Here is a 67,279-nt window from a genome sequence, read left to right as displayed (position 1 = left end):
GCCCCGAGGAGGACCAGCTCAAAAGGCCTATACTCCGAATGAGTGGCGGTAAATCTGGATTTAAGGCCAGAGGGGACCGGATTGAAATAAAAGGTGGAATTCTCAAATACTTCTTCACATCCCTCCAGGCCAATAATGTATTATAAACCAGTGTGTTATCTCTGAGAGAGCATATCTGGTCGAACTTAGCAATGTAAGGAAGGGAGGTTAGTCTTCTAGGGAGACAGGCCAGAGTTTCCAACTCAACCCACAGGGATGACTCTCTGTTCGAGAACCAGTCCGATATAATTTTGAGTTGCGAGCACCAATAATAAAATTGTATATTAGGTAGGGAGAGGCCTCCTAGTTGCTTCGATTTAGTAAGCGTAGAAAATTTTATTCGTTGATGTTTATTGTTCCAAATAAAGCGTGAAATCTCTGAGTTGAGGGATTTAAAGAACGAGGGGGGTAAATAACAGGGGAGGTTCTGAAATAAATAATTAAGACGTGGGAGGACGTTCATTTTTATTGTGTTGACCCTACCCAACAATGATGTGGGAAGAGTGGACCATCTGGTTAAGTCAGATTTAATTCTCTGGATGAGAGGAGCGTAATTGGTTGAGAAAAGATCGTCCAGGACGGGTGTAATAAAGATTCCTAAATACCTGAATCCTTTCTTAGAGATTTGGAAAGTGGAATGGGGGACCTCGGCCTGAGGAATATTGAAAGGGCAAGCAATCGATTTATCCATATTGATTTTGTAGCCAGAGAGGGTGCCAAATTTAGCAATGGACCTACAGACCGCCGGAATCGAGATAGATGGATTAGTCAAATATAGGAGGACATCATCTGCAAACAATGAAATCACGTGGTTGGTGTCAGATACCCTAACGCCTAGTATATCTGGGTTGGTTCTGATTGTGACAGCAAGAGGTTCGATAAAGAGAGTAAACAATAGAGGGGACAGTGGGCAACCCTGTCTGCAGCCCCTTCTTATAGGAAAACTTTCTGACAATAATCCGTTTGTGTTAACAGTAGCTGTGGGATTATAATAAAAAGATTTAATTAAATTGATAAAGTTAGGCCCCAGGCCGACTCTTTCTAACACCGAGAATAGAAATGGCCATTCTACCCGGTCGAAAGCTTTTTCGGCATCAAGGGAGATAATCACGGCAGGGTCTTTATGTTGGTTGAGATACTGAACAATGTTAAGGGCTCGGCGTACGTTGTCGGTCCCATACCTTGATTTGACGAAGCCTGCTTGGTCCGGGTGAATTAATTTTGGAAGAATCTTTTCCAATCTACGTGCTAGAACCTTCGCCGCAATTTTATAGTCCACATTAAGAAGGCTAATGGGTCTATAAGATGTACAGTTGAGGGGATTTTTGTCCTTTTTTAGCAGCAGACTAATAGAAGCGGATCTCCATGATGGGGGGATCCCATCACATTTGATATGATTTAGAGCCGGCAGGAAAATAGGTTGAATCTCCGGCCAGAACTTTCTAAAAAATTCCACCGGAAACCCATCTGGGCCAGGGGATTTTCCGTTTGGCATTGACTGGATTGCTGCCCATACCTCATTCGGGCTGAAGGCTGCATCAAGAGAGGATAGGTCCTCTTCCGTAATAGAGGGCAAAGAGATATTATTTAAATAAGCAGCTCCATCTGGATCACATTGTCCTGCCGAATAAAGGGATTTATAGAAATCTCTAAAAGTCTTATTGATAGTTGACGGATCATAAGTGACTTTCCCTTTGTCCATTTTTATTGCAGTAATAGAACGCTCACTAATCTGTTTTTTTAATTGGTGTGCGAGGAGGCGGCTCGATCTGTTGCCAAATTCATAATAGTTCTGCTTAGTATAGAGAAGCAGTTTTCGAGCGTGATTAGTGTATTCTATATTAAGCTTTGTTCTGGCGGCAATTAATGCCTTGAAATTTTCAGGGGTGGAAGATTGCTTGTGGGTCTGTTCCAGCCTAACCACTTCTGATTCAAGAAACCTTCTGTTTTTCTCCAGTGTCTTCTTTCTGAAAGAGCAATAGGAGATGAGCTGACCGCGCATGGTAGCCTTCGCTGCATCCCATATTATAGCGGGCGAAACTGGTGAAAGGCTATTGTCAGCCCAATATTGAGAAAGACTTTTTCTTACAAAGGCGCAAGAGGAGTCGTTGTTCAGTAGTGATGTATTATATTTCCAGCTGGGTGTCCTAGGGATGTCAGAAATTAAATCGCACTGTAGATAAACAGGGGCATGATCTGAGATGGTGATCGGGCCGATTAAGCAAGATTGAACAGAATAGAGGAAGTGTTTAGGGGTAAAAAAATAATCGAGCCTAGAGTATGAATTATGAGGATGTGAAAAGAAAGAGTAATCCTTCGTATTAGGGTTTAGTGTGCGCCAGACATCGATTAGCCCAGAATCCATACATAAACCTTTGAGAGTTGACGAAGCCCTTGGGTTGGATACTGGCGCCGATGAGGATTTATCCAACCTAGCATTATGTATGCAGTTGAAATCACCACCCATAAAGCCAAAGCCATCACAGTGTTGATTAAAAAGTAGCACTATTTGAGATATAAAGTTCGGTGAGTCTGTGTTGGGGGCATAAACATTGAGTATGGTAAAGGGGCGTCCAAAAATCAGACCCTTAATCAAAATAAATCTCCCCTCAGGGTCCCTTACATCATGCAGGAGGGTGAAGGGAATATTCCTCTTTATAAGAATAGCCGTGCCCCTTTTATTCTGCGAATGGGATGAAAAATAAACTTGACCTACCCAGTCTCGTTTGAGCTTTGAATGCTCCAAGTCAGATAACCTGGTTTCCTGGAGAAGCGCTATGTCAATCTTTTGTCTCTTCAGAAAAGTTAAAACTTTTTTTCTTTTAATCACATGACCTAAACCCTGGACATTCCAGGTAACAAAATTAAGTAGGTGGGTCATAAGAAGACAGAGTAAACACCACTATGAAACAGGAAAGGGCCAATAAAGTCGTGAATGCAAAGAGAAACAATAAACCACGACAAAAAAAAAAAAAAAAAAAAAAAAAAAAGCCCCCCCCACCCCCCCCACCCCACCCCACCCCACCCTGCTCCCAAACAGCAGGATAACACACTTTTCCAGTCACCGAGCGTGGTGAGTAGCATTTCCGAACTATATCTAAACATGTGATCTTAGCGACGAGAGGAACACCCGGCGTCTCAACTGCAGACCAAAGCAGGGATTGTAGAGCACCCCCCCACCCCCTCCCGCAAAACAAGCATAATATAAGCACTTAGCAACGGGGGGTCTGGGGAGTAACAGAACCGACCCAATAAAAGTCAATACTCATAATCTATGTCTAATTCCTCGTTACCTCATTTAAGCGAGTCCAAGAAGGCAGCAGCCGACCCGGGAGAGTCAAAGAAAATGATCTGGCCCTCGTGAAGGCACCGGAGCCGAGCCGGATGGGCAAAACCACGGTATTTTCCAAGTCGAGCCAATGCCTTCCCCACAGCATCAAACTCTCGCCGCCTGCGAAGAGTTTCTGCAGACAGATCCGGGTAGATGCGCAGCGTTGAATCGCCCTGCCGGAGGTCGCGCTTCCTCAAAGCAGCCCTGAGAACAGCCTCCCTCTGAGGGAATCTCAGGAAGCGCACCAGGACGCTCCTTGGTGGTTTGCCCCTCTCCGGTATGGGAGCCGGGGCTCGGTGAGCGCGCTCGATCTCCAGCGCAGGGAAGTCGGGAGGAAGACCCACCAGGGCCGGCAAGGCGGAGCGGAGAAAGCTCGCCAACGAGGTGTCGCCCTCCACTCCCTCGGGCAGCCCCACGATCTTCAGGTTGTTGCGGCGGCTGCGATTCTCCAGGTCATCCAGTTTAAGCTGAAGGCGGTCAACACATTTTTCCAGTGCAAGCAGGCGAGGCCTGTGGGACTCCAGGTCATCTTCGGCGGTGGAGATCCTCCCCTCCGCCTCCCCCAGGCGAGTCTCCGTGAGGGACACCCGGCAGGACAAAGACGACACAGACTCCTCCACCGAGGTAATGGAAGCCCTTATCTCAGTTAAGGTGCCATCCATAACTGTTAAGCGAGTGCCGATAGATTCGTCCATGCCGTTCACTTTGGAGGCCACAGACCTTAGTTCAGCGAGGATCTGGTCCATGGTGTCCTGGCTAGCATGCGTTAGCTCCGGCGAGCCAGCGGGCTCGGTTTCAGCAGACGCACTGGCGGCTTGTTGAGCAGGTTTCTTCTTGGTTGCAGGTGAAAAAATAGGGAATTCCTTGTCACGCTGTGTTCTCGGCATCTCTGGCGAGCGAGTTTGAGGAAAATTTCGAACAATAAATGCAGCGGGTCGGTAAAAAAAGTAGTGGTCTGGAGTGGAGCTAAACACTAAGCGTCCATCTTGGTCCGGGTCACGTGACCTTCCCCCTCATTGTCTCTTTTAATCAGATTTAACATTCTTCAGTGTGATTGTTGGGGCCAAAAAGTCACATCCGGCGTTGTCTGGAGATCACTGAGCAATACAGAAGCCTTTACACAAATATCCTTCTCAGATTTATTCATGCATTTGTTTCATGATGATTTCTGGCTGATGGAGGTGTGCTTACAGCTGATGCTGCCCAGCAACTCTAGGCAAAGAGGGGTAGCTATTTTAATACACAAAAACATCAATTTCACAGTACTGGACACAGTTTCTGATCCAGAAGGTAGATTTATAATGTTAAAAATAACTATACAGAACCAACGCTTATGTATTGTGAGCATATACTGTCCAAATATTGATGACCCTCCATTCTTTCATAATTTTTTCTCTGTACTCTCCGAACACTTGGACTGTCCACTTATACTTGGAGGTGATTTTAATTTTTGGATGCATTCCTTAGACAGGCTCAGTACAGCTGGGACTCGGCGCAATTGGCAATCCACTTATATAGTTAAACAGTACATGAGTGATTATGGGCTTTGTGATGCATGGCGATCTCTTCATCCTAACCGTAGAGAGTATACTTTTTTCTCACACGTCCATCACTCTCACTCACGTTTGGATTATTTTCTAGTCAGCAGCTCATTGCTGGCTGACATTTCAGACACTGAGATACACCCTATTGTTGTCAGCGACCATGCTCCGGTTTCTTTAACTCTAGTAAACAAGAAAGCAATCCCACCAAGCAAAAACTGGAGGTTTAATACATCACTGCTTAAAGATGAAGGTTTTATAGAATTTTTTAAAAAGGAGTGGGCTTTATATTTAGAACATAATGACCTGCCTGGAACATCAGCATCTATTCTCTGGGAGGCAGGAAAGGCAGTGATGAGAGGTAAAATAATCTCTTTCTCATCACATAAGAAAAAAACAGAAAATAAACGTATCCAGGAGTTAGAAGAAATCATTAAGTCTTTAGAGACATCCACAGAAGAAGAGTTACTGAGCAAATTACGTAAAGCTAAATTAGAACTTCATGGAATTATTGACAAAAAAACACAATTTTTAGCACAAAGACTACGAATAGAAAACTTTGAACATAGTAATAAATCCGGTAAATTTCTGGCCAGCCAATTAAAAATTAATAAAGAGAAAACTACCATATCTGCTGTTAAAGACTCAACTGGGAATATAGTTTATGACCCTGAAAGAATAAACAACACTTTCAGAGACTTTTACCAAACTTTGTACTCACCACAGATAAACCCATCAGATGACGAGATCGATGAGTTCCTTGATAGGATAACACTTCCTAAATTAACAGACAGCCAAGTTGCAGTCCTGGACTCGCCACTAACATCAGCAGAGCTCCAGGAAGCCCTTAAATCCATGACTAATGGGAAAGCTCCAGGTCCAGACGGGTTCCCAGCAGAGTTCTACAAAGAATTCTGGACCATTTTGGCTCCAACATTTTTCAGAATGGTGAGGGAAATCGAAGAGAGCGGCAGATTACAGCCAAACATGAACTCAGCCAATATTAGTCTCTTGTTAAAACCAGGCAAAGACCCAGCATTTCCAACCAGCTATCGCCCAATTTCTCTTATTAATGTTGATCTCAAAATAATTTGTAAAGCCCTGGCAAAAAGATTAGAGAAGGTAACCCCCTTCTTAATACACCCTGACCAAACTGGTTTCATAAAGGGTAGACAGTCGTCCACTAATTCGCGTAGATTACTTAATTTGATAGATTTCTCTTACAGTAGAAACATAGAAACTAGTATATTATCTCTAGATGCAGAAAAGGCTTTTGATAGAGTTAACTGGAAGTTCTTATTTGCAACTTTACATAAATTTGGTTTTGGGAACTTCTTCATAAACTGGCTACAAACATTATACAGTTCGCCAATTGCACGTGTTAGGACGAACGACCAAATATCAGCTAGCTTCTGTCTTCAGAGGGGGACCAGGCAGGGATGCCCACTCTCCCCCTCACTGTTTGCTATCTTTATCGAACCACTAGCAGCAGCAATTAGGCAAACAACAGGTATTAAAGGGATAAAGTGTAATAAAATAGAACATAAGATCAGTCTTTATGCAGATGATGTTTTACTCTTCCTCCAGAATTCTCAATCGTCTCTGTCTCATTCAATAGAACTGATAAACTCTTTTTCAAAAGTTTCAGATTACTCTATAAACTGGTTAAAATCAACAGTTCTACCAATTAATTTCTCTTTTGTCAATTTACTTAATACTCAACTGGAGTCAGGTAATATCACATACCTGGGAATTAATGTCTCTCCCAAGTTAGCAGATCTAACCAAATTAAACTACATCCCACTTTTAAAGAAAGTGGAGGATGATCTTGCTAGATGGAAATCCTTACCAATATCACTGATGGGAAGAGTTGCTACAATTAAAATGATGGTCTTACCCAGAATAAATTACTTATTTTCAATGATCCCAAACAAACCACCAGCTGACTGGTTTAGATCTCTGGACTCCTCAATTACCAAATTCCTCTGGCAGGATAAACCTCCACGAATTAGCTTAAAAACGCTTCAGAAGAGCAAAGACAGAGGAGGACTGGATCTACCCAACTTTTATTATTATTTTTTAGCCAACAGGCTGCAATATATACCAAGATGGTTGCAAGATAACCCACTAGATGAGTCCTGGTTAGACATAGAACAGACAATTTGCAATACGATAGAGCTTTCAGACTTACCATTTATTAGCTCAAGCGTAAGAAAACATGAAGGCTTCAAAAGTATTAGTATCAGCACTTCTCTGACAGCATGGTGGGAGTATCTTAAAATGACAGAGTCTTCACTAGTACCATGCAGACGCACACCTATCTGGAATAATCCTGATATTTTGCAAAATAATAAAATGATGAACCTTCTGGACTGGAAAAATAAAGGAATCCTATACCTGGAAAACATATATGAAGGATTGGACTTCATCCCATTTAATAGAATAGTCTCCCAATTTGGAATAGAAAAGAATAGCTTTTTAGAATACCACCAAATCAAATCTGTAGTCAAACAAAAATTTAAGCTCAATAAAATAGAATTACAAACCCCGCCAAGGGTTTTAGACTTCTGCAATCTCAAACCCCCTAAACTACTGTCTAAAGTATATAAGACACTGTCCAAAATAGACGATAGAATAGCAATCCCTATTGAAAAATGGGAGGTGGATCTATCAGTCAGCTTTGACCAGAACTTCTGGTCCCAAACTTGTTTAAAAACTTTTAAAATGATCAGACACCCCAATTTACAATTAATTCAGTACAAAGTTCTACACAGAGTACACTATACAGGTCATCGGATGTTCAAGATGGGGTTTGTGTCGTCTGACATCTGTACACACTGCACAAACAACATTCCTGACAATTACGTTCATGCACTGTGGTCCTGTCCACCTGTCCAGGAATTTTGGGGTAGAGTATGTGAAGACCTGTCAAAGTCTCTGAAATGTCATATCCCAATCACCCCCTCTCTTTGTTTACTGGGAAACCTGGATGATGTCCCGATTGAAAAATCTTTGGTTCACGTGGTTCTGACTGCCATATGCATCGCTAAGAAAACTATCCTCTTGAATTGGAAAAATAGAGAAAATCTCTGCATTAACCAGTATAGAAATCTTTTGTTAGATCATATTGCACTTGATTTAGCCTCTGCTTCCACTTCAAATAAATCTCTCTGGGCTCCTTTGATCGGTTCCATCACATAGCGGTGATGGGGGGCCGTTGATGATGTCCTGCGGGATGATGTGGGTGGGGGGGTGGAGGGTCTGAGTTTGGAGTATCTGGATGTTCCCTGGGGATGGGTTCACTGGGGATGTCTGGCACTGGGGGGCTGTTCCCCCCCTCTGGAGGTGCTTGGGTTGCCTCGGGGGGTGTACTGCTGGCGGTTGTGAGTGGGGCCCCTTGGAGGTCTTGGCGGCGGCCATGGGTTACTGCCTGGCGGCTGCATTGCCCCTGGGTGGGTCTGGGTGGGGGCCTGGGGGCTCGGGGTGTTGGGGTGGCCGGCCCCGTGTGGGGATCTGGGCTGGGCCTTGGGGGTCGGGTCCCTACATGTACGCTGCCGGGAAGAAGGCAGGAATACGCAGAAGTACCTGGCCCGGGTTCGGGGGCGTAGGGCGGGCCCTGGCTCCTCTGTTGTCCCATCACAGGGGAGGGGGAGGTCCAGGAGGGGGAGGACCCAACCTTACCTGGATGTCTTATGTCTTATATATTCTGGAAGTTGTGCAAATGCAGGGATGGGCATAGATATTCTGCTGGGGTGGGGCTGGGTCGGCTCCCTCGGGCTCTGTGGGGCTCTGTGATGCTGCTGCTTTGGGCCCTGGCAGGATGGGCTGGGGTCTCCATGCCCTGGGCGGCGGTATGACAACGGAGGTGCCTATTGGGGTCAGTGGGGGAGCTGGCTCCCTGGAGGGCTAAGCCCTACCAGCCATTCCTCCCCATCCCCGTTTATTTCTCTCCTCCTGCTCCCTCACATCATCACACAAACATGCACATAGGACCTTGGGGGGTGGACAAGTCGAGGAGTGCGGGTATGGACCCCATTTCCGCATTCCTGTGGCTTCCTGCCCCCCAATTTTATTTGCACCTTATGCACTTCCACCGACGACATTCCACGCAAACATACACTTAGGGCCTTGGGAGTGAGCACATTCAACGGCACTTGGCAGGGGGAGTTCTCAGCCTCCTCCCGAGTGCCGGTGCCCACTTCGAATTTTAAACTGCATTTAGACACCAAGGGCTGTGGGTGCAAGTAGGGTGGTGCAGTGGCATCAGCTGGCATAGGCCAGAAAATGCCCGCACTGCCCGCTCACCACAGCAATAGAATACACCTCATTAACACACAACACTATGTTGGAGCAGGTGGAGGGAGACCAGGGGGTCTTAGCACACCTCTGTTGTTGCTTGGCTGCCTGGGGCTGGAGACTAGGAGGGAGATCTGGCCGTCTGGTTGGGGTCTGGGGTGGTGGGTTGCTGTGCTCGGCGGTGGGCGGGGGAGCCTGCTCATCAGCACCCCAGCAGAAAGGGTCAAACTCTGGTAACCGGTGGTGGTTGTACCCCATGTGCAGCATTACCGGGACCAGAGTGAATAGGGTGTGTATGGGGAGCATGAATGGGTGTCCGGCGTGTATTTTTGTAAGTCTTTGGTTGTATGTGCATGTGTGAGCATGAGGGAGGGAGTGTGTGACTGTGTTTGTGTATGACTGTATATGTCAGGTGGGGCCTTTGACTCCTCCCTTCTCCTGGGACCTCCTTTGATGATATAGATCTTCGTCTCCCCTCCCCCCTGTCACACCTGGTGGGGGTGTGATGCCTTGGTCTGCCTGAGTGTTCGTGGCTCCCGGGTCAGGGAGTTTAAGATTTTTGGCATCTGCCTGATCAATCCCGGTGGCGGCCTGGGGGGGTCTGGGTCCCTGGGCTCTGCTGGGTCCCCGGCGGGGGTGGTCGCCCCTGGGTCCCGGGTCGCTGGGTCCCGGACTCGGCCGGCTAGGGGGTGGGAGGCTGCGGGCAGGCCTGAGGACTTGCCGCTGATATCTCCCGGGGCTCTGCCGGCTGCTGGTTGTGGCCCCCCGGGGCGATCCTCTGTGCCTCTCGAGGGGGGCGGGGGCCTTTCTGGTTGCGGGCTCCTTGGGGTTCCTGTGTTCTGGGGCAGCGCCTGGATCTCTGGGACTTGGAGCTCCCCCCCGTCTCCTACGCGTCTTTGGGGGGCAGATCTGTGGTCCCTCACACTCTCTATTGGACGCTCCTATAGATAAACCTTACATAAACAAGCGCGTGTACACACACAGGTGCTCACATGGTGCTCTCATAAGTATGGGCTTGGGCACGTTCAACACATGTCTTAAGACTATGGTGGGCACTCAATGCACTGTGGTATATTATCGTGTGACTGTTTAGTTAAACAATGATTGATTATATATTTCTTCATCAAGTTGACGCAGTGATAGCTTGATTTTGTTATATTGGTGTTGTGTCCCATTTTTTTGTTATGTTTTGCTTTTTTCTCGTCTCATTTTGCAGGTCTAGAAGCAGACTCTTGTTCATTATTGTTTATTTTTGTTGAATCCCCCCCCCACCTAACCCCCTCTCTCCCCACCTTTTCTCTTTTCCTTTCTCTTTCACCTCTGTCTCCGTGTCTGGTCGAAATTACAAAGCATTCAAAAACAATAACAATAAAGTTTTAAATATCAGGTGCGACATTAAAAGCAGACTCTTTGATGCTCCGCCTGAGACATTAAAAGCAGATGCTCTGATGCTCCACCTGAGAGTAAAACTGTAAGGCTTGTTACCAGCATTCAGACATCAATTCTGCTTGCTTCACAGCCAGACAGGACACGTTAAAAAAAAAAAAAAAAAAAAAAAAAAAAAACACAGAGAGTAAGAGACAATAGCACAAACGTCACCGTTACACAAAAGGGCAAATAAATAATGTGAAACTTTATATGGAAGCCCATTCCTTCCACAAAAACAGTTGTTATTTCTAACCACGTCTTATCTCAGTTACAAACTCCTCATTCTGACTTTAAATGTCATAATTATCACATGTGACCTTTTTGTGTCAGGAGTGCAGCTGCATGCTTTCACAACCCAAAGTCACTAAAAGAACCAGCTGTGGTGTGTGTGTGTGTGTGTGTGTGTGTGTGTGTGTGTGTGTGTGTGTGTGTGTGTGTGTGTGTGTGTGTGTGTGTGTGTGTGTGTGTGTGTGTGTGTGTGTGTGTGTGTGTGTGTGTGTGTGTGTGTGTGTGTTATCAGGGTGCTCCAGGAGATGGCCGTCAGCCTGTTGTGGACCCCTAAATAAGAAACACCAAATTCTAAATTAAAAACACTGAATTCTAAATTTAAAACAATGAATTCTAAATAAAAAACACTGAATACTAAATAAAAACACTGAATTCTATATAAAAACACTGAATTCTAAATAGAAAACACTGAATTCTAAATAAAAAACACTGAATTCTGAATAAAAAACACCAAAATCTATATAAAAACACTGAATTCTAAATAAAAAACACTGAATACTAAATAAAAACACTGAATTCTATATAAAAACACTGAATTCTATATAGAAAACACTGAATTCTAAATAAAAAACACCAAAATCTATATAAAAACACTGAATTCTAAATAAAAAACACTGAATTCTAACTGAAAAACACTGATGTCATCATGACATGACATGACATCATGACAACATGTCATGACATGACATCTTGACATTATGACATGACATCATGACATGATATGACCCACCAGACAGAGCTCTGTGATTGGCCCACCAAACCGATAGAGCAATGTGATTGGCCCACCAGATAGAGCCCTGTGATTGGCCCACCAAACCAATAGAGCGTTGTGATTGGCCCACCAGATAGAGCCCTGTGATTGGCCCACCAAACCAATAGAGTGCTGTGATTGGTCCACCAGATAGAGCTCTGTGATTGGCCCACCAGACAGAGCTCTGTGATTGGCCCACCAAACCGAGAGAGCGCTGTGATTGGCCCACCAGATAGAGCCCTGTGATTGGCCCACCAAACCAATAGAGCGCTGTGATTGGCCCACCAGATAGAGCCCTGTGATTGGCCCACCAAACCAATAGAGTGCTGTGATTGGTCCACCAGATAGAGCTCTGTGATTGGCCCACCAGACAGAGCTCTGTGATTGGCCCACCAAACTGAGAGAGCGCTGTGATTGGCCCACCAAATAGAGCTCTGTGATTGGCCCACCAGACAGAGCTCTGTGATTGGACAACCAAACCGATAGAGCAATGTGATTGGCCCACCAGATAGAGCCCTGTGATTGGCCCACCAAACCAGATAGAGCGCTGTGATTGGCCCACCAGATAGAGCTCTGTGATTGGCCCACCAGACAGAGCTCTGTGAATGGCCCACCAAACCAATAGAGCGCTGTGATTGGCCCATATCATATCATGATATGACATCATGATATGATATGACATAATGACATCATGACTTGATGTATTTGGTGCTTTTTTTAGAATTGTGTTTTTTTTATTTAGAATTCAGTGTTTTTTATTTAGAATTCAGTGTTTTTTTTTAGAATTCAGTGATTTTTTTTAGAATTCGGTGTTTTTTATTTAGAATTTGGTGCTTTTTTTAGAATTGTGTGTTTTTTATTGAGAATTCAGTGCTTTTTATTAAGAATTTGGTGCTTTTTATTCAGAATTCAGTGTTTTTATTTAGAATTCAGTGTTTTTATTCAGAAATCAGTGTTTTTATTTAGAATTTTGTGTTTTTTATTTACAATTCAGTGTTTTTATTTAGAATTCAGTGTTTTTATTTAGAATTCAGTGTTTTTTATTTAGAATTCTGTGTTTTCTTATTTAGAATTCAGTGGTTTTTTTAGAATTCAGTGTTTTTTATTTAGAATTCATTGTTTTTTATGGAGAATTCAGGGTTTTTTTAATTTAGAATTTGGTGTATTTTTATTTAGAATTCAGTGCTTTTTATTTAGAATTCAGTGCTTTTTATTTAGAAATCAGTGTTTTTTTATTTAGAATTCTGTCTACACCAATGACTGGTTTTTAAATTGTTTTAAGAATTTTATTAAAAAAAATAAAGTGACAAAAATCACATTAGCTAGTAAGAATCAAGGGGTTCCTGATGTTGAGATCAGTTTTGGGTCATGAAACATCAACAATGTGCTTTTCAGATTAACTCACTAAAGTTAAAAGAAATACTGGCAAAAGCTACTTTGCTCATTAATATCATAAAACATTCAAATAGTTGTGGGGAAATGAAGAACAACTATATTTTAGCTGCTTTGTTTTTTTCATCATTGTCTCTTTTAATCAGATTTAACATTCTTCAGTGTGATTGTTGGGGCCAAAAAGTCACATCTGGCGTTGTCTGGAGATCACTGAACAATACAGAAGCCTTTACACAAATATCCTTCTCAGATTTATTCATGCATTTGTTTCATGATGATTTCTGGCTGATGGAGGTGCGCTTACAGCTGATGCTGCCTAGCATTTGTAGCTGTGGCGCCCTCTAACGGCCCAGTTGATGGTCAGAGCGTTTATCACGGCTGTCAGCAGATACAAGGCCGCGGCGCTGCTGTTGAAACACAGAGACTAAGAGACAATAGCACAAACGTCACCGTTACACAAAAGGGCAAATAAATAATGTGAAACTTTATATGGAAGCCCATTCCTTCCACAAAAACAGTTGTTATTTCTAACCACGTCTTATCTCAGTTACAAACTCCTCATTCTGACTTTAAATGTCGTAATTATCACATGTGACCTTTTTGTGTCAGGAGTGCAGCTGCATGCTTTCACAACCCAAAGTCACTAGAAGAACCAGCTGTGGTGTGTGTGTGTGTGTGTGTGTGTGTGTGTGTGTGTGTGTGTGAGTGTGTGTGTGTGTGTGTGTGTGTGTGTGTGTGTGTGTGTGTGTGTGTGTGTGTGTGTGTGTGTGTGTGTGTGTGTGTGTGTGTGTGTGTGTGTGTGTGTGTGTGTGTGTGTGTGTGTGTGTGTGTGTGTGTCTGTTACCAGGGTGCTCCAGGAGATGGCCGTCATCCTGTTGTGGACCCCTAAATAAGAAACACCAAATTCTAAATTAAAAACACTGAATTCTAAATTTAAAACAATGAATTCTAAATAAAAAACACTGAATACTAAATAAAAAACACTGAATTCTATATAAAAACACTGAATTCTAAATAGAAAACACGGAATTCTAAATAAAAAACACTGAATTCTAAATAAAAAACACCAAAATCTATATAAAAACACTCAATTCTAAATAAAAAACACTGAATACTAAATAAAAAACACTGAATTCTATATAAAAACACTGAATTCTAAATAGAAAACACTGAATTCTAAATAAAAACACTGAGTTCTAAATAAAAAACACCAAAATCTATATAAAAACACTGAATTCTAAATAAAAAACACTGAATTCCAACTGAAAAACACTGATGTCATCATGACATGACATGACATCATGACAACATGTCATGACATGACATCTTGACATTATGACATGACATCATGACATGATATGACCCACCAGATAGAGCCCTGTGATTGGCCCACCAAACCAATAGAGCGCTGTGATTGGCCCACCAGATAGAGCTCTGTGATTGGCCCACCAAACCAATAGAGTGCTGTGATTGGTCCACCAGATAGAGCTCTGTGATTGGCCCAGCAGACAGAGCTCTGTGATTGGCCCACCAAACCGAGAGAGCGCTGTGATTGGCCCACCAAATAGAGCTCTGTGATTGGCCCACCAGACAGAGCTCTGTGATTGGCCCACCAAACCGATAGAGCAACGTGATTGGCCCACCAGATAGAGCCCTGTGATTGGCCCACCAAACCAATAGAGCGCTGTGATTGGCCCACCAGATAGAGCTCTGTGATTGGCCCACCAAACCAATAGAGCGCTGTGATTGGCCCATATCATATCATGATATGACATCATGACATGATATGACATAATGACATCATGACTTGATGTATTTGGTGCTTTTTTTAGAATTATGTTTTTTTTATTTAGAATTCAGTGTTTTTTATTTAGAATTTGGTGCTTTTTTTAGAATTGTGTGTTTTTTATTAAGAATTCAGTGCTTTTTATTAAGAATTTGGTGCTTTTTATTCAGAATTCAGTGTTTTTATTTAGAATTCATTGTTTTTTATTCAGAAATCAGTGTTTTTATTTAGAATTTTGTGTTTTTTATTTACAATTCAGTGTGTTTATTTAGAATTCAGTGATTTTTATTTAGAATTCTGTGTTTTCTTATTTAGATTTCAGTGGGTTTTTTTTAGAAATTCAGTGTTTTTTATTTAGAATTCATTGTTTTTTACGGAGAATTCAGGGTTTTTTAATTTAGAATTTGGTGTATTTTTTATTTAGAATTCAGTGCTTTTTATTTAGAATTCAGTGCTTTTTATTTAGAAATCAGTGTTTTTTTATTCAGAATTCTGTCTACACCAATGATTGGGTTTTAAATTGTTTTAAGAATTTTATTTAAAAAAATAATAAAGTGACAAAAATCACATTAGCTAGTAAGAATCAAGGGGTTCCTGATGTTGAGATCAGTTTTGGGTCATGAAACATCAACAATGTGCTTTTCAGATTAACTCACAAAAGTTAAAAGAAATACTGGCAAAAGCTATTTTGCTCATTAATATCATAAAACATTCCAATTGTTGTGGGGAAATGAAGAACAACTATATTTTAGCTGCTTTGTTTTTTCATCATTGTCTCTTTTAATCAGATTTAACATTCTTCGGTGTGATTGTTGGGGCCAAAAAGTCACATCTGGCGTTGTCTGGAGATCACTGAGCAATACAGAAGCCTTTACACAAATATCCTTCTCAGATTTATTCATGCATTTGTTTCATAATGATTTCTGGCTGATGGAGGTGTGCTTACAGCTGATGCTGCCCAGCAGTTGTAGCTGTGGCGCCCTCTAACGGCCCAGTTGACGGTCAGAGCGTTTATCACGGCTGTCAGCAGATACAAGGCTGCGGCGCTGCTGTTAAAACACAGAGACTAAGAGACAATAGCACAAACGTCACCGTTACACAAAAGGGCAAATAAATAATGTGAAACTTTATATGGAAGCCCATTCCTTCCACAAAAACAGTTGTTATTTCTAACCACGTCTTATCTCAGTTACAAACTCCTCATTCTGACTTTAAATGTCATAATTATCACATGTGACCTTTTTGTGTCAGGAGTGCAGCTGCATGCTTTCACAACCCAAAGTCACTAAAAGAACCAGCTGTGGTGTGTGTGTGTGTGTGTGTGTGTGTGTGTGTGTGTGTGTGTGTGTGTGTGTGTGTGTGTGTGTGTGTGTTAGGGTGCTCCAGGCAGAGGCGGAGCTGGTCTAAATGGCGCCCTGTGCGAGATCCCCCGTGACCCCCCCCCCCCCCCCCCCCCCCCCACACACACACACACACACACACACAAACACACACAAGAAAAAAAATTACACCTACAACTTTGTTTCAAATTGCGTGGAGTGTATTATATATAACAACATTTGCTAACCGAATACAACATCCAGCTCCTGGCCACCTTCTCACCACTTGTCAAAGTTCTACTGAAATAGTGATGATGGCAACATCTGCCATCGCCTTCATTCCTGGGAAATATGAAAGTAGTTGGCACCTTGGTAGGTCCTCTTCGAACTAGCTCTGTGCGTATGCTGTCGGTAATTGGTGATGGCCACTTGGCTGGGTCTGAAGAAAGAGGCTCATCATCACCTTCACTGGGACTCATTGGTTGATCGTTCAGGCTTCTCTATTGACAGAAAATAGAAGCGTAACTCAACACATTGCTATGTGGACCATTTCACATATTCTATTAAAATACAATATGTGACATTCAAATTTCTCTAATGTTTGCAGGACACACACACACACACACACTTGTGCAAAACTTACCTGACATATCTTGTTGGGGAGACGTGGCAGCTGGCTGTCCCTCATCAAGTTCACATATACTGGTAGGTCTCTCTATTGACAGAAAATGGAAGCATAACTCACCACATTGCTATATGGAACAATTCCCATATTCTGTGAAAATACTATTTAAATGTCTATAGCTAAATGTTTACTGGACACACACACACACACACACATGTGCAAAACCCACCTAAAGTATCTTCCTGGGGAGATGTGGTGCCAGCAGACTGTCCCTCCTCGAGTTCAAATACTGGCCTACTGGTATGAGCAGTGGAGGTAGATGGCTGTTCCTCAGTGTCAGCTGATGTCATCCCAAAATATCTGTGTAGGGCTCCTGATGTTGCATAAAACAAACAATACAATCTTCATGTCACGTCTGTTGCTTAAGCATTTTAATTAACATGTTACAATGAGCATTTACAGTTTCAGCAGTGGTGGAAAGAATTCTGAAAATCTGTACTCAAGTACAAGTACCGTTACATTGCTAAAATATTACTCATTTACAAGTAAAAGTACTGGTGTTAGAGAAATACTCAAGTAAATGTACAAATTATTCATAAAAACCTCAGAGTATTATTTATTTTTAACGGCTGATGTCACCATCACTTCTCCAGACTGGGGCTGCCTGGAAATTGTGTGTTTTCCTTTACCAAAAGTTAAAACACCAACAATCTATTAATCATTAATAATTGATAAAATACAAAACAAGTGTTTTTCCCTAATTTTTTTGTCATTTTAAGTTTTTATTTCCTTATTCAGCAAATGTCTCCGGCACACAAAGAACTAAATGACCAGAGGAGCCACAACTATTGATTAAATATCCATGAATCCATTTTAACTGGTTAAATTCTTCAACTCTCCAGCGCTGCTTCAAGGTCACTGTGAGTTAACATAGCCGCGGTGTGCAGCACACAACGCAACACGATGACATCATCGACTTGTACAGTGCTGAAAGGCGAGACAGTCTCAACTTTCAGCTAAAAAAAGACCACTCTAGCTATTATAGTTTTTATGTTATGGCAGTTTACAGTATACACAGGATCTTACTAGCAGGGCACCTGCAGCGGCCCGCTGCCGCTCCGTTTTTCGTGGGGTAAATAATACGTAGCTCATTTCCCGAGTCTAAAAAGAAAGGCGAATGGCGCCGGCGCGAGACCTGCTGCCCGCCGTCAATGTATTTCAGCAAAATTCTCAAAGACTCATTTTAATTTGATAGAGTTTGGTAATCAGCCTTTCGGTTTTCCCACTCTTAGCTTTTCATAAAAGCTCATTTGACAAAGAAAAAGCTAGCGGTTGGAAGTAGTTCTAAATACATGCAACGTAAGAAGCTAGCAAAAGACATTTGAAGGGATCATCATAGCACCATGCAAAACGTTCAGATTAGAGAGGTTAGTTAATCAATAAGTTGGGGGACAGGCGGGAAAAATACCAACTAAATAATAAAGAGATGCATACCTGCATCTTTTCCTCGTTTCTCCTCCTCTTCTTTTCTTTTTTTCCGAAATTGGGCACCAGATGGCTTGGACCGCTTCTTCTCCATTATGTTTGTGAGCGGTGATATGTGAAACGGTACCTGTATCCCTCCATCATCACTCTCCGAGATCCCTCCGCCCCCCACCTGAAGAAGGGCGCTATAGAGCGCACTACAGAGGCGCGGCGGACACAAGGGGGCGCAATAAAATCCCAATATAAACGCAAACAATGACTTTGTTGTGCTTTTATTACAGAAATATTATTATTATCATCACTCATCACTATTATTATTATGAAGAACATGTGATTTCTATGTTTTGTTGATGTATCGGTTGATGGAAGAAAAAAATAAAAAAAATAAAATAAATAAAAAATAAAAAAGAAATTAAATGCCGCCCCCTCCAGACTGCCGCCCTGTTCGGCCGCACATGTTGCACATATCAAGCTCCGCCACTGGCTCCAGGAGATGGCCGTCATCCTGTTGTGGACCCCTAAATAAGAAACACCAAATTCTAAATTAAAAACACTGAATTCTAAAATTAAAACAATGAATTCTAAATAAAAAACACTGAATACTAAGTAAAAAACACTGAATTCTATATAAAAACACTGAATTCTAAATAGAAAACACTGAATTCTAAATAAAAAACACCGAATTCTAAATAAAAAAAACCAAAATCTATATAAAAACACTGATTTCTAAATAAAAAACACTGAATTCTAACTGAAAAACACTGATGTCATCATGACATGACATGACATCATGACAACATGTCATGACATGACATCTTGACATTATGACATGACATCATGACATGATATGACCCACCAGACAGAGCTCTGTGATTGGCCCACCAAACCGATAGAGCAATGTGATTGGCCCACCAGATAGAGCCCTGTGATTGGCCCACCAAACCAATAGAGCGCTGTGATTGGCCCACCAGATAGAGCCCTGTGATTGGCCCACCAAACCAATAGAGTGCTGTGATTGGTCCATCAGATAGAGCTCTGTGATTGGCCCACCAGACAGAGCTCTGTCATTGGCCCACCAAACCGAGAGAGCGCTGTGATTGGCCCACCAGATAGAGCTCTGTGATTGGCCCACCAAACCAATAGAGCGCTGTGATTGGCCCACCAGATAGAGCTCTGTGATTGGCCCACCAGACAGAGCTCTGTGATTGGCCCACCAAACCAATAGAGCGCTGTGATTGGCCCATATCATATCATGATATGACATCATGACATGATATGACATAAGGACATCATGACTTGATGTATTTGGTGCTTTTTTTAGAATTGTGTTATTTTTGTTTAGAATTCAGTGTTTTTTATTTAGAATTCAGTGATTTTTTTTTTAGAATTCGGTGTTTTTTATTTAGAATTTGGTTCTTTTTTTAGAATTGTGTGTTTTTTATTGAGAATTCAGTGCTTTTTATTAAGAATTTGGTGCTTTTTATTCAGAATTCAGTGTTTTTATTTAGAATTCAGTGTTTTTTATTCAGAAATCAGTGTTTTTATTTAGAATTTTGTGTTTTTATTTACAATTCAGTGTTTTTATTTAGAATTCAGTGTTTTTTATTTAGAATTCTGTGTTTTCTTATTTAGATTTCAGTGGTTTTTTTTAGAAATTCAGTGTTTTTTATTTAGAATTCATTGTTTTTTACGGAGAATTCAGGGTTTTTTTTATTTAGAATTTGGTGTTTTTTTTATTTAGAATTCAGTGCTTTTTATTTAGAATTCCGTGCTTTTTATTTAGAAATCAGTGTTTTTTTTATTCAGAATTCTGTCTACACTAATGACTGGGTTTTAAATTGTTTTAAGAATTTTATTAAAAAAAAATAAAGTGACAAAAATCACATTAGCTAGTAAGAATCAAGGGGTTCCTGATGTTGAGATCAGTTTTGGGTCATGAAACATCAACAATGTGCTTTTCAGATTAACTCACTAAAGTTAAAAGAAATACTGGCAAAAGCTATTTTGCTCATTAATATCATAAAACATTCCAATTGTTGTGGGGAAATGAAGAACAACTATATTTTAGCTGCTTTGTTTTTTCATGATTGTCTCTTTTAATCAGATTTAACATTCTTCAGTGTGATTGTTGGGGCCAAAAAGTCACATCTGGCGTTGTCTGGAGATCACTGAGCAATACAGAAGCCTTTACACAAATATCCTTCTCAGATTTATTCATGAATTTGTTTCATGATGATTTCTGGCTGATGGAGGTGTGCTTACAGCTGATGCTGCCCAGCAGTTGTAGCTGTGGCGCCCTCTAACGTCCCAGTTGACGGTCAGAGCGTTTATCACGGCTGTCAGCAGATACAAGGCCGCGGCGCTGCAGTTAAAACACAGAGACTAAGAGACAATAGCACAAACGTCACCGTTACACAAAAGGGCAAATAAATAATGTGAAACTTTATATGGAAGCCCATTCCTTCCACAAAAACAGTTGTTATTTCTAACCACGTCTTATCTCAGTTACAAACTCCTCATTCTGACTTTAAATGTCATAATTATCACATGTGACCTTTTTGTGTCAGGAGTGCAGCTGCATGCTTTCACAACCCAAAGTCACTAAAAGAACCAGCTGTGGTGTGTGTGTGTGTGTGTGTGTGTGTGTTAGGGTGCTCCAGGAGATGGCCGTCATCCTGTTGTGGACCCCTAAATAAGAAACACCAAATTCTAAATTAAAAACACTGAATTCTAGATTTAAAACAATGAATTCTAAATAAAATACACTGAATACTAAATGAAAAACACTGAATTCTATATAAAAACACTGAATTCTAAATAGAAAACACTGAATTCTAAATAAAAAACACTGAATTCTAAATAAAAAACACCAAAATCTATATAAAAACACTGAATTCTAAATAAAAAACACTGAATACTAAATAAAAAACACTGAATTCTATATGAAAACACTGAAGTCTAAATAGAAAACACTGAATTCTAAATAAAAAACACCAAAATCCATATAAAAACACTGAATTCTAACTGAAAAACACTGATGTCATCATGACATGACATGAAATCATGACATGACATGACATCATGACAACATGTCATGACATGACATCTTGACATTATGACATGACATCATGACATGATATGACCCACCAGAGGGAGCTCTGTGATTGGCCCACCAAACCGATAGAGCAATGTGATTGGCCCACCAGATAGAGCCCTGTGATTGGCCCACCAAACCAATAGAGCGCTGTGATTGGCCCACCAGATAGAGCCCTGTGATTGGCCCACCAAACCAATAGAGTGCTGTGATTGGCCCACCAGATAGAGCTCTGTGATTGGCCCTCCAGACAGAGCTCTGTGATTGGCCCACCAAACCGAGAGAGCGCTGTGATTGGCCCACCAGATAGAGCTCTGTGATTGGCCCACCAGACAGAGCTCTGTGATTGGCCCACCAAACTGATAGAGCAATGTGATTGGCCCACCAGATAGAGCCCAGTGTTTTTTTTATTTAGAATTCTGTCTACACCAATGACTGGGTTTTAAATTGTTTTAAGAATTTTATTTAAAAAAATAAAGTGACAAAAATCACATTAGCTAGTAAGAATCAAGGGGTGTGTTGGGATCAGTTTTTGGTCGTGAAACATCAACAATGTGCTTTTCAGATTAACTCAATAAAGTTAAAAGAAATACTGGCAAAAGCTACTTTGCTCATTAATATCATAAAACATTCAAATAGTTGTGGGGAAATGAAGAACAACTTTATTTTAGCTGCTTTGTTTTTTTTATCATTGTCTCTTTTAATCAGATTTAACATTCTTCAGTGTGATTGTTGGGACCAAAATGTCACATCCGGCATTGTCTGGAGATCACTGAGCAATACAGAAGCCTTTACACAAATATCCTTCTCAGATTTATTCATGCATTTGTTTCATGATGATTTCTGGCTGATGGAGGTGTGCTTACAGCTGATGCTGCCCAGCAGTTGTAGCTGTGGCGCCCTCTAACGGCCCAGTTGATGGTCAGAGCGTTTATCACGGCTGTCAGCAGATACAAGGCCGCGGCGCTGCAGTTAAAACACAGAGAGTAAGAGACAATAGCACAAATGTCACCGTTACACAAAAGGGTAAATAAATAATGTGAAACTTTATATTGAAGCCCATTCCTTCCACAAAAACAGTTGTTATTTCTAACCACGTCTTATCTCAGTTACAAACTCCTCATTCTGACTTTAAATGTCGTAATTATCACATGTGACCTTTTTGTGTCAGGAGTGCAGCTGCATGCTTTCACAACCCAAAGTCACTAAAAGAACCAGCTGTGGTGTGTGTGTGTGTGTGTGTGTGTGTGTGTGTGTGTGTGCGTGCGTGCGTGCGTGCGTGCGTGCGTGCGTGTGTGTGTGTGTGTGTGTGTGTGTGTGTGTGTGTGTGTGTGTGTGCGTGCGTGCGTGCGTGCGTGCGTGTGTGTGTGTGTGTGTGTGTGTGTCTGTGTGTGTCACCAGGGTGCAACATTAGATGGCCGTCATCCTGTTGTGGACCCCTGTAAGATAAACCACAAACAGGCACATGGTCAAAATCCAGAACAGGACGGAAGCAAACATCACCAAGTGGAGGGCAGCGAGGTGGAAATAGTCCGTGCCTCCAACCAGGATCCCGACCAGCATCCCACACAACTGGAGAGAAGAGAGGCTGAAATTACTCCTAGAGCCATGAGCCACGCGTAAAACCCAGTCAAAGTGGTGCTGGGTCTCTGTTGATGTGTCACACCTCAGGAAGGTTCTGAGTGATACCAGCATAGTGTTTTCATGCAGTGTGATCTTCACCTTGTCTCAAACAAAATAGCATGTGCAAACATGTGTTCATGTCACTCTGCAAACAGAAAATCCTGCTTTTTAAGTCTGCCAGCCAGACGGCGTCCAGTCAAAGGCTGTCCGCACGTTTTCCCTTTAGCCGATTTGGGAAGGAAGAGAGACAATGAGGGAGAGAGAGGAGGAAAACTCCATTAACTTGGTGTTTATCCTATTTTCATAGGAGTCTTCCTCTGGCCGTCGAGGAGAAGTGCTGGTCGAAGGCCAGGGTGGAGGTGGAGGTGGAGGTGTTGTAGAATGGCAGTGAAGGTCCCCTGTGGGTCGACACCACAGCTGGGCCATCCATGATGCAGGGACAGTGAGAGGAGCCTGTGTGTGTGTGTGTGTGTGTGTGTGTGTGTGTGTGTGTGTGTGTGTGTGTGTGTGTGTGTGTGTGTGTGTGTGTGTGTGTGTGTGTGTGTGTGTGTGTGTGTGTGTGTGTGTGTGTGTGTGTGTGTGTGTGTGTGTGTGTGTGTGTGTGTGTGTGTGGTGTCCACAGGGGCTGTTCTGCAGCACAGGAAGTCATGTCCCTGCACCGGAATCCAGCGAGTATGCATAATCTAAGGAGCAACAGCATAAACAAGCATCTGACCCAAATATAAAACAATGGCTGAAGACAGACATGAAGATTTATAACATCTAAAGTGGAACCTGTAGGATTAATGTACCTATTCCTCTCTCATGAATGCTTTCATCCCACATTTCTCACAGAGGTAAAACGTGTCAAAAATAATGGAAAAACAGAGGAATTCATCTGTTTAGATACTTTTCAGATCTGACTGTAAAACAGTTGAGCCTGTTAGAAACTTTTATTAGCTGATCATTTAAACTTAAAATGATCTTCTTGCTTGAAAACAAGGGGAGGTGAAAAGATGGTGATTTTGGTTCACTGTTTAAGTCTAAAACTGTTGCATCTAAAAGACACAGAGCTCACTGAGTTACAAGTGCTTCCTGAGTAAACAGGAAGTGATGATTTCACTGCTAGAGGAATAAGTGCTCGCCTCGCAATCGGAAGGTCGCAGGTTCGAGACCCGCTCAGTCTGTCGCTGTCGTTGTGTCCTTGGGCAAGACACTTAACCCACATTGCCTGCTGGTGGTGGTCGGAGGGACCGGTGGCGCCAGTGCTCGGCAGCCTCGCCTCTGTCAGTGCGCCCCAGGGCAGCTGTGGCTACATCGTAGCTCATCCCCACCAGTGTGTGAATGTGTGTGTGAATGGGTGAATGACTGATTGTGTTGTAAAGCGCCTTGGGGGGTTCCAGGACTCTAGAAGGCGCTACATCAAATACAGGCCATTTACCATTATTAGAGATCTGATGCATAAATTATACCATTTCTCTGAAGTGGAAGGAGGCCACGATGCAGTCGTTACAACACTGACAGCTGTTCACCACAAGAGGGCAGTAGATGGACATGGACCGCTTGTTCACCTGTTTTCTGCAGGGACAAAAGACAACAACACTCTCTGAGCTGGTTAATTGCCTGCATGGTGGGAGTGCAAACTGCTGTTTTCACTCATTTATTCTTTTGTTGCTTTAGTCATGGCGCAGACAGAGCCAGCCCGATTTGTTTCCTGAATGCTTACTCCCCGCTCAGAGGTGTTTGTGCCTCAGACCTGCCTCCACTTAGAGAGAAACTTTGATAACTAAAAGCTAAATGTGGCTGTGGCCATTATAATTTTAATTATTGTGTATGACTGCATGTGTTGTGGCCTCTGATGGATGGAGGCTCTCTTGTAGCAGCTGTAGCCCTTTACCCGTCTGGTCACCATTAGAGCTCTTCTCAAGTCCTTTAATCTCATTCAAGCTGTAAATGAACTGTAAAAGTCTCTTTTTGAATTGGGGCAACAAGAGCTTTAGTTTAATGTAAACAAATAATATTAATGGAATAATAATTGTAATATTAAGGTAATGCAACATTAGGCCTTTTCTTCAAACATGTCTTAATATTATTTGTTTACATTAAACTATAGCTCTTGTTGCCCCAATTCAAAAAGACACTTTTTTTTTCTTGGTGAGGAAGACTGAAGGGGTTAAGACAAGATTTCAGGGGCAAACCAGAGATTTCTACCAAAGTGTAAACAAAAGCAACCTCACCACTCACGCTGAGCTGCTTTCTGCTGCAGACATTAATGTTTTGAACCTTGCATTATGGTTCATGATGATGGACTAACTCATCCCTGCTGGGCACGTGCAGCATCCTCCGAAGCATCACAGCAGCTTTCTCTGAACTTATCTGTGACATTCTGTAACCAAACAACAACAAGTTTAACTTCCTTTGCAGGAGCCGTGGGACACGAGACTCTGTTATTTATAAGAACAAATGCAGGAAGGATCAGGATCGGAAAGCATTTTTTATTTTGTATTTGTGCAAAACAAGTTTAATAAGAGAAAAAAAACTAAGTTAAATGGTGAGCAGTAACAGTGCAGAAGGTGCACCATATTTATTCAAGGGCTGATGAATACATGAACATCTACACTAAAGGGAATTACGTAACAACGTCCCACAGAGTCGTGCTGCTGAGGCCGGGCTTCAGCTTCTAAAAGGGTGTGGAGAGATCATCTCTGCTGGAAACAACGGGGGCTTTATTTACTTTCCTTCTCCCTGATTCCCTTTCTTTACATTGTCTCCATTTCCTTTTCCATATGTACCCACCTTCCTCCCTCTAATTGTCCTCAGCCCTGACGTCGTCCTCGAGGGGTGTGTTCAGGTTCTGCTGCTCTGACAAAAAGCCCCATTGTCGCTAAACACACACTGCAGCATTCACCGAGGTTCTACAAGCTCAGATGTGACTGAACTCCAACTGAACCTCCACACACACACACACACACATGCACGCAATCACACACACATTTACACACACCCACATGCACGCAATCACACACACAAATGCACACGCATGCACACACACACCCATGCATGCACGTATACACACACGAATATACATGCACTAGCCAAGATGCTGCACTGTAATTGGCCACTGCATCTTCCCGCTGTGGCAAAGATATTTTTAACACAGGCTCAAACACACACACACACACACACACACACACACACACACACACACACACACACACAGTAACCACAGAGGCAGCCCCTCCCTGTTTAACCATCAGATCTAAATGAAATGATGCCGTGTTTGCTGAAGCCTCCCTCTCTTAAACTAAACCTGCTGTTTTTTGTTGTCATGGATCTGTGGCGAGGCCGGCGCTGCTGGCTCTACAACCGCCTCACATTTCTAAAAAAACTAGAAGACTGCGTCGGTCGACACCAGGGTTCTTCTCTACTGGTTTTCTGCCCGTGCTTGTTTATTTGACATGTTCTGACAGTAATTCTCCAATAAATAATTATCATGTGATACTAAAACTTGCCAGCAGCAATTTGAGGAGGGAGAACTGCACAAAAATAAATAAATTCATGGTCCTAATTAGAAATTCCCAGAGAGGAAGAAGTGACTGGTGTCGCCTTTTTGACCCAAAGTTGATTACCTCTGAGAATAAACCAGAGTGAATGATGCCTAAAACACATTTTAGTTTTATGTCCTGTGATATTTGAGTAAAAAGCAGCTTTTTATGTTTCGACTATTTTATATTCTGATAATACCTTAAATAGATTTTAAGTGAAATAACAAACGTTTTCTTTGATTGTGTTTAAAAGTCAAGCATAAGACTTTTGATCTATTGTTTTGAACAAAACTAAAACACAAACTTGGCTATTTTTGATAATCCAGTAAATAATCTTGTGAACTAATTTTTAGTCATCATTAGTTTGGTGCAAATTCAACATGCATCCTATTGCTGCACAAAATCCAACAACATCTATTTATGCCTGTAAATAATGGGAAACGCCCTCCATTAAAAAGGAAAATGAACGCACATTCATAGCTCGCTAAGCTAACTGAAAAGCTAAAATGTTCTCATCAGAAACATGAGACTCAAATGAATCAGCCTGGTAACTATGACGGATCAAGGGTCAGAGGTCTTGGGGGAGATTCTGTTTCTCAGCCTGTTGCCTGAAGGACAGAGGGTGAATAGTTCATGAGCTAATGTGGAGAGCCAGCATCTTTTTTTTTTTTTTTGGTCTTTTTGCTGGTTCTTTAGCCGCTGATGCTAAATGCAGCTAACAAACTTCCCAGTCACTCAGTTTCTAACTTTCACACCAGTTTTAGATGTTTAGAGCCCAAGGTCAGTGTTTTAATACAAACACTTTTAGTAGCCCCACATCTGGCTGTTTGGATCCCTGAAGAGGAGCACTACTACACTTGGTGCACATGGGCTTGGCACCCAGTCAGCTGAAAAACAAAAAAATGATCTTTCCAACCAGGGAAAAAGAATAAAATGTCCTACCTTTAATATAAATAGTGAATGAAAATAAGAATATTTTAAAATGTGACACAATAAACAAATCATTTCTGTCCTCTTGTGAGATCTGGTTCACGCATCAAGATAATTCACCTGTTCCTCCCCCTTTGACCAGCTTAAGAACACTCCAGATTACTGGTCCTCTGGAGGCATGTCGGGACCACTCCCATCATGAATCAGGGATATTCAACACATTGGCTTGTCTTTTCTGTTGAATCAGACCGGGAGGTGGCACACCCCTCCGCCATGTTTGTTTACTCCAAATTCACACTTGATCCTGAGAGGTTTGTCTGAGGTTTCCGGTCTAAACTGGGAATGTTCTTGTGTGAAACTGGTGTAGTGGTTTTCGCCTCGTTGCCACACACCACACTGATTGTCTGTTGCCACACGTGACGTCTCTTGTGGTTTGAAAGTCTCTGAAACCCTCTCACGTGACCCAGGCCTGAGTAACTTGGACTGAGTCCTTCAGCTTCTTCTAGAACTGCACAGGAACCATCTGGAACATTTGAAAAGATCCCGCTAAATGTTGGTTTTGGAACAAGAGCTCTGTGTGGGAATGTTGTTTCATTCCGACCCATAGTTTTATACGTGGGTCCCGTTTCTGTAACGTGGAGTTTCACAGTTTCTGCAGAAGAAAATCCCTAAAAGAGGATTTAGATATGATTACATCCATCTTCAGTAATCATCTGAAACTTGTGGAAACCTTGTTTTTAATGACAGAAGTTGTTCCCTGACTGTGGGTGGGGATGTGCTGTCCAGGTTGGCACAGAGAGAGACCTTCTGTCTCCCGAAGAGCGTTTACCCTCCACCAGCCTCACTAGTTAAGAGACACCGGGGGGGGGGGGGGGGGGGGGGGGGGAGCGATGGATGTATCAAACAGCAGCCCCCTGCTGAGCGGGGAATGGAAAAGCTGCTGGCACCAACATGAATATTTCAGCAGATAGCTACAGCTCTCTGTACTACCCCCCCCCCCTCCCCATCTCTCTCTGTCTGTCAGTCTCACCCTCTCTGTCTCTCATCTTTTCCTTCTTCCCACTTCCCTCCCTCTTAACCACCCACCCCCCCACCCCTTTACTGTCTGATGGAGTGGACTGTGATAATGAAGGAGTGAGACGAAGGAGAGACCTCTTCGGACTGAGAAAATGGCTCCTGAATGTAAAATCCACCGAGGTGGCAGCAGGGCGTTACTCCACCAACAACCTCTCCTGCTGCAAGACAAACGTGATGGTTTGGCCTGGGGTAGTTAGACAATAAAACAGAGCAAATGGAGAAAAACAAATATCATAAGCAGGGAGTCTCTCTGGAGACCCAAACGATATGAAACTGTTTGCTGCTTTCCTCAGTCATTTAATCGCATTCTCCTTCATGTGCTGTTTATTTTTAGAAATCTTATCATTTAGATTTAGTCTGTGTGGATTTCTGCGAACTGGTCTGCGTATTGGGCTGATCAAAACCACTGAGACATGGCTGTGATTGGGTTTAACTGACGTGTCTGGGAACTACTGCACCACACCTGGATGCACGACTCCATAAAGGTGGGCTGTTGCCTGGAGGTGCAGGCCGTGTGATCTCAACTTGTTTTCTGTGCAAAGAAATAAAAATAAAATGCTGCTTCAAATTTGTCTAGAAAGTGTGTGCTTTAAGTAAAACAAGTCATCAGAGACTGGGAACTTTATTTGAATAATATTCAGGCTTCATATTGTGCAGAAGCTTCTCAAATTAAACAAAACCCTTGAGCTACCGGGAGTCTGCCGGGGCAAACCTTCAGAGGAAAGAAGGTTTAAAGTGTCTCATTTAGGAAGTTCATCCTGTTGATATTTATTTGGGAAACATTAACCCAACCCCCCCACCTACACACACACACACACACACACACACACACACACACACACACACACACACACACAAGAAAGAAAAATGAAATATAAAGCAGTGGCATTGGTTCTTTTATGATCAACTGTTTTGGCTAAATGGTAAAAAGTAAAACTTCTGTGGTGAAAACTTGTTTCATTAGTTCTGGTATTTTAAGGCCAACACAAAAGTGAATTGTTTGAAAGGTTCATACACGTTAACGTTAGCCCTTTAAACCATAGAGAAAACACACATAAATCAGTGGTTTATGAAGCTTGAATGTGAAATTACAGCATGAAAACCACTTCCGTATCAGCTGGTTTTGCATCATTAAATGAACGCAGTAGCATTGCTCTGATGGTACCAGCTAGCCTAGAAGTCTAGCCACAGCAGAAGCAAAAAGACTGAGCTCTGCAGGTCGGTGTAGCCACGCTCCATTGTGGCCTTAGCAGGTTTACGCTGGCCTGATCAGTTTTGTCTTTCCAATTATGGCGCTCAATGTTCATTGGGCAGGCTTTGCACCAGAGCTGCAGTGGAGAAAAACTACAAAGATGGTGTTGGCTCATGAATGGCTTGTTCGGCTCATTATTTAGAAAAAATGATGTATTTTTGTCGTCTTCCACAGAGGATGGCAGACTGCTGAGCTGTGGTGGGCTCATGGAGGGGGCCATCGGCTAGCACACTGCTGCTAACCACTTCTCCCTCTACTGATAATAACATTTTACTCTCTTTGACATTGAATGTGCTACTACTAGTTTACCCATTAAATTATAGATTCACTAGGATGAATACAATAAAGTTTATCTCTCACCAAATAGAATATTTACTAAGAAATCACAATATAACCATAAACACTACTTGGTATATATGTTTGTGTGTGTGTGTGTGTGTGTGTGTGTGTGTGTGTGTGTGTGTGTGTGTGTGTGTGTGTGTGTGTGTGTGTGTGTGTGTGTGTGTGTGTGTGTGTGTGTGTGTGTGTGTGTGTGTCTGCACTGTCTTCTCCATCCCCAGTGAGTCGTGGTGGATGGCTGCTTATACTGAGCCAGGATCCTCTGGAGGTTTCTTCCTGTTAAAAGGGAGTTTTCCTCTCCACTGTCGCTGCATGCTTGATTAGTATGAGGATTGCTGTAAAGTCACTGACACAAGTCAGTGGGTGTGTCCGAATCCAGAGGAAGGATGCTTACGAGTACGGGTCCTCGCTGGTCTAGCAAGGCCGGGTCCTTGCTAGACCGCTAGGACCGGAACCCAGCGGCTCTGAATTCGGACAGTCTAGCCTTCGCCTCTACGGTGGCCCGTAGGTCCCGTCACAGCCGTGGCGGCAGCTACACACAAAGGAAAAATGCTAAAGCTAGCGAAAATGGAGCAGGAATATTAAGGAGCTACAGCAGCTTCACGTCCATCAGCAGCATTTGTTCACAACCGTTTTCAGGTAAAGTAACTTTGTTTATTCTAGAAGCTTTCAGGACTTACATTTTAACTTTAGATGGTTTCATGTATGTTTTAAGCTACAGAATGAACTTGTTAAACGTACACAACACATTTCTACAGAGTATTATCATGTAGGTAATTAATATAAACCAAATGCATTATAAATGTTGAATGCAGCAGGATGTTTTCTAATTTTATTTGGACCGTAGAATTTCTTATTTAACATCAAATGAGGATAAAACGTTTTAAAAAACAGGCTTTTTAATAAAATAGCATTGGAATGTTTTCAGTGTGCATTTGTTTATTCAACTTAAGCCTAATAATGATTAGATCTGTGTTAAAAATGTAAATTCTCTGTAGTTTTCCCTGCTGTTCTTCAAACGGAACAGAACCAGTGTACTGCAGGTTGTTTTGTTTTACATTTTTCAATAAAAAACCTTTTTTAATCTATTACAGGTCAGCATGCACTGTGCTGCACATCTGCCTCTGTGCTGGTGAAGTTGTGGGTCTGGAGGATGAGTGTGAGGAAGATGTGTGTGGAGGAGGTCAGTGGTGCTCTGTCCTGCAGGAGGTACCAGCAGACCACCACTAGTGTTAACAGGCAAGTCATTTATGTAGAACCTTTATTAAAAACAACACTGTGGTTTTATTTGCTGAAGAGTCACAATTGTTATACTAGTGGATCCATAAACCATCTCCTCGTTTCGTATTTCTGAATACATCTTAGAGATGTAACAGCCGTCGTCTGAGCCAGCCCAGCAGTCCCTGTAGATGGACGATGGAGTGGACAGTGAGAGGAAGCGTCCCAAAGCTCTCTCTGCATGATGTTCCTCTGACCAGAAACGTCCAGCCACGGGTCTGCTCCAGCCCTCCATCCACGTCTGGATCCTCCTGCAGCAGATCCAGCTGCACTGTTAAAGACTTCCTGCTCACTCAGTTTAAATAAATGATCCAGGAAGAATCACTCAGGTTAATCCTGCTTTAACCGAACATAACTGGTCCATACTGGTTTTGATCTGTAAATAAGTGTAACCTATTATAAATAATCTTGTCTCCTTACCATCTTTTCATTTTCTGTTCATGTAACATGTTCAAAAACATCTGTAATAATAAAACTGGTGATAAAATCAATGACCAGAAAGAGTTATTTAGTTAGTATTTGTTTTAATAAATGTGTTCAAATATCAAACAAACAGCTAAATAACATTAACATGATGACAGTAGAAGGCCTTTCTCCCAGGATGACCCAACAGGTAAAGCCTCTCCTGACCCTGGACACCTGACGTCCTACAGAGAAAATCAGAGACCACAGGTGACAAAAAGACAAACACATTTTTACATTTATCCACATGAGAGGATAAAAATTCTATTCTCCACACTATTTTGACTTCATTAAAACGTGTCAGCTGTGTAAATCCCTGAATGTAAAACTATTTTTCACAGCAGAACTACTGTGGTTGTGTGTAAACAGCTTCACTCTTCACCTCTAAGCTTAATAAAAACGCTTCTTTGCTCCGTTGTCCTTAAAACAAATGACAAGTTTAATTCGACACACACACACACGCACACACACACCAAAAGGAATAACTGGGACCCGTGAAAGAAACTTGTTTTTGCTGATTCCTGCCTAAAATGTAATAAAAAAAAAAACAAATATACAAACGAAAAATGTCTATAAACAGAACCACTTTCAGCTTAGTTTTCTACCGCTATTTTTTTAACAAAGCCTGCTGGGATCAAGCTAGTTTACGGTGGGTTCCTATTACACATTCAAGCTAGTTTTCGGTGGGGCATGTTTTAGCCTTAAATTACATGAAAGAAACAATTTGCGGTATTAGATCTTATATAAAATACAAACCAAAAGTGCCCAAACACGTATTTTATTTTTTTGACCGCTATTTTTTTTTTACTTACATTTTAAGCTGTACTGCTCTCCCACTCCGTCCGCCATTGTTGTGAGTGTCGAGTCCAGCAACCCGCGCAAAGCATGCTGGGATACCCTTGCTCCTGTGAGGATCCATCAGACCCATCCTCGAAATGTGGGTGGAGCGAGGACGCATTTGAGGATGCGAGAATGAGTATTCTTGGAATTCGGACAGTACTCGTCGCTGCGCTGTGACGTCATGGACCTCAAAATGCGTCCTCACAAGCATCCTTCCTCTGGATTCGGACACACCCAGTGACTCGATGCAACCTGCTGGGTTCCTTATATAGAAACTTTTTACTGATTGGCTTAATGAACTGACCTGTATTGGAATTTTTACTATGTGAAGGTCCTTGAGACGAGTCTTGTCGTGATTTGGCGCTATAGAAATAAACTTGAATTGAATTGAATTGAATTGCCCCATCGGCTGACCTCTGTGGAGATCAATATGTCACTTTGTTTTTTGCTTTGATGGGTTATAACGTTGTTCAATAGCATGTAGTTTCACACACAACCATAGATCCCACCCCACAACTGAGCTCTTTCTATAGGTCATGCCAGACTACATATTCACATACATAGGATGGCGAGCCAGGCCAGGTGCCAGGACCAGTTCAGTGCACAAGCAATCTGCTAGTTTATCCATGATTAGATGTTATGCTTTATCTATCAAAAAAAAGACACAACAAATAAACTCCAGACTATCGAGATGTTCCAAATACATTCATTATATCCGTGAGCTGGACGTCGGCCCAAGCGAATAAAAGGGAGGGAAAGCCTCGAACCATCCAGTTGGGCGTTGGATTCTGGCTTTAAAACCCAAGACTTGACTTGATAAATCAAAACCAAATATGTTGGTGCGAAGCTGCTGCTGGCCTCTTTAGGGAGCCAGAAGTGTAGTCTTGGCAGCCAATCATCCTGGAAGATGAGTTTCTCCCTCGCTCATCTGCTTTTCTACTAGAGTAGGTCTAGTCTCATTATCTCATTTTATCTTTGAAAACATTTTGTGACTCATCAGGAGGAAATATGATGGAATCCAGGAATAGTCAAAAATAAAAATTAGAACAAGGACATAAACATCTGAATATCTCAAATGTAGTGTTGATGGTTGCTACATATTTATTAAAATGATCAATAAGATGGGATAAATCCATATTAATATGAAATATTAATCTGAGTGATCTTTGAATGCTTAATCAGAAGATTCTAGTTACTTTTCTTATTCACGAACCATAAACACACTTTGTATTAATTCAGACAGAGTCAAGTATATAGTTTATAGAAATGAATTTATTTATTTTTCCTGAACTAATTATTACACATGACAAGGTATGAATGGAAAGATGGATATGAAGTGATTTAATGTGATGTGTGGAATGTTGTAATGGACGCTAGATGTTCTTAGTAGAACCTTTCTTCAGTGTCTGAGAGAATTTGTGGAGTCTGGGTTGTAAAGGAATTTGGCTATATGTTTGTTATACTATAGATTTGTTTATAAAAACCATCCAACGCAATCTGTGTCGAATCTACGATACCCTTTTGTGGAGATTCTCGTGCGATCCAGGGGGTCAAGAGGTGGTGCTGGACGCTGCCTGTGGAGTGGACCTCTCAGTATCAGGAACCCGTAGATTAGCTCCGATAGGATACGTCTAGTGTGAGATCTCTCCAGGTCACAACAGGAAGCTGGAATGGTTGTTTGCGTCTAAGTCTGTTTGTTGGCTCTTAGAAGAGCCACTTGTCTGGTATCAGCCGCAGCGTCACAGAGAGTCTTTGACCTGAGATCAAAAGATGGGATGGCTTCAAAATTGGTGTTCTCGAAGTGGCCGGTTCGAGAGTCAACGAGAAATTGAATTAATTCCAGAAACATTTGTGTTTTATTAAAATCACTGTGTTGACAGATTTGGAAAACCAGAATTTGACACGAATGAAGGCTTTATCAAAACATCTCTCAGACGTCACGCCTTCAGTCAGATCCTCCGAGAGCTTGGCTCTTTGTGGGAATGAGAATGTTTTAAAAACACTTATGTGAAGTAAATATTAACATTAATAAGTATCTTATTGTGAGTGTAGATATTGATTAACTTGTTAAATCAAACACATACTGATCTGATGTAGATAAGATCTGAAATGTGTCACACCCTGTCCTGTCTCCCCATTTGGTTCAGCCATGTGTCTCTATTAATTCCTCCCACCCGCCTCTCGTTTTCCAATCACCCAAGCTCCCAGCCCTCTTGTATTTAAACCCCTTCATTTCTGTGTCTCTTGTTGGATCATTGTTTCTATGCCCTGCATGCTTGATATTAAAACTATTGTAAAACCGTTCCTACCTGTCTGCCTGCCTTCCTCACCTGCGTGTGGATCCTCACCTCATCTCCGCTTCGCTCACCGGCATGTTTGTGACAGAATGATCCAACCCAGTAAAGGATCCAGCGGGGAGGTTCTTCCTTGGGAGTGTTTGCTCCAGTTTTTAACCGCTGATCTCCGACCGGCTTCTCCTCCTCTGGGCTCGTCTCACTGCAGACGCCGAACCCCGGCTGCGACGATCCCCTTCTCCCTCCCGGAGCTAGATGTGAGGTTGGACCAGGGGACGCAGTTAGACCGCTCCTGCTACGTGGGCACCAGACTGGATGTGTGCTCCCCGGGAGCTGGCCCACGGCGTTGGGAAGGATGCCGGGCTCCACCGACACCCCTGGTCCCGGGACGGAGCTGCGAGCTCGCCGCAGCTCCGGCTCGCCGCACCAGCTTGAACCCGCCCCAGTCAGACCAGCAGTCCCGTCTCTGGTCCAATCAGTGCCTCTGTCATCTGCAGGCAGAGGAACCATGCCTACAGCCCAGCTGACAGAGCTCGCCAGCCTCCAGGCGGAGCTTGGCCGGATTCGTCAGCTCGTCAGCCTCCGGGAGTTCCAGCTGGACACCCTATCCTCCCCGAATTACCAGGAGAAGGTTCCGGTCCAGTCTGCAGCTCCCTCATCTCTTGGCCAAAGGATCGAGCCCGCAGTCCACCCAGCAGAGCTCGCCGGTCTCCGAGATGAGCTGGCCCAACTCCATCAGAGCCTCAGTCTCCAGGAGCTCCAGCTGGACAATCTGTCCTCCCTGCTCTCCCAGTTTCCGGCACCACCAGTTCAGTCAGCTCCTGTCCCAGCGGTGGTCCCGGAGGTCGCACCGCATCCAGTTCCAGCGGTGGTCCCGGAGGTCGCACCGCATCCAGTTCCAGCGGTGGTCCCGGAGGTCGCACCGCATCCTGTTCCAGCGGTGGTCCCGGAGGTCGCACCGCATCCTATTCCAGCGGTGGTCCCGGTGGATGCATCACAGCCAGTTCCCGTGGTGGTCCCGGAAGTCGCACCGTATCCTGTTCCAGCGGTGGTCCCGGAGGTGTTGCCGCGTCCCGTTCCCGTGGTGGTCCGAGAGGTCGCACCGCATCTAGTCCCAGCGGTGGTCCCAGAGGTCGCACCGCATCTGGCCCAGCCTGTCCAAGCGGTCCCATCTGCAGCAACTCCTCCTCCACTCCAGAAGCCGACGCCCCCGGACCAGAAGTCGACGGTCCAGAAGTCGAAGGTCCAGAAGTCAACGCCCCCGGACCAGAAGTCGACGCCCCCGGACCAGAAGTCGACGGCCCAGAAGCCAACGGTCCAGAAGCCGATGCCCCCAGACCAGAAGTCGACGGTCCAGAAGTCGACGCACCTGGACCAGAAGTCGACGCCCCCGGACCAGAAGTCGACAGACCAGAAGTCGACGGTCCAGAAGTCGACGCACCTGGACCAGAAGTCGACGCATCCGGACCAAAAGTCAATGCCTCTGGACCAGAAATCGACGCACCCGGACCAGAACTCGATGCCTCCGGACCAGAAGTCAATGGAGGTCGACGCCCCCAGTCCTGAAGTCGACGCCCCTTCCAGTCCTGTGGTCGACACCCCTTCCAGTCCTGTGGTCGACGCCCCTTCCAGTCCTGTGGTCGACGCCCTTTCCAGTCCTGTGGTCGACTCTCTTTCCAGTCCTGTGGTCAACGCTTTTTCCAGTCCAGAGGTCGACACTCTCTCCAGTCCAGAGGTCGACGCTCTCTCCAGTCCAGAGCTCTTTCCAGTCCAGAGGTCAACGCTCCTTCGTATCCAGAGGTATATGCTCCTTCGTGTCCAGAGGTCGACGCTCCTTCGTGTCCAGAGGTCGACGCTCCTTCGTGTCCAGAGGTCGACTCTCCTTCGTGTCCAGAGGTCGTTGGTCCCTCGTGTCCAGAGGTCGACGCTCCCTCGTGTCCAGAGGTCGACGCTCCCTCGTGTCCAGAGGTCGATGCTCTCTCCAGTCCAGAGGTCGACGCTCTCTCCAGTCCAGAGGTCGACGTTCTTTCCAATCCAGAGGTCGATGCTCTTTCCAGTCCAGAGGTCGACACTCTTTCCAGTCCAGAGGTCGACGCTCTTTCCAGTCCAGAGATCGACGCTCTTTCCAGTCCAGAGGTCGACGCTCCCTCGTGTCCAGAGGTCGACGCTCCCTCGTGTCCAGAGGTTGACGCTCCCTCGTGTCCAGAGGTCGACACTCCCTGGTGTCCAGAGGTCGACGCTCCCTCGTGTCCAGAGGTCGACGCTCCCTGGTGTCCAGAGGTCGACACTCCCTGGTGTCCAGAGGTCGACGCTCCCTCGTGTCCAGAGGTCGACGCTCCCTCGTGTCCAGAGGTCGACGTCCCCTCCAGTCCAGAGGTCGACGTCCCCTCCAGTCCAGAGGTCGACGTTCTCTCCAGTCCAGAGGTCGACGTTCCCTCCAGTCCAACGTCTTCGCCATCTCCAATCCAGTGGTCGACACCGTCTCCAGTCCCATGGTCGACGCCGTCTCCAGTCCAGTGGTTGAAGCCGCCTCCAGTCCAGTGGCCGATGCCGCCGCCTCCAGTCCAGTGGCCGTCGCCGCCTCCAGTCCAGTGGCCGACGTCGCCGCCTCCAGTCCAGTGGCCGTCACCGCCGCCTCCAATCCAGAGGTCGTCGCTGCGGCCTCTAATCCAGAGGGCGTCGCCGCCGCCTCCAGTCCAGAGGTCGTCGCCGTCGCCTCCAGTACAGAAGTCAAGGACGTCTCCTCCGGCGTCTCTGCCTCCGGTCACCACCAGTCCTGCCCTCACCAGATGCAGGCCCCCAAGAGCCCATCGTCGCCTCCTCCTCTGCCACAGATGCAGGCCTCCAAGAGCCCGTCGTCGCCTCCTCCTCTGCCACAGACGCAGGCCCCCAAGAGCCCGTTGTCGCCTCCTCCTCTGCCACAGACGCAGGCCCCCAAGAGCCCGTCGTCGCCTCCTCCTCTGCCACAGACGCAGGCCCCCAAGAGCCCGTTGTCACCTCCTCCTCTGCAGAAGATGCAGGCCCCCAAGAGCCCGTTGTCGCCTCCTCCTCTGCCCTAGACGCAGGCCCCCGGACTCTACTGGTCCCTGCCTCCTCTCCATCGGTCTCTCGGTCCCTCTTGGCCCTCCCTCCGGGTCCCCCTCCTCCCCCCCTGCTCTGTGTTCCTATGGGCGTCTGGAATCCGCCCTTTGGGGGTGGGTGTGTGGGGGGGTGGGGGAGGGGGGGGGGTACTGTCACACCCTGTCATGTCTCCCCATTTGGTTCAGCCATGTGTCTCTGTTAATTGCTCCCACCTGCCTCTCGTTTTCCAATCACCCAAGCTCCCAGCCCTCTTGTATTTAAACCCCCTTCAGTTCTGTGTCTCTTGTTGGATCATTGTTTCTATGTCCTACGTGCTTGATATTAAAACTATTGTAAAACCGTTCCTACCTGTCTGCCTGCCTTCCTCACCTGCGTGTGGATCCTCACCTCATCTCCGCTTCGCTCACCGGCATGTTTGTGACAGAATGATCCAACCCAGTAAAGGATCCAGCGGGGAGGTTCTTCCTTGGGAGTGTTTGCTCCAGTTTTTAACCGCTGATCTCCGACCGGCTTCTCCTCCTCTGGGCTCGTCTCACTGCAGACGCCGAACCCCGGCTGCGACGATCCCCTTCTCCCTCCCGGAGCTAGATGTGAGGTTGGACCAGGGGACGCAGTTAGACCGCTCCTGCTACGTGGGCACCAGACTGGATGTGTGCTCCCCGGGAGCTGGCCCACGGCGTTGGGAAGGATGCCGGGCTCCACCGACACCCCTGGTCCCGGGACGGAGCTGCGAGCTCGCCGCAGCTCCGGCTCGCCGCACCAGCTTGAACCCGCCCCAGTCAGACCAGCAGTCCCGTCTCTGGTCCAATCAGTGCCTCTGTCATCTGCAGGCAGAGGAACCATGCCTACAGCCCAGCTGACAGAGCTCGCCAGCCTCCAGGCGGAGCTTGGCCGGATTCGTCAGCTCGTCAGCCTCCGGGAGTTCCAGCTGGACACCCTATCCTCCCCGAATTACCAGGAGAAGGTTCCGGTCCAGTCTGCAGCTCCCTCATCTCTTGGCCAAAGGATCGAGCCCGCAGTCCACCCAGCAGAGCTCGCCGGTCTCCGAGATGAGCTGGCCCAACTCCATCAGAGCCTCAGTCTCCAGGAGCTCCAGCTGGACAATCTGTCCTCCCTGCTCTCCCAGTTTCCGGCACCACCAGTTCAGTCAGCTCCTGTCCCAGCGGTGGTCCCGGAGGTCGCACCGCATCCAGTTCCAGCGGTGGTCCCGGAGGTCGCACCGCATCCAGTTCCAGCGGTGGTCCCGGAGGTCGCACCGCATCCTGTTCCAGCGGTGGTCCCGGAGGTCGCACCGCATCCTATTCCAGCGGTGGTCCCGGTGGATGCATCACAGCCAGTTCCCGTGGTGGTCCCGGAAGTCGCACCGTATCCTGTTCCAGCGGTGGTCCCGGAGGTGTTGCCGCGTCCCGTTCCCGTGGTGGTCCGAGAGGTCGCACCGCATCTAGTCCCAGCGGTGGTCCCAGAGGTCGCACCGCATCTGGCCCAGCCTGTCCAAGCGGTCCCATCTGCAGCAACTCCTCCTCCACTCCAGAAGCCGACGCCCCCGGACCAGAAGTCGACGGTCCAGAAGTCGAAGGTCCAGAAGTCAACGCCCCCGGACCAGAAGTCGACGCCCCCGGACCAGAAGTCGACGGCCCAGAAGCCAACGGTCCAGAAGCCGATGCCCCCGGACCAGAAGTCGACGGTCCAGAAGTCGACGCACCTGGACCAGAAGTCGACGCCCCCGGACCAGAAGTCGACAGACCAGAAGTCGACGGTCCAGAAGTCGACGCACCTGGACCAGAAGTCGACGCATCCGGACCAAAAGTCAATGCCTCTGGACCAGAAATCGACGCACCCGGACCAGAACTCGATGCCTCCGGACCAGAAGTCAATGGAGGTCGACGCCCCCAGTCCTGAAGTCGACGCCCCTTCCAGTCCTGTGGTCGACACCCCTTCCAGTCCTGTGGTCGACGCCCCTTCCAGTCCTGTGGTCGACGCCCTTTCCAGTCCTGTGGTCGACTCTCTTTCCAGTCCTGTGGTCAACGCTTTTTCCAGTCCAGAGGTCGACACTCTCTCCAGTCCAGAGGTCGACGCTCTCTCCAGTCCAGAGCTCTTTCCAGTCCAGAGGTCAACGCTCCTTCGTATCCAGAGGTATATGCTCCTTCGTGTCCAGAGGTCGACGCTCCTTCGTGTCCAGAGGTCGACGCTCCTTCGTGTCCAGAGGTCGACTCTCCTTCGTGTCCAGAGGTCGTTGGTCCCTCGTGTCCAGAGGTCGACGCTCCCTCGTGTCCAGAGGTCGACGCTCCCTCGTGTCCAGAGGTCGATGCTCTCTCCAGTCCAGAGGTCGACGCTCTCTCCAGTCCAGAGGTCGACGTTCTTTCCAATCCAGAGGTTGATGCTCTTTCCAGTCCAGAGGTCGACACTTTTTCCAGTCCAGAGGTCGACGCTCTTTCCAGTCCAGAGATCGACGCTCTTTCCAGTCCAGAGGTCGACGCTCCCTCGTGTCCAGAGGTCGACGCTCCCTCGTGTCCAGAGGTTGACGCTCCCTCGTGTCCAGAGGTCGACACTCCCTGGTGTCCAGAGGTCGACGCTCCCTCGTGTCCAGAGGTCGACGCTCCCTGGTGTCCAGAGGTCGACACTCCCTGGTGTCCAGAGGTCAACGCTCCCTCGTGTCCAGAGGTCGACGCTCCCTCGTGTCCAGAGGTCGACGTCCCCTCCAGTCCAGAGGTCGACGTCCCCTCCAGTCCAGAGGTCGACGTTCTCTCCAGTCCAGAGGTCGACGTTCCCTCCAGTCCAACGTCTTCGCCATCTCCAATCCAGTGGTCGACACCGTCTCCAGTCCCATGGTCGACGCCGTCTCCAGTCCAGTGGTTGAAGCCGCCTCCAGTCCAGTGGCCGATGCCGCCGCCTCCAGTCCAGTGGCCGTCGCCGCCTCCAGTCCAGTGGCCGACGTCGCCGCCTCCAGTCCAGTGGCCGTCACCGCCGCCTCCAATCCAGAGGTCGTCGCTGCGGCCTCTAATCCAGAGGGCGTCGCCGCCGCCTCCAGTCCAGAGGTCGTCGCCGTCGCCTCCAGTACAGAAGTCAAGGACGTCTCCTCCGGCGTCTCTGCCTCCGGTCACCACCAGTCCTGCCCTCACCAGATGCAGGCCCCCAAGAGCCCATCGTCGCCTCCTCCTCTGCCACAGATGCAGGCCTCCAAGAGCCCGTCGTCGCCTCCTCCTCTGCCACAGACGCAGGCCCCCAAGAGCCCGTTGTCGCCTCCTCCTCTGCCACAGATGCAGGCCCCCAAGAGCCCGTCGTCGCCTCCTCCTCTGCCACAGACGCAGGCCCCCAAGAGCCCGTTGTCACCTCCTCCTCTGCAGAAGATGCAGGCCCCCAAGAGCCCGTTGTCGCCTCCTCCTCTGCCCTAGACGCAGGCCCCCGGACTCTACTGGTCCCTGCCTCCTCTCCATCGGTCTCTCGGTCCCTCTTGGCCCTCCCTCCGGGTCCCCCTCCTCCCCCCCTGCTCTGTGTTCCTATGGGCGTCTGGAATCCGCCCTTTGGGGGTGGGTGTGTGTGGGGGTGGGGGAGGGGGGGGGGGGGTACTGTCACACCCTGTCATGTCTCCCCATTTGGTTCAGCCATGTGTCTCTGTTAATTGCTCCCACCTGCCTCTCGTTTTCCAATCACCCAAGCTCCCAGCCCTCTTGTATTTAAACCCCCTTCAGTTCTGTGTCTCTTGTTGGATCATTGTTTCTATGTCCTACGTGCTTGATATTAAAGCTATTGTAAAACCTTTCCTACCTGTCTGCCTGCCTTCCTCACCCGCGTGTGAATCCTCACCTCATCTCCGCTTCGCTCACCGGCACGTTTGTGACAAAATGGATCATTGCAGGAACAATATTCATTTAATAGCCATCATTGGTTTAGCCACAGATTATTCAAACATTTGATTTAAACATCTTGTTCATTCAACACATTTGATTATTTCAATTTATAAGCTGTAAAGTTATTTATAATTCAAGATGGCTTTTCCTCAGAGTGAAAATGCAGGAGTCTGCATGAGGCCTTGAGCACCGATGTTATGGCGTCTTGTCGTAGCAAGAACTGTGGCAGAGTCTTGTTTTGGAGTTCGGAGGTCAGCCAGACGGTGTGTTTGTGTCTGCAAATTAAAGGTTACTTTCTAGTCAATTTGTTGGTAAGTTACACATACATGATTATTATTATTACTTCATAATCAAACAACGGATTCAAAAAATGTCGGCTGGGAGATTTTCTTTGAATAATTGTAATTTCAGTTTTCATTGTATGGATCTCCTCCAGTGAGTAACACAGCCACCTTTATATGTCCCGGTCATCTCGGTGGCGGTAATGTGGAGCAGCTGTTTAACACTCTTGTCACAAACAAGCATGTCTTTATAACATCAGTAGTTGTTCTGACTGAAAGGAGAGTTTCTCTGTGACAGTTTGACACGAACTTTAGTTTTTACTGGTTAACTTTGAAATTAAAGGATTTAACGACAGACCCAAAAACTTAATGCATGCTCCATTCTTCGAAGGCTAAATAAGAATTAAGGGAATTATAGGGCAAAATGTCTTTATGACCCCTTTTTGCCCCTATCCTCTAATCAGTGAGGGACACCATCAATAACAATGACTTTGGCAGAGAACAGCCTCTTCATGTCTGTATGACATCCCTCTCTGGTTTACTCTGACCTTGACACTGATGAGAAGATGACACACAAAAGATTTTATAAACATTTTCATGTTAAAAGTTACCTAAACCGTTGTAGTTTCTTCAAGATACAGTGGCAGTTTGTGTTTGACAAATGTACTAATGAGTATAAAGACAAAACCAATGAATCATGAGAACAAAAATTGCTTTAAAGTGACTGTGTGTATTTTTCCTGGTGATGGGGGTAGTTGAAACCTAAGTTGTTGCAAGCAAACTGTGGGTGTTTCGCAATGTCAAGGCGCCTGTCCTTGCAAGGCCAGGTGCCTTACTTACGAGGACACTGTCCTGCCTTGGTCAAAGAAAATGGTTAAATAGAATAGACTTGCGTCACGTCATTGTGGCTTCCACATTGGTCACGTAACGGCATGTGACACAAGAGACCACTATATATTTTACATGTACTTGTTTCAATATAAATATACAACAAGCCTTTTTAAATTGTGTAAATATTTGTTAAATTAAACTTATAAGCTAGTTACTACCCGCTAGCCACCGAAGCTGCAACTACTAAGCAACTAGCCAACCATAGCTAACTTCTTTGGATCTAAAATAAACATTTAAAATTAGCTGACGTACATTTACATTTTACATTTGCCCTCTTCAACTTCTTTGGATCTAAAATAAACATTTAAAATTAGCTGACTTACATTTACATTTGAAATTTGCCCTCGAAGAAGCTGCCGGCATCAGATCTGCCATTCTTTTGAAAATACCACGGTGTATTCTGGATAATTTTTGACCATCTCTCGTGTATCCTTGCACAGCTAGCTAAACGGCTAACAAATGGAGACTACACACCTCGGTAAAACATGAACATCAGAACACGTTTTGGTGGCTCCTGATGACGTATCTCCTAGGCAACCAGGGCGGGGCCAAGACATCAAGGTGAGGTTCCTTGGCATTGAGAAACACCCCGTATTTTTGTGTTGGAGTAAAGCCCTGGGGAGTGAAAACTTCAGCAAAATGACAAGCAGATCAAACTTCATTTCATCAGTGGCAACGAGTAAAGACATAAATGTGTTAAACAGCGATTATGAATGGTGAAAGTTTTTTAACCATTTGTTAAAAATCAGTGAATGCTTTTTGTCCTCAAGGGCTCCAATAGAAGGAAACATGGCGTCTAACATGGCGTCGCCCTGAGACTTAGGGTGTGTCCGAATCCACGGGCAGGATGCTTATGAGTACGTGTCCTCGCCGGGTCCTTGCTAGACCGCTAAGACCAGAACCCAGCGGATCTGAATTCAGACAGTCCAGCCTTCACCTCTATGGTGGCCCGTAGGTCCCGTCACAGCCGTGGCGGCAGCTACATGCAAAGGAAAAATGCTAAAGCTAGCGAAAATCAAGCAGGAATATTAAGGAGCTACAGCAGCTCTTCACGTCCATCAGCAGCGTTTGTTCACAACCGTTTTCAGGTAAAGTAACTTTGTTTATTCTAGAAGCTTTCAGGACTTACATGTTAATTTTAGATGGTTTCATGTATGTTTGAAGCTACAGAATGAACTTGTTAAATGTGCACAACACATTACTACTGAGTATTAACATGTAGGTAATTAATATAAACCTAATGCATCATAAATGTTGAATGCAGTAGGATGTTTTCTAATGTAAACTGGACCTTAGAACTTCTTATTTTGCATCAAATGGGGTAAAATGCTTTAAAAAAAACAGACTTCTTAATAAAATAGCATTGAAGTGCTTTCAATCTGCATTTGTTTATTCAACTTAAGCCTAATAATTATTAGATCTGTCTTGAAAATGTAAATTCTCTGTCGTTTTTATTTAACTGCTGCTTTTCTTTAAACCAACCAGTGTACTACAGGTTATATGTTTTGTTTTACATTTTTCAATAAAAACCTCTTTTTTTAATCTATTACAGGTCAGCATGCACTGTGCTGCACATCTGCCTCTGTGCTGGTGAAGTTGTGGGTCTGGAGGATGAGTGTGAGGAAGATGTTTGTGGAGGAGGTCAGTAGTGCTCTGTCCTGCAGAAGGTACCAGCAAACCATAGGCTGCATGGTGGCGCAGTGGTTAGCGCTGTTGCCTCGCAGCACGAAGGTAGCAGGTTCGAAACTCAGCTCGGCTGCGGCCTTTCTGCATAGAGTTGCATGTTCTCCCCATGCATGCGTGGGCTTCAAGCCGGGTACTCCGGTTTCCCCCACAAATCACAACATGCCCTATAGGTTAAAAATTGTCAGTCGCTTTGGATAAAAGCGTCTGCTAAATAAATAAACATAAACTGCTGTTAACAGGCAAGTCATTTATGTAGAACCTTTATTAAAAACAACACTGTGGTTTTATTTGCTGAAGAGTCACAATTGTTATACCAGTGGATCCATAAACCATCTCCTCAATTCATATTTCTGAATACATCTTAGAGATGTAACAGCCGTCGTCTGAGCCAGCCCAGCAGTCCCTGTAGATGGACGATGGAGTGGACAGTGAGAGGAAGCGTCCCAAAGCTCTCTCTGCTGACCGTCCTGTATGATGTTCCTCTGACCAGAAACGTCCAGCCACGGGTCTGCTCCAGCCCTCCATCCACGTCTGGATCCTCCTGCAGCAGATCCAGCTGCACTGATAAAGACTTCCTGCTCACTCAGTTTGAATAAATGATCCAGGAAGAGTCACTCAGGTTAATCCTGCTTTAACCGAACATAACTGGTCCATACTGGTTTTGATCTGTAAATAAGTGTAACCTATTATAAATAATCTCTTCTCCTTACCATCTTTTCACGCTCTGTTCATGTAACATGTTCAAAAACATCTGTAATAATAAAACTGGTGATAAAATCAATGACCAGAAAGAGTTATCATTTAGTATTTGTTTTTATAAATGTGCTAAAATATCAAACAGCTAATTAACATTAACATGATGACAGTAGAAGGCCTCTCTCCCAGGAGGACCACCAGGTAAAGCCTCTCCTGACCCTGGACACCTGCAGTCCTACAGAGAAAATCAGAGACCGCAGGTGACAAAAAGGCAATAAACACATTTTTACATTTATCCACATGAGAAGATAAAAATTATATTGTTCACAAAAACACTTTTTGCTTCATTATAACGTGTCAGCTGTGTAAATCCCTGAATGTAAAACTACTTTTTACAGAAGACCTTCTGTGGTTGTGTGTAAACAGCTTCAGTCTTCACCTCTAAGCTTATTAAAAACACTTCTTTGCTCCGCTGACCTTAAAACAAATGACAAGTTTAATTCGCCACACACACACACACACACACACACACACACACACACACACGCACGCACGCACACACACACACACACACACACACACACACAAACAGGAATAACTGGAACCCGCGATACAAACTCATTCTGGCTGATTTCTGCCTAAAATGTAATTTAAAAAACAAATATACAAACGAAAAATGTCTATAAACAGAACCACTTTAAGCTTTTTAGGTTCTACGGCTAGTTTTTAACAAACTTACGTTTAAAACTTCGTAGCTCTCCCCATTTTCTCTTCCTGTTGAAAATCCACAGCCGGCACACAAAGCATGCTGGGATAGCCTTGTTCTGTGAGGATACAACAGACCCGTCCTCGTAATGTGGGCGGAGCAAGGCCGCATTTGAGGACACGAGAATGAGTATTCTTGGAATTCAGACAGTACTCGTCACTGCGCTGTGACGTCATCAACCTCAAAATGCCCTCTTACAAGCATCCATCCCGTGGATTTGGACACACCCTTAGACCCGCTCCTTGTATTTTAGAATGGATTTTTATGGTTATATGTTAAGAAGCCGTCAGTATTTTTATTTTGACTATCCCGGGCCAAATGTTTTTATATTAATTCATTTTCAGCAACATTTTGATGGAAATTTCCAGAGATGAATGATATCAACTACACATTGTCCCTTTAAAGACAGACTGAAGCTAAAGACATCATACAGCCTACTTTTTAGGCCAATCAGAGGCAAGATGTTTGCATATCTTGAATCTTAATGAGTAGCCCCTACACACCGGAAGCATTAGTGGCACGTCTCTGCTTCAAATAGAATCTGTTATAGTGTGTGGGAGCGATTCAAACCAGCCGCGTCTGGAACGTTTTCAGGTGGGTCACAGAAGCACCTTGCTGCGCCCCACCGCTATAGATGGGATTGGGTTCTGTTTTTGCCTCAAGCCGCTTCTGGGACATGACAATTTCCACAGATAACATAAAGCTAGACAGGAAATCCTACAGTTTCAGTAAAACCCCCCCGGAATTTTCAAAATAAAAGATGGTTGCAGCAATGCCACTTCATAGCTATGTAGATTACGCCAATACGTGTGACCTAACGGCTTGTTTACTCCCAGCACCGTTCCAGAAGTGCAGCAGTGTTTTTCCTGGCTGCAATCCTGGCAGTGGAGAGGAACATCATCATATATGACATCAAACAGCGATATCAAACGTGATTTCCTTGTGTTTGGTTTAATGGCGGATGTTCTCTTCCTTGTATAAAGTACAAATTTCCCCACCAGACAGTCATTTCCTCCTTTATCAGGTTAGTCAGATGAAGGTGAAAGTGCTTCAGAAATTAGCAGCGTCTAATTTTTTCAGAGTGCTCTGCCTTGTTTTTTGTTTAAGTCCTGCCAGTTTTAATCATCCTGCTCCTACGATTTCTCTCCTGTGCTCCCAGTGAGCTCCTCTGATTCATAGTTAATAACGTGTTGCGTTTGCGTCGTGCAAAATGAAAAGGCTCGTACTGCAGCTCCCATTAATACTGAACCAAAACACTCAAAGGAAACCGCAAATGTGCTGCATGACTCAAAACACTTTCAATAATTATTGCAAAGGCACTAATTAAGTTTTGAACAAGGCTACACCAGAACGTTGAAGAAATGACAATAAATGTTGGAGCTGGATGAAATGGTGATTAATAACTGACTCTTAAGCTCCCCATCTGTCCTAGAGTCAGTTATCCGTCCACTCCAGCTAAACAAGGACTCAAGGGATGATCCGGACCTGCGTGTAGACGAGAAGTTCTTCACAGAGACCCTTCATTCCAGCCCAGCATTAGCGGTGTGATTGAGTGTGTGCTGTTTACCATCGAGTGTTGGACCGCTGGCTGGTTAGTTTTCCGTCAGCAGATATGCCTGTCATCACATAGGTCCAAGAGCTTGCCCCTGGCCAAGATATGAACTAATATCAACCTCCGATAGCACTAAAGTATGCCCCAAAATGTGTGTGTGTGTGTGTGTGTGTGTGTGTGTGTGTGTGTGTGTGTGTGTGTGTGTGTGTGTGTATGTGTGTGTGTGTGTGTGTGTGTGTGTGTGTGTGTGTGTGTGTGTGTGTGTGTGTGTGTGTGTGTGTGTGTGTGTGTGTTTGTGTGTGTGTAGTACAACAGATAAGAAAGTGTGTATGTGTGTACATGGTTGGAAAAGACGGTAGCATGTGTGTGGGTGTGTGTGGGGGTGTGTGTGTGTGTGTGTGTGTGTGTGTGTGTGTGTGTGTGTGTGTGTGTGTGTGTGTGTGTGTGTGTGTGTGTGTGTGTGTTTGTGTGTGTGTAGTACAACAGATAAGAAAGTGTGTATGTGTGTACATGGTTGGAAAAGACGGTAGCATGTGTGTGTGTTTAATAGTCTGCTTACTGTTTTATGGTGGCAAATCGTTCGTTCTGTCTCATCTCACACACCGCTGGACTGCAGGGTCTGCATAAGCCTGATAACACACAGAAGCGCTAGGTCAAGCACACCCACAAGCAGTAGCTCTCCCGCACTCTCTGCCAGACATTGTTGCATCCAGACCGATCCAGACCTACGCAGACACACGCACCTTGGCTAAACCCTGACTTTCCAGAGCAGTAAATTCAGCAGCCTGTTGAGTAAAGTGTAGCTCCTGCTGGGAAGGTCAGGTTAAGTTGTTGGAGCTTGTATTTGTGTGAAGCTCTGTGAAGGCTAAAACTTCTGTGGTCCGATGCATTGTGTTGTTTTCTGTTCCTGCAGGATCGTATGAGTTGAATCCTTAAAGTGACGGTGTATATTTTCCCTGGTGACGGGGGCAGTACTTACCTAAATCATTGCAGGCAAGCAATATTTTTGTGTTAGAGTAAGACCTTACTAACGGGTGGCCATTAGGGTCAAAAGTCCCTGGTAGCACAACCTCCAGCTAAATGACAAGCACCTCAGACACCACAAGTTTGTAAACACATTTTGTCCTCATGGGCTCTCGTAGAAGGAAACATGCCATCGCCCAGAATCATAGACCCACTCCCATGTATTTTAGACCTGATTTTCATGAATTCATGTTATGAAGTTGCCAATATTATTCAACAGATTTCTCCCATTTTAGATATAATCAATCTATCCTTAGTAAATGGATGTTAAGGTTGATGCAATCAAACCTTTACTTAAGAAGCCTCTGGATCCAGATGACCCAATGAATTATAGACCAATATCTAACCTTCCATTTTTATACAAAGTCCTGGAGAAAATAGTGGCCATCCAAGTATGTGAGCATCTAAACACTAATGATCTGTTTGAGGAATTTCAGTCTGGTTTTAGAGAGTATCACAGCACTGAAACTGCATTAGTGAACGTTACAATGATATTCTCATGGCCTTGATAAGAATCTTGTGTCTGTTCTAGTCTTGTTAGATCTCAGTGCTGTTCTCAGGGAACATTTTCTAAGTGACAAGTCTCGCTTCAGTCGGAGGAATCTTCCTGCATGCGCCCTGGTTCTGCGACGCGCTCCAAGCCCATCTCCACATCTTCAGCTCACTGTGCGCCGTACGTACACGCTGACAGCGAGCTGCGCTGAGCAATGTCCAGCTCAGATATTCAGATGGGAATCTTTTCTTGAGTGATTTAGCTACATCTGCGATGTGCGTAACGAATAAAATGTCAGTTCGTCTGCATGCGTCGGGGTAATTCTTTCTATTCTTTCTCCGTCAAAATAAACGGTCGAATACGGGAACTGTCCGGTCAACACAACACAAGCCCTGCTTTTAACTGTTCTGTTTTCTTGTGAAAATTGTTACAAATTAAACTTGATTAACACCAGAGCCAGGCGCACTGCGCCGTTATCTCCGTCACTGTAAATGAGGGAAAAACAAAATGATCGGATCCTTTTCTGACCTTCCCCACCTACAAAGTTTAATTACAACAATCAAACGTGACAGAGCCTGGATTTGTATTCTGAACAGTCTAAACATGTTTTAAAAAGAAACGTATGACAAAAGTGGCACCTGCTCAGTAAAACCACCAACAGGGTGAAAAATATAAAAATATTGTAGGCAGACGGGCTACAACTTCTGGATCCACTTTATACAAATCGTTTTATTGATTATCGTCTTATGAAAGATAGCTTTGACGTACACGAGCGACCGGTACTGGCTGCTGTCACCTGTTGTGATTGGTTAAAGCAGCTCTCTGCTGTCTGAGGGTAGGCCCCGCCCACAACGCCACGGCTGCTGTGGCTCCCAGTGTTTTCTTTGCTGTGGGAAACGTGTAATAATGGCTCTTTGATGGGAACAGGTTGCCGACCCCTGGCTTAGATCCATGAAAAAAACAATAAAGCACTGATTTCCCACATTGACTATTCTGCACAATTATAATGTTAAATGTCATTGGAAAGCTATTGTGTGTCACAAACATTTTAATATGAAACCTGTCAAATCAACCCATTAAAAACTGTTTTCTGATCATTAGTTAATGTGTCAGGCTTTAAAGGATTAACTGTCTCTCTAGGCTGATAATATCATTGCACACGGCTGCAGATTTCTCTCTCTGAGTCTGAATGGCAGTTAGACTGTGAGAGAGAAGAGAACCATGATTAATACGACTAGCTCTTTTCTCTCCCAGAGAAAGGTAAATCTTCTATAACTGATTAGCTACAGATTTACCTGCTGTATGCTGAGTGCTAAAGCCTAGCACTGCCAATAACGTTATAATGATGAACTAATTTCATTAACTTTAAGTAACGTAGACATTTCTTTAGAAAATAGCTCCTTATGTCCTCAACCGTTTTATTTTTGCCTTCATCCTCACTTAAACTACTTTTTTGAGACTCTTATTTTGAAAAATGGCAACGGTGTTCTGCTGAGCTGTGGTAGCTTCATGGAGGGGGCCATCGCCTAGCACACTACTGCTAACTACTTAAACATTCTCCCTCTCCTGATAATAACATTTTACTCTCTTTGACATTGAATGTGCTACTACTAGTTAACAGGGTCCATCTGGACTCATGAGACCAGTTTTAAAATTGCATTGGACAGTTCTTAACCCAGTTTTAGTTGTTTCTGCATCTCTTTAGATGTTTGCTTGAATCTTCAGCAACGGGACAAATGTTCTTCTTTTGTATGTTGATACATTGTCAATGTGGGCACTGTTACCTCCTGGTGGTTGAGCTGGGTACTTCAGCATATTTGTAAGAAGACTGTTGATGAAAATTACTTTAGAATTGCACAAGTGAATGTGATTTTAATATATCTGGAGTGTTGTGGTCATTGACTAAATAGACAATACTTCCAGTGCAGTTAAATTTGAACAGATCATCATGCCACATCTAACCCTGGTCTCTTACCATTTGGAGCACCTGTAAACACACCGCAAAGTATTTCAGATAAAGTGATGTGGCTTGTTGTGAGTTTTAGACACAGCACAGAGTAACACAAACAACTTCTTCCATTACCTGACTGCATTTGTGCAAGTAATGCTGTTTTAAACTGCACAAAACAAAAAAAATGAAGTGAGAAAAGTGACAAAATTGAGGAGATGGAGTAAAAAACACAGATAAGAGAAGAAGAGTTAGGAGAACTGATAGGAGATGGAGGCGGGGATGGGGGGTGTCCATCAGCGAGAAGCAGAAAATGGAGGCAAGGGAAGATGAGAGAGGGATAGATAGGTGAACCGAGAAGGAGTGAGCAATCACATCTCTCCAGCACAGAGGTTATGAAGCTATTGAACTCACACGGTGCTATAATAGAAGGCATGAACTTGTGTGTGTGTGTGTGTGTGTGTGTGTGTGTGTGTGTGTGTGTGTGTGTGTGTGTGTGTGTGTGTGTGTGTGTGTGTGTGTTTGTGTGTGTGTGTGTGTGTGTGTGTGTGTGTGTAAAATAGAGTTAATACTGCTGGCTCTGACGGTAATTTTGGCCTGTCACTCTTCTAAAGGCCATCTCTGCAGGCCATCATCCAGCCGTACAGACATCTGCACACTGAAAATGTCACCATTATCACAGTATGGTGTGTGTGTGTGTGTGTGTGTGTGTGTGTGTGTGTGTGTGTGTGTGTGTGTGTGTGTGTGTGTGTGTGTGTGTGTGTGTGTGTGTGTGCTTTTTTTTAGTTTTTTTGGTCCTTCCCTCTCTCCTCGTCTCTCTGTATTGACTGCAGGCTGTAAATATTTACGTGTGCCGAAGCTGCACGGATCGATCGCTCTTCGTTTCCGTCCCACATCGATGGGGGTCAGTTACATTCAGACTTTTTCAGCAGCTGGTTCATTTTTTATGTTGCTCCTCATCGTTTTTCTCTGCTTCAGTCACAATATAATCAGACACGCGTTTGTGCAACAAGCCCCAGGAGTTGGGCCTGTTGACAAGATTAAATGTTCCTGTAAAACAGGAAAAAGATGAGACAGACGACAGGTGCTGTTAATCTTTGCCTCACTCCCGCCGAATTGGAGAAGGGGTCCTCTAACCCTGCTACTCTGTCTCACTACTCAAGGCGCCACCCTGTGGCCTGTTATTGTAATCGCAACCAAAAGAAAGACATCAGCAGTGTCAATTTCTCTCATTTCAACCATTACAGTTTCTAATGGGACTCCACATTAGTGAGTAAAACTACCCCCTTCAGCTTTTTGTCATAGTAAGACATGTTTTTCAAACTAGACAACCTACTTTTCTCGCTTGCTATTCTGTACGCTTCTGACATCCTTTTTGCCCACTTGTCTGTATAACGTTTGTGTGATATTATCTGTTTCTCCCCAACTAGATCAAATAGGATGTCTACAGGAAGACACAGGTAATGTTCAAATAATAGAAAATGCAGGGAAAAGCCTGTGGACTCATGACACGTACAGTTGTAAGCGTGAACTGTGTGGTAAATGCTCTTTCCAATTGCCCTTTTCTCTCTCACCTGATGTTCTAAGCATCTGTAAAAGAGTTTTGTTAAACCTCTCGGCAGGATTGCCTTGAGGATGATATGGTGACGTTCTTGAGTGTCCAGTACCTGATTTCTTCCTCAGTGTCTTGAAAAGTTAATTTTCAAACTCATGCCTTTGGTCGTGATGGAGTCGTGCAGGGTATCCAAAGCGTGGGATGAACTCTCCAAAGATCCGCTCAGTCGCCATTTTCCCAGATTTGTTTTTGGTTGGGTGTACCTGGGCAAACCTAGTAAAGTGGTCCAGGAGGACCAGGATGTATTCGTATCCCCCTCGACTTGGTTCCAGGTGGAGGTAGTCGATGCAGACCAGGTCCAAAGGCGAGCTGGATGTGATGGTGCCCATAGGAGCGCGTAATTGGGTTGTTGTTGTTTTGTGCTGATTATACATGCACACTTCCTGGTAACATAGTTTTCTACGTCGTTCTTCATGTGCAGCCAGTAGAACCTGTCCCTCGCCAGCGCCAGGACTCTCTCTTTGCCGACATGTCCCATATTGTCGTGTAAGTGCTTTAACACCGTTTCTTTGTACTTAGCAGGGAGGATTAGTTGTTGTCTCTCACCTGTCCGCCTGTACATTAGTCAATTTTCAAAATGTAATTTGTTCCATTCCTTCAACAACTTTCTTGTTGTTCTGCTCATGGTGTTTCTGACATCATTAGTTAAAACTGCCATTTTCTCCTTTAGTCTGATTACTTCCCCAACAGTTTTGTCCTCTGTTTGTGCTTGAGCGAGTTCTTCTTTGTTGATTATAGGAATAACAATTGGTGGATCCTGGGCTATATTCTCAGCAAGGGCTAGGGCAGCAACCCATGCAACATCACTTTCTTGAGCCACTCTAGCTCCACCCCAGGCTGCTTGAACCACCTCAGGTGATAACTCCTCAGTACACTCACTAACGTACGTGTCCATATTAAGGGGGAGACGGGATAGGGTGTCAGCATCAACATTGGCCCTGCCGGGTCTGTACTTGATCTCAAAGTTAAAGTCTGACAGTTCCCCAACCCAGCGATGTCCCACAGCAATAGCTTGGCTGTACTCATTATGTAGGTTAATGGATTGTTATCCGTATAGACAATAAAGTGTGGGGCGTAGTACAGGTAGTCTCTAAAACGTTCGCACACTGCCTGTTTAAGAGCTAGAAATTCTAGCTTACCGCTATGGAGGCGATAGTTCTTTTCCGCTGCGGACAATGTCCGGGACCCATAGCCTATCACCCGTAGCTTTCCATCCTGGCGCTGGTAGAGAACAGCACCAAGGCCCTGTTCTGAGGCATCTGTGTGAAGGCAGAAAGGTGAGTTAAAGTCTGGGTAGGCAAGGACTGGAGGGCTGGTGAGCATGTTAACTAAGCGTTCAAGCACTTGCTGATGTTTACTGGTCCACTCAACAGGGGTCCTAGACGATGACTGGGGACCTCTAGTCTTTGGTTGATGTGATAGATGGGTTGACCTGTCCATTTTGGCCTTTAACAGTTCATAGATAGGCTTTGCAATCCTCAAAAAGTCTTTGATGTAGCTCCTATAATAGCTGAGGAAGCCGAGAAGGCGCCTTACATCACCGACTGTCTGAGGTGTCTTTGTTTTTAGAGATTGTATTGCGTCTAAGTCCTTCGGATCGATTCGCAGACACAAGGTGGCCCACATACCTTACTTCTCTGCAAAATAGTTCACATTTTTCTGGTCTTAGCTTTACACCATGTCTCTGGAGCGCTTTCAAAACCTGTCTCACACCCTCAACATGCTGTTCAAATGTTGGTGCGTAGCACAAGATGTCGTCCAAGTATGGGATACAGCAATTGTCTCTGAGTGACCCCAACATCTCCTCCATGCTCCTTTGAAAAGCCGCCGGTGCGTTGGAGAGGCCAAAAGGTATCCGCACCCATTCATAAAGCCCCCAGGGAGTGACGAAGGCTGTAAGGTGACGTGACCCTTCTGCCATGAAGCCCTGGTGGTAAAGCTTTCCCTGATCAAGAATACTGAACCATGAATGCCCCCCAAGGGTGTCGGTTAGGTCTTGGATCCTTGGGAGGGGGTGTTTATCTGGGATGGTCTTCTGGTTCAGTAGGCTGTAATGAACCATCCTTTTTCCGGACACAGACGACTGGAGCTGCATATGGTGACCTGGATTTTACAATCCACCCTTTTGCCAGAAGGTCCTGAATGTACTCCTTTACTTCAGAAAACAAAGGCTTTGGGACAGAGGAGAATGCTTTTTGCACCGGGATGTCATCTTTGAGGTTGCGTGACATTTTTAAACTAGGAATACAACCGATGTCGTGTAGTCTGGCAAGCCAGACTAAATAAATGTATTATTTAGTCTGGCCATGCTCCATTGACAGCTCTCGGTTGTGGGGCGGGTTCTACCGTTGTCTTTCAAATGATCTCTGCATTCCACTGGACAAAGAATGTGACATTATCTTGTTTCACTCTGTTGCATCATCCCACCCACCAGGCATATAGAGTGCCCTGATTGGCCCACAAAGCGGATAAAGCTCTGTGATTTGTTCACTAAGCAGATAGAGCACTATGATTGGCCCACCATTATGGACCAATCACAGCTCTTTATGTGTTTGAAACCCCTCTAGAGAGCTGTGATTGGCTAGCCAGAGTCCTGGTAGGAGCTGAGGAGGTTCCAATGGAGCATGCCTAGACCAAACTTTGCAAAGCAAGAATTTGGTCTAGTTCACTAGGCTAGATGTCGTGTACATCTTTGGCGAAAGCTCCTGACTCATCATACGTCATCTTTTCCACTGTGTCTTGCTGATGTTTCTCAAGGTGGCTTAAATCTACTTGTGGCTGCCACAAGGTTCTGGGGAGGTTTGCTTCAGTCTGGGAAACAGTAGTAGCCTCCACTTTAGTTTCATTTTTAATGGGTGTATCTGTCTCTACCACCTTCTTAATCGGCTGGACACTACCAATAGCAGTCCTTCTTGTTAAAACAATGTCATGCCTAGTGTGATTTTCAACAGGCACAACTACGTAAGGTAGTTTACCAGGCTGAATTTCTAGGAGTCCCTCTCCTAGTCCTAACTTCTGTAAGTGGGCCAAACTCTCTTCGGGCTCAAACAACACTAAATGCTTACTTGGGTCAAGTTGTGGTGGGACCTTACACTTAACCCAGGTTGTGCTGCCTGCTGGGATTACTGTATCTCTACAACCCACCCTTAAGTGCCCATGAGTTGTGTTCTCCTGATTAGTCTGGGTGAAGTGTACTATTCCCTGTTCTACTGGGATAGACAGTGCACCCCGAGTAGCTTAGCTAATGTAGAAGCAGCCTGCTCTGGACTCCCTTGGATTAACACTTCCACCACATTGAACCTTATGAGTGGTGTGTCTAAGGGCACTGAGCTGATTAGAAATGGCATATTCAGGGAAAACCCTAGGTCCTCGTTACCAGGTTGGTATACACTTAATATTACCCACCCATCAAACGGGAGCGATTCCCCATTAACCGCATAAATCTTTGGCACCTTCCCATAGTTAGTTAACTCTATAAGCTCTGCTATTGGCCAAACATCAACATCTGGAATGTATTTTTTTTTCCAAGCTCTGTCTATCAAGCTAACCGGAGCCCCAGTATCTACAAGAGCAGTCACAGTATAGCCATTAAGGAGGCATTTTGTTGTTGCTTTCTTTCCTATTAGTCTAACTATTGGCTCTCTGTTGCTTACTGTGGCTTTGGGTGACTCATCTTTGCCCTTCTTGGGTTTCAGTGTCTTGACCTTGGCTTGGTGCACTTTTATGTTGTATGTAATGCAGTCTCTGTGTTGGGGTGGGACTCAGACGTTATCCCGGTTACAGCTGGTCCCTCCGCGGCAACCGGACCTCGTTTCCCTGCTGCTTTGGACATTTCAGGCAGCCGATTGCTCTGTGGCCTTCTTCGCCGCACGAGAAGCAGTGGTTGCAGTTTTTAGAGCCCACCTCTACACATGTAGGGTATGCGTAACATCTCTGATGGCACTGCTAGAGTACTGAGTTTTCATTTTTCCGCTAGTGCATCCACTACTCTAGTGAGGGCGCCAATCTTCTCTTCCAGTTGTTTTACGGTGTCATTTTTGACTTTTGCTCTGTGATCTCTTTTTTTTTTGTTTGTTTGTTTAGCTTTCCCATCATCTACATTGGCGACATGAGCACTGACCTGTTTTGCTCGGTGTGTGGAGCTCAATCTACGCTGACACTCAGACTCTTCACTAGTCACTTTCATTACCTGTTTCAGAATCATCTCATCTGTAACTGCCAACAAGGGCTTCAGCTCTCTTTTAATATCCTTGTCTTTGTGCCCTATTCCCTGATAAACTGTGTGCAGGAAGACATCTTGAACGGTTTCTGTTGTATATTTAATCTCAGAATCAGCCTTTCTAGACTCAAAGAGAACCTTTTGTTTTAGGCCAATCACCCGGTGAAGGAACTGCTGGGTGGTTTCATTATCTCTCTGTTTTGTACAAATCAGCTCCTGAAACAGCTCTGTACTGCTCCTTTCTCCAAGGTGTGACTGCAGGAATCCTTTCAACTCAATAACTGTCATGTCATCTTTATTAACCAACATGTCCTTGAAACTGCCTGGTTTCACGATTCTTAACACCCCTCTAACAATCTCAGCCTCTGTAAAGTTGTCTTTAAAACCCTCCTCTATGTGCCTGCACACACTGTTGTAGCTGATGTCTGACATGTGGTCTCCTGCCTGCCCTTCCTGAACCTTAAACTCGCATCTTGGAAGTTAGGGTAGGTCTTTGAGGGAAACCACGGGGCTTGGTGGCGGTGTGACATTACTTTGCAAAGCGAGTTGTCCTTGGGCTTTTTGTAGTGCTGGAGTTTTTACAAAATCTTGCAGAGTCCTACCAACCTTCTCGTAGTCTGAAATCATTTTAAGGACTTCTTCTTGTGGGATGTTATGGCTAGAATTGCACTGGTCCATGTTTATTTGAGCTGAGTTAAACTGGCTGGACTCTGGGGAAGTGTGGGATGCATGGTCAGTCATTGATGTCTCTACATCTGTCTCCAGGGCACTGGTGTGGATGTCTGTCAGCTGCAGGAGCTCATCTACCATGTCCTTTAGTGCTAACAATTCCCTCATCCCACTGTCCTCAGCTTCTAGCATTACCTCGCTGTACATGAAGGAGTTGATGTACTCGAAGCTTCCTTCTGCATTCTTACTTGACAGCTTGGAGAGATCCTTGCCTGGTACTGAACCCACCTTGGAAGCAATTTCAAAGAATTGACTCGGCGTGAGTGCGAAGAGGCCCTTCCTGATATCCCAAACCAGGCTCTTCCTTTTGCTGTCCACCATGATGAGCTACTTGTTGTCCTGTGATGGATCGTTCAAAGATGGATCCTCCCTCTGTAATAATGGACAGCAGGAGTTGGGCCTGTTGACAAGATTAAATGTTCCTGTAAAACAGGAAAAAGACGAGACAGACGACAGGTGCTGTTAATCTTTTCCTCACTCCAGCCGAATTGGAGGGGACCTCTAACCCTGCTACTCTGTCTCACAATTCAAGGCGCCACCCTGTGGCCTGGCGTTGTAATCGCAACCAAAAGAAAGACATCAGCAGTGTCAATTTTTCTCATTTCAACCATTACAATTTCCAATGGGACTACACATTAGAGTGTCACATTTGCAACATTTGCAGGTAAACAATCCCTTCTAGTGACAGAAAAAGAAGTATATATGAGGCATTCTATAAGTCTGGCATAAATAATATTTAACACACTGCACTCTGACTGGATGTTGCTTTTTCTTTTCAACATTTTGGTTTTGTTCCATTAATCATTCATGCAGCCTGGTGGTGGTAAAACAGTACGTCTGAATGTGCCAGCTCTTTAATTCCCCTTAAATAAAATCATTCAGATGTTTTTTTTTTGTTTTATTTTAACTTTTTATTCAGTATTCAACTTGTACTCATACTAAAAAAAAGAACTAGGGTTGTTTGTTTATTGTTTTTATGTATTATTTTAGGTTGGTGTGTGGTTCATTCATTTAAATGTTTTAAATAAGGGTTCTTTAAAATGACAATGTGTATTTTCCCTGGCGATGGGGGCTTAAATCATTGCAAGCAAGCAACAGTTCTGATTTATACTTGTCTGTCTGTGTCGGTGCAGAGACACGCAACGCCATTATACGTCGCCGCAAGAGCTCTTCGACAGGCTCACAGAGGGTAACGGAGACCTGCCCAAAATGTTAAACATCCGTCGAAAGTGACGGAGACCGCAAGCTTGTGATAGGTCAGGAAAAACGATCAAATACGTCGTCAGATTGTTCATCCCCCAGCAAAATGACATCAGACCCTTTCATCACAGCCAACGAGCAAAAAGGTAAATGTGTAAAAACGTTTATGAATGGCAAAAATTTTGTAAGCACTTGTCACAAATCAGTAAATGCGTTTTGTCCTCATGGGCTCCAGAAGGAGACACCCACTCCCGTGTACTTCTGACCCGATTTTAATGATCATATTTTACGAAGCCACTGATAGTTTTCTACAACTGAAATTCATTTAATTCATTTTAAACATATTTTAAGTGGATATTTCCAGAGATTAACAATAAAAAAATACTCATCCATCTGTTTCAGCTGCTAATCCAGAGTTGGGATGTGGGGGAGCAGCCCAGAACGCACTCGCTGCAAAGCGCTGCGAAGCGGCTCGCTCACGAAGTTCGCTCACTACCCATTGCTCCTCTGTTCACATCAGGCGGTGTTTCCATACACAGAAATGATCATATTTATTATTTATTTTATTTAGAAAATTTTCTTTATTTTGTTAAATTTACCGGCCTGCCTCTTCTGTTTTGGTTTGACTTCCTGCCAGAAATGACACGGCTCACTCACGGCTCGCGAAATAATTTGAGCTCACGCTTCAACGATTGCTGCACGGCGCGAGTCTTCGTGGCGCTTCACAGCTGATGTGACTGAGAGCGTAGGTTAACAAGGGCGCCTATTAGAAGCGCTCGTTGTTCCACGGTGCTTTGCTGCGCATCATCACATTTTTGCATCTGGTGTGTTCCGGGCCTGAGCAGGGAGGCCCAAACTTCCCTCTCCCCAGCCACTTGGTTCAGATCCTCCTGGAAAATCCCAAGGCGTTCCCAGGCCAGCCGAGAGACATAGTCCCTCCAACGTGTCCTGGGTCTTCCTTTAGGTCTCCTCCCAGTTGGACGTGCACGGAAAACCTCACCATGGAGGCGACCAGGAAGCATCCTAACTAGATGCCCGAGCCACCTCAACTGGCTCCTCTCGATGTGGAGTAGCAGCGGGTCTATTCTGAGCCCTTCCCATATGACCAAGTTTCTCCTCATGTCTTTAAGGGAGAGCCCAGGCACCCTGCAGAGAAAACTCATTTCGGCCTCTTGTATCCACATTCTCGTTCTTTCAGTCACTACCCAAAGCTCAGGACCACAGGTGAGGGTAGGAACATATCTCAACCGGTAAATCGAAACCTTTGCCTTCTGGCTCAGGCTTTTCTTCACCACAACAGATCAGTACAACAACCGCATCACTGCAGACGCAGCACCAATCCGCCTATCGATCTCACGCTCCAGCTTTCCCTCACTCGTGAATAAGACCCCATGATCAGAGCCGGATTAAATAAATGGACTACACTAGGCAGGCTGCATTTTTAGGGCCCCCCCTCCATCGATGTTATGTAATGAATTGAAATCTGAAACTTACCAAATTTACTTATAAAAGTTCATTCACATTTTACATAGCCTAGTTTTTGGTTACAAATTGGTTGTTTGTATGCCAAAATAAGTCATGTGTTGTAGGCTGTTGCCTCTGCTGAATCAGAAATTCTGTCAATTTTCTGAGTGTGAACTTATTGTTTTGCTACTTGAACATTAATAAAATTATTTGACAAATAATTAATAAAACCAGCAACACTTACCAAGGAAACCATTTAGCATTATCTACTCCGGGATAATCTTCAGCCTTCCAGCATCACAGGGCCTCAATCACAGCAGAAACATGTCTAAAGAAATGTTCCTTGGTTAAGCTTCAGTCTATGTCTCCAGATTTCCTCTGTGATGCAGAAGAATATCCAATATTTTGAGAGGGATAGTTTAGTGCAAAGTACTCATCAGTTTGGTACCACTTTGCAGGATCAGATGGGTAGTTGTTAATACCCTGTCTGGGTCTAGGGGCTCCTGTAAGACTATATTGGGCTCACTTCTGGCTGGCTGCTGTTCTTCCAGTTTGTCCTTCTGTGAAGGCGCTGATGTTGACGGCGTTGGCGCTACAGCATCTTCCGCCACATCTTCCACCGCGTCTTCGGGTTGTGTCTCCTCCGGGTCTGACTTGGGCCCGGCCTCTGGCTCTGCTGACTCGAGCATGTTCACAGCTGTCGGACGGCTGCCCGAGCAGCCCGACAGAAACTTCTGTAAAGCCCCCCGCTGTCTCTTCTTTAGTTCCTCTTCATTTAAATATTTTTCTTTTTTACGTTTTGCCGCACCCGAAAGCATCGTGAAAGTTAGCCTACTCAAAAACACCTGCTAGATTTGTTGTGTCCCGCTCTAACTCTGACCGCTTCTCTGACGTCCTTCATTGGGTGGCGCCTTAACCCTCTGGGGTCCAGGGTGTAATTTGCAGTGAGTTTTCCTTTGTATTTCCAAAATAAAAACCATAATCACTGCCTTATGTGGTATCAATCTTTTCAGCACAACCTGGACTTTATGAATCTATACTTATTTTGTATATTTGGACATAAAGGGGTTGCGTATTAGACCTTAAATCACTCAAAAACATAAAATCTGAATAGGAAAAAAGTTGTTTATTTTACTGTGAAACCAACAAACATTTATGACAAATGTTTTTTATCATTTAGACTGGTAATCTAGACTGTACATTTATAAAAAATATGACTAAATATAGCAAATAACTAATTTAAAAAGTTATTAGCTCTCTGGGATCCAGAGTGTAAATCACCGTTTTTGACTCATTTTGGTTTTTCTTTTGTATTTTCTAATAAAAACAATAAATATTGCCTTATGGGGTATCATTAATTTCAAGTCAACCTGGACTATCTGAATTTATACTTATTTTATTAATTTGGCAATAATGTACATGGATTTTGGAGTGGGGAGTGGCTCCGTCTCACGCCGAGATCTGACAGCTGCGCTGCGCCGCCCACTCCTCTTGATGGATCTCCGAGGAGCTGGATCTCTGCCTTCATCCTCTACCTCATCATGACCCAACTCTTCTATGAGGAAGGATGGATCTGCCACATCATCATCATCATCCTCGCTATTTGCCTCAGACTCCGGCTGCGAGTCTCCGTCCACTTCCTCTGCTTCCAGTTCAAAAAACAGCCGTACTATCTGAACTGCCTGGTGGACATTTATCCTTCTCATCATCCTTTATTAAAGCCTAATAAATGCCTACTAAACTGCAGAGACAATATATCTGTCCGGATCGCTCCAAAATACAAAGTTTACCGTCAATATCTGTCTAATTGTTTGTTGTTACTCCGTTCGCGCCACTCCTTTCCCCGCGAAGCGGCTCCTTTTTGCGCATATCTCGTTACTCGTGTGATACTTTTTATCAGCTGAATATGTGAGAAGTCCACCAACAGCAAAAGGATCTCGTGTTTTTGTGGGTTTTTTATGTTCACAAGCACATTCCCGCTCACAGATTACTAAACCGCTGTTTTGACAAGTTATCAGATTGTCTAAAAATAGGTCATTTTTTAGTTTAGTATAACTCCGCTTTTACGTTGCCTATTAACAAAATTTAAAAACTGGGGTGTAGTTTATAATCTGCTTTTTAAAGCTGAATTGAAACCGAAACTCAGGGAGGCGGAGTCTTGCTGCTACAGCGTCCCAAATCAGACCTGTTCAAAAGACGCGTATACTCGTCCGTGGACCCCAGAGGGTTAATGTGAAGTAGCCAATGAAACGGTCTATGGTTAAGATAAACATTGTCACTATTTTTAGTTAATTAATAAATATTGAAACAATTTGTAGATAGGAGTCCTAGCTACAAATTCTATCATAGGACATGTGTACATTTAATTTTTAATTTATTTATTTATAATTTTGTTCCTCTGTCTGGGCCCCATCCAGCCAATCAGGCCCTAGGCACGTGCCTACTTTGCCTTTGCGTTAATCCGGCTCTGCCCATGATAACTCCTCTACTTGAGGCCGTACCTCATCCCTGGCCCAGATAAGGTATTGTCCCCTTTTCAGAATCAAGACAATGGTCTAAAGTCTAAAAAATGCTCATTTTCACCTTAAAAGTCTCATTCTGTCCCAACAAAGTATTAGTTTGTCATTGAAGTTACATTTTCTTGACTAGACTTTTGAGTTGTAGCAGGTAAAAACATTTTTTTTATAAGATACTTTTTGTATAATTCAGTGAAAAGGCAAAGACAGTGTGTTTTTGTATTTAAGACATAGGCTACAGGATGTACAGTAGTTGATGGTGGCAGGCCTTTTGATGCCGTGCACCAAGAAGGTTGTGGGTTTGACTTCTAGACAGGATGCCTGTGTCCTTCCACAGACTAAGCATGTCTGGTTGATACCCTGTTTCTCTTACATAATTTTCAAAATACATTATTTTTGTTCTATTATAACTTTTTGTTGAAATAATGAAAGCAAGATAGGTTGAAAATATCCATAAACATTAACCCTTTGATGCATGAATTATGAAATCTTCAGCCATGATTTTTTTAACAATTTATTTCATTCGTCTTTAGGTGTGAATGAAACAAATTTCAACAGATATTTTTTGTAACATTTAATAATTTGCATATAATTTGCTACATGTCCACCTCAGTGGACAGCGTGCATTCTGAGCATGAAATATGTTGGCTTGGCTTACTGAAGTCCAAATGGAGGGGCACAAATGCAATAAAGTCTTCAACATCTGTGCTTAATAGCAAAAACAAATAAATAACAATTTTGAGTACCTGTCCACTGTAGTGACCATTATGCATCAAAGGATTAACTAATTTCATTTGGCATGATCATTTTTGTTTATCTGAAGTCATTTTGATTGTTTTCATCAATAGTTTCTTGGTTTCACCAACATAATCCTGTAGATTGATGATCTTGTCAATCTCATTGATCTGGTTACTTGGTGCTTTTCATGCAACAAGTGCAACTCAAAGTGTTGTACGATATTAAAAACAACCACACAACAGTCAATCTCCCACCCCTCCCCCACAGATCAACATCCAACATCTCTTCTTTATCTCTCTCCTCCCACCATCATCCCCATCCCTTGCAATTACACACACACACACACACACACACACACACACACACACACACACACACACACACACACACACATTCAGTCAATTTCCCTCTGGGATTAATAAAGAATTTTTGAATTTAATTGAATTGAAGCTAAAGTGAAAGGACATGTGCAATATGTGACAAAGAAGATAGTAACGCCATAGAAAGGAGCCAACTGCACCGGGAGCAGCGGGCTGGCAGCAGTATCCCGGGCACCACCACATGGCACCAAAAGGAGGCACGAGAAGTACCCAGGCAGCCGCAGCCAACCGCCTCTCCCAGGGCAGTCGGGCCCCACAGTGGGCCCTAACACTGGTAAAACCTAAATAGAATAGAATAGACTTTATTGATCCCACAGTGGGGAAATTAACTTGTTGCAGCAGCACCAACACTTAAGGGAATAATTAAAATGAAAATAAAAATAATAACTAAGGTACATGTAGGCAGTAAACTAGAGTTGTAACCTCTGACCACTGAAAACCACAAATAAAAAAGAAAACACTATGCAAGAGACACGGACATACTATGTAACTCTGGTATTGAACGAGTGTTGAACACATACTGAATATAGTACTGGTGGTATTGTGAACCAGGATAATGCCAGTACCAGTTAAACTGTGGAGTTCTGCACTCTTACTGCAGAGGGGATGAATGACCTACGGTAGCGTTCTGTTTTACTTCTGAGATGTCTCAGTCTGCCTCTGAAGGAGCTGTCCATGGTCACCACAGTGGAATGCAGTGGGTGGGAGGTTTTTTTTTAAGATGGTGGTCATCTTCCCCAGCATCCTCCTTTCACACATCTCCTGAACTGAATCCAGTGGGCAGCTCAGAACCGAGCTAGCTTTGGGAACTAGCCTGTTCAGTCTCTTCCTGTTTCGGTCAGAGCTGCCTGCACCCCAACAGACCACAGCAGAGTGGATAACAGATCCAACCACGGAGTGATAAAATGATTTCAGAATCTGGGAATTAACTCCAAAGGACCTCAGCCTGCTCAGGATCACTGAACTTCTGGAGGTGACAGCTGCTGGTGTTGTAGATGAAGTCCAAGGTGTAGAAGGTAAAAGGAAAGGATGAGAGCACCGTACCCTGTGGAGCTCCAGTACTGCACACAACCACCTCAGACGTACAGTTGTGCAGCCTCATGTACCATGGCCTGTTGGTGAGGTAGTTGATGATCCATGCAGTCAGATGTTCATCCACTCCTGCACTCCTCATCTTCTGCTGCAGTAGACACGGCTGGATGGCGTTGAAGGCACTTGAGAAGTCGAAGAACATGATTCTCACGATGCTTTTTAAGCAAATTAAGCTAAAAGCTACACTAAAAAGGTGATTTTGAGCCTGACCTTAAAAACATGAACCTTCTCTGAGATCCTCTGACAGACCGTTCCAGATGTGAAGGCCGTAAAACTGGAAGGACACCTCACCTTGGGAGTGTGTCCTGATTTTTAGTGTGACAAGGAGGAGCCAGAGAAGCGCAGGGACCGTAAAGATTATTTCAGAAGAAGTTCTGAGGGATAAGAAGGCCCACGACTATTTGGATACCATTAGAATAACCATAAAATCGATCCTGAAATGTACAGGGAGCCAATGCAGCTTGTGGTGTAATGTGCTCCTCCCTCCTGGTCTTTGTTAGAACACGTGCTGCTGAATTTTGAAGAATTTTTAAGCCTGAGGTACTCTTTTTGGGAAGGCAGAAAGCAGGACATTACAGTAATCAATTCTACTGGTGATAAAAGCATGCATCAGCGTCTCTGTATTGGCCAGGGAAGGGACGGGGTGGACTCTGCCAATGTTCTTCAGGTGATAAAAACCTATTTTTGTAGTGTTTTTAATGTGAGGGAGAAAAGTTAGCTCAGAGTCAAACATCACACCCAGGTTCTTCATTTGAGAAGACGGATTAAAAGTTAGTGACTGTGGCTTTGCTAAATGCCTCCCTCTCTGGGCCTCAGGACCGATGACTAAAACTTCTGTTTTGTCTTGGTTAAGCTGGAGAAAGTTTTCTGCAATCCAGGATTCAATGTCTGAAATGCAATTAAAAAGGGCATCCAATGGCCGTACGTCATCGGGAGACACCGAGATGTACAGCTGTGTATCGTCAGCATAACTGTGAAACTTTACTCTGTGTCGCCCGATGACACCACCAAGTGGGAGCAGATTAAAAAGCACTGGGCCTAAAATCAAGCCCTGGGGCACACCACATTAAAACAGGCATTAAAATATCTAAACGTACCATAAAAGTCCTGTCTGTGAGATAAGAAGTAAACAATTTACAGAACCAGAGAGGTCGTCTTTTAACTGGGTTAAAATAATATCGTGGTCCACTGTATCAAAGGCGGTGCTTAGATCCAGTAGAACCAGAACTTTCACCTTCTGTGCATCATAATCTATTCTCAGGTCATTTAAAACTCTTAAAAGGGCTCTCTCAGTGCTGTGGTTTATGCTAAAACCAGACTGAAATGACTCAAGGACATTATGTGCATTAATAAAATCACTAAGCTGGATTAAAACCAGCTTTTCTAAAATTCTACTCAAAAATGGTAAGTTAGATATCGGTCTGAAGTTGTTAAAATCGCTAAAATCTACGTTTCTCTTCTTCAACAGGGGCCTCGCTACCTCCCCTTTAAAGGTGGCAGGAAAAAGCCTGTCTGAAGAGAACGGTTCATCATGGTTATGATCTCATCTCAAAAATGTCCATGAAATGGCTTAAAACTGAAGTGGGAACTGGATCTAAAAGACGTGGTGGGCCTCACAGAGGAGAAACCTTTATCAAGAGTTTCAGCTTCCACCAGGACAAAACTGTCCAGTGTTTCCTCTGGTAAGGGTGCACAATAAAACTTCACTAAAACCACTAAAGTCATTGTGAGAGGATTAAATGTTGCGTCTAATTGTGAGTCCCTTATTATCTGAGCCAAAACCAACTCAATTAAATTGATTCTGTTGGCCAAAAGTAAATCAATGATTCATTTTTTGAGTGTACAAACACAAAACAAATCTGGGTTTTAAAAAGTATTTTCAAAGCTTGTAATCAGAGTCCTGCAGAGGTGAGTTTGTTCAGTCAGTTACAGTAAAAGACTGCATGAACACATTTATGATTAGAGCATGACTTGTCAGGAGGTTAGTTTGGTGATCTGTGGTGCTCGGCTGTGAAAAACCAATACTCGTGGTCTGGGGGCTGTTTTACAGTAACGGTCGTATCAACA

General features: G+C 44.5%; 1 protein-coding gene and 2 long non-coding RNA genes across 3 annotated transcripts; all 3 read right to left on the bottom strand.

Moving 5' to 3' along the window:
• Positions 1–15,722: 15,722 nt before the first annotated feature.
• LOC129163479 (plasmolipin-like) lies at positions 15,723–23,070 on the bottom strand. Its single transcript, XM_070551911.1, has 5 exons — positions 22,795–23,070; positions 22,527–22,561; positions 22,242–22,341; positions 20,544–20,663; positions 15,723–15,918 (listed from the first exon to the last, which is right to left on the bottom strand). Exons 1-5 carry the CDS (start codon positions 23,068–23,070, stop codon positions 15,751–15,753), a joined length of 699 nt encoding a protein of 232 aa, XP_070408012.1. The 3' UTR covers positions 15,723–15,750.
• On the bottom strand, positions 16,427–17,132 carry LOC139070088 (uncharacterized). The gene is made up of 3 exons (XR_011520737.1): positions 17,026–17,132; positions 16,815–16,886; positions 16,427–16,671 (listed from the first exon to the last, which is right to left on the bottom strand). It is a non-coding gene; the product is annotated as an uncharacterized lncRNA (long non-coding RNA).
• Positions 23,071–45,025: 21,955 nt separating the features above from the next.
• Positions 45,026–48,726, bottom strand: LOC107378815 (uncharacterized). Its single transcript, XR_001572126.3, has 3 exons — positions 48,539–48,726; positions 48,355–48,424; positions 45,026–47,889 (listed from the first exon to the last, which is right to left on the bottom strand). It is a non-coding gene; the product is annotated as an uncharacterized lncRNA (long non-coding RNA).
• Between the last annotated feature and the right edge of the window lie 18,553 nt (positions 48,727–67,279).

The sequence above is a fragment of the Nothobranchius furzeri genome, chromosome 5, assembly GCF_043380555.1.
Source record: "Nothobranchius furzeri strain GRZ-AD chromosome 5, NfurGRZ-RIMD1, whole genome shotgun sequence".
NCBI lineage: Eukaryota > Metazoa > Chordata > Actinopteri > Cyprinodontiformes > Nothobranchiidae > Nothobranchius > Nothobranchius furzeri.
Note: the sequence above shows the minus strand (reverse complement) of the source record. Positions and strands in the feature narration are given on the sequence as shown.

Coding starts and splice junctions, on each gene's coding strand:
- LOC129163479 (XM_070551911.1), bottom strand. CDS start 23,070: ATGCTGGTATCACTCAGAACCTTCCTGAGGTGTGACACATCAACAGAG. Junction 22,562..22,794: donor GGGTCCACAACAGGATGACG/GCCATCTAATGT, acceptor GGGTTGTGAAAG/CATGCAGCTGCACTCCTGAC. Junction 15,919..20,543: donor ACTGCTGGGCAGCATCAGCT/GTAAGCACACCT, acceptor ATTGTCTCTTAG/TCTCTGTGTTTTAACAGCAG.